This window comes from Chinchilla lanigera, unplaced genomic scaffold (genome assembly GCF_000276665.1).
Source record: "Chinchilla lanigera isolate Chin_1 unplaced genomic scaffold, ChiLan1.0 scaffold00034, whole genome shotgun sequence".
Taxonomy (NCBI): Eukaryota; Metazoa; Chordata; class Mammalia; order Rodentia; family Chinchillidae; genus Chinchilla; species Chinchilla lanigera.
In genome coordinates this window covers 1,916,569-1,988,657 of record NW_004955435.1, presented here as the reverse complement: position 1 = coordinate 1,988,657, position 72,089 = coordinate 1,916,569, and positions in this window count along the sequence as shown.

The window sequence follows — 72,089 nt, the reverse complement described above, 5'->3', positions numbered from 1 at the left end:
AATACTAAAATAATGGAAAACTACTAGAAACACATAGGGTTATACACTTCTTTTTCATTATTATGTGGGGTGTTTTTGTTAAGTTTATTGGTACATCTTAGATATACATAACGATCCCATTCATCAGGAGGAGCTTGTGCCTGTGCATGACACGTCTTGATTCCTCTCTTTTCCCTTCCCCTCCCTCCCTTCAGTGCCTCCTCCCCTCCTTAGTTACAAAGATTTGTTTCTATTGTATCCTTCTTTTCTGATGTTTTCCTTTCCTTTCCCTTCCTTCTCTCTCATTCCCATTCCCATTTCAACAATTTCTTCCTATTTCACAATATCTATTGTACATTTTGACCCTTATTTACACTTTCAGTTTCTTACACTAGAGAGACAATGTGATATTTACACACATGTGTCTATTTGTTTCATTTAAGAATATAGTCTCAAGGTCCATCCATTTACCTAGAAATGGCTCAAGTTTATTCTTCTTTGTGGATGAGAAGTATTCATATCTATATGTATCTATATCATCTATATCTATCTATCTATCTATCTATCTATCTATCTATCTATCTATATGAGAAGATTATATATGTATACTCTTCTTTATCCACTCATCATTTGATGGAAATTTGGGCTGCTTCCAAGATTTAGCTTTTATGAACTGTGCTGCTATAGACAAAGGTGTGCATATGTCACTGTAGTATGATACTTTGTAGGAAGACATTAAGAAGGGGAATACCCGGGTCAAATGGGACATCTAGTCCTACTTTTTTGAAGAACCTCCACACTGATTTCCATGGTGGTTGCACCAGTCTACACTCCCACCAGCAGTGAAGGGTTCCTTTTCCTCCACAGCCCCACCAGCATGTTATTGGTTGATTTCTTGATAATAACATTCTTTCTGTGATGAGACGGAATCTCAATATTGTTTTAATTTGTATCTCTCAAATGACCAGTGATGTTTAACACTTTTTTTATATATACTTATTTACCATTTCTACTTCTTCATCTGAAAAGTGTCTATTCATCTCAGATGCCCATTTTTGGATTAGCTTTTTAAATTTGGGAGATCTGACTTTTTTGACTTCTTTGTAGGTTCTAGATATTAGTCTTTTGTCTGCGGAAGAACTGTCAAAAATTTTTTCCCACTCTGCGGGTGGTCTTTTTATCTGTTGGCAATTTCTTTTGCTCTGCAAAAACTTTTTAATAATGTGAGATCCCGGATATTTATTCTTTGTAACATTTTCCATGCAGTCAGGGTTTGTTCATAAAGTCTTGGCCTACACCTATGTCTTTAAGGGTTCTACCTAGTCTGTCTTCCAGCAGATTTAGCGTTCTTTTTTAATATTTAGATTCTTGATGCATTTTGATTTTAGTTTGATTTAGTGTATGATAATAGACATGGCTCTAGTTTTAGTTTTCAGCATGTGCAAGCCAGTTTTTCCAGCACCATTTATTACAGAGGCCATCTTTCTTCCTGTGAACTTGTTTGGTCCCTTTGTCAAAGATAAGGTGGCTGAGTGTGTTTGTTTTTGAGAAATTATCTCATTATGTAGCTCAGACATAACAAGACTGGCCTCAGACTTGTTATGCATCCCAGCTAGCCTCAAACTTTTGATCCTCCTGCCTCAGCCTCGTGAGTGCAAAGGATTACAGGCATGTATCACCTGCTCAGCTACATTATATTTATCTAATGAATCAGTAGGCATAATATTATGGAAATTCAGATAAAGACATCCTTAAGTCCATTCAGAAAGATGCAAGGGATATATAAAAGATAAATATCATGTGAACTGAATTTGTGTGAGAGACTGGTTCAGAATGTAAATTCTAGAATCAGACGGCTGTGTTTCAATCCCATCTCTGCTTCTTAACTATATCTTTTCAAAGGAGGTAGTTAGTAATTTAAACCTCTGTTTTCTCAGTGGTTAACAGGAATGTAAAAGTTATTGTTGATAACAATGACTATATAAGTGATAGCCAGCACATGTTAAATATGCTTTATATACTATAAATCCAATAATGGTTTTACCCAGCACAACCGTCCTACTCATAAAGTGCTATTATTGCCATCAATTCAGAAACGAGAAAACCAGGGTGCTGAGATATTAAGCAATCGCACAACCAGACTGCCGGTGGACAGTGGAGCCTGTGAGCCCAGGCGGCCCGGCTCCCATGCGCACTGCTGGCCCTGCATTACCCCGCCGTCTCTGAAGGAGCAGCTGCTCAGGGTTGTGAGGTCTGAAGGGCGTCCTGCACGTAAAGTGCTCTGCACAGTGCCCTCATGTGGGAAGTGTTTAATAAATGTTAGCTCAGGACCACTAATGTTATCACTGAAGTTAAATATTAGTAGTAGCTATGCAGAACGGTGCTGCTGGGTGGTGAAGTCTGCCGGCTGGACAAATGGAGTACAAAGAAAAGAGATAGAAAGGCCAATCCTTGAGTGAAAATAAAAATGTTAGTTAAACCGCACATCACTTCTCTCCTGCCTTCAGGGAATGTGTAGTACTGTTATGGAAACTGGGTATGACAAAGAAAATGGCAAAGCCGTCAAACTGTGAGTCCAGGAGAATCCAAGGGCAAGCCAGGCACTGCTTCTTCCAGGTTTCTAGACCGAACCTTGGTACTGAACACAGAATTACCACAAACAAGCCTCGCTCTTCCTGGGGGTGGTGCCCTAGTGAAAAGTGACACCTGCGGGCACCAGACCCTCCACTTACACGCAAATACCAACAGTCAGTAGTCACGGGGGAGGGGGTGTGCAGAGAAAGATGGAGACTCCTCAGTTTAAAAAGAAGAAAATCGTAAGTATGATAAGAAATAGCGGGCCGCGGAGATAGCTCAGTTGCACAAGTTCCTGCCCGGCAAGCACAAAGTCCTGAGTTTGATTCCCCGTACCAAAAAAAGAAAAAGCAAGTAGTTAAGAAACTGTAGCACACCCTCCCTAAACTACATTGCCATTGTCTTTAATGACATCATCTGGGTTGATTTTGTCTGGTAGTTTTAAATATAAAGTCATCGCCTGTTGCTCTCCCATCCTTCCTTCCTGTTGTCCATCCTGAATCTGAGCACCTGGCTTCCCTGCAGATATTGCTAACATCACCACACTCAGTTTCCAAGCCAGGACTGTACTCCTTGCCCTCAGATGCCTGCTGGCGGTCACCAGAGCTCCAGCAAGGCTTAGAGAACGAGCAAAGCATTTCAGTCACAGCGTCTTATTTCAGCATCTGAGCCAACCTTTGAGCTGGATCCTTCCGAGATGATAAAGAAAACCTTGACATGGAATGAAATCATTTATCAAAATTTTGCCACTTAACTCTGCCTTGTGATTGGTTAACAATATGCTAGAAGCTTTTCTTTCCTTACCATACTGATATGTTTACAGACATGAATAAACACATGCATCCCGGGCTCTGCCACCAGCTTCTCCAGCCCCGGGGATGAACTGCATCATAATTTTTGCTCATTGAATGACACAGAGGTTTATAAATCCTCTAGACTTCTGCCCACAAAGATTCGGAACGTTCTTCTGTTACACAGAGAGACTGCTGGGGGCTATCGCCGTCTGTGATTCGCAGCACCATTTTGCTGACGACCTGTGGAAGGCGAGTTCACCCTGCCAGCATCTGGCTACCTGGCAGACTGGGCAGGCAGCTGGGGAGGAAACTTCAGAGTTGCTTCTGGGTCTTCCACATAATTAGTCTGTTTATAGGCCATCTGGGTTGCTTTGATTTCGCCATTGCCATTTCTTTCTTTCTGAAGATTTGCTGTGTGTGTCTTCCTCTGGGACTGAAATCATTAATAAGGCCTTCCTTAGTCAGGGACACTCGCTTCTTTCATGTGGCTGGCGACTCAACGCTCCCCCGGATCCATCTCGTTAGGAAGCACCCTGCAGACCGAAGGAGGGCGGTGTTTGTATTTGATAATGCTGTCATCAAATTAACAGGCCTCGTTAGAAGGAAATTACAGATTTGGGGCTCCCTAATACAATAGATTCTAAGGAAACCTCATTGAGGAATTACAAAGCATACTTAAAAACGATTGCAGGAGGGGTCGCATTTTAGCGAACGCCGCTCACGGGGGTGGAGATGCTGAGCTGACAGTGCTACACCCAGCACTGTCAGTGCAGATCTTAACCCCGTTTGAGTACCCTCAGGCCTCACCACCCTGTGTGGACCAAGGAGGTCGCATTAGCATCATGAAATACATTTCGCTGGCTAAGTAGCCCTCACCTGCGAGCCTACGCATGTCAGTTCTTTTAGTGGAGCACGTCCCTTCCCCAGTTCCCGGTGATCGTGAAAGGGCTGCCATATGTCTCCAAGGGTAGCAACTTTTCCTGTCCACCCTGTCCGGGCCTGCCCGTGCTCCCACACTGCAACCCAGAGGCAGCAGTGAGCGGGGTCCACTGTGAAGGCCCTGTCGTTCACATCCCACCACTCACCACAGTCACCAAAACTCAAGCACCTCTCAGCGCTACATCACAAGATGCTCCATGGGGTGCAAAGGAGAAACGCTTCCTGCACTCTCTGCATTAGCTTCTGGTAAGGGAATCCAGTGGGATAGGCCTAATATTTACACGGCTTCAGACAAAAGGACAAATGCAAAGGCTTTCCCCAAACCCAAATCTTTCTCTTACTTCCCTCACTTAAGACACGCAAACAAATCCAAACGTCCAGTAAGAAAAGAAGCCTGTTATTTTCCTCCAAAGAACTCGTCCTTTTAGCCTACATAGGTGCACAGCACACGATGTCCGCCTTTAGGAAGAGGGCCTGGGGTAGATGCCGGTGCAAACTGGAGAAGTGCTGCTGGGCTGGGGGGATTCTGCGCCTCTGAACAGGGTCCCACGGGCCTCTACCTGCTGCGCATAGCTGAGCCACAGCTCAGGCCTAGAAGAGACACTCTCCTGCAGTGAGGCAGCCTTCTACTTCATTGTTTACTACTTTGTTTTGTAACTATGTCCGACATGCTGGCTGCCGTCACAAGTCCCGTGAGAAAGGTGCTATGTGTACTCAGGGGTCTGCAAACACTTTCTGCCCCATGGGATCCTATGAGCCCCTCTGTAAGATCTTGAAAGATAAAACGCAGGAGAGCGACATTGCTCTGGTTTTGAGCATCTTCATTTACTGATCCTTCATTTATTCATGCAGTCAATTAAGAGAAATACAAATACAGGCAGGATATCCACTTACCAGAACCTCATAGTCACTTTCCAACCCGAGGTCTGCACAGTGCATTTTGGAAACATCAACTGAACAAGAAGAGAGAGCTTAACGTGAGCTCCAGTCTGAGTTCCTGACACCGTCCCTGAGCGGCCCTGGGCTCTGGAAGCAGAGGGCAGAGGACTGGAGTACCCGCCTCCCAGGACTCTGGGGAGCACTGTGCCAAGGCATCAGCAAGCCCTAGACCTGCCCACTCTTCCTTTTCTCTTCTTCCTTCCCAGCTGCTATTCAGTTGAGCATTCCGTCACTCCTGACCCCAACGGGGAGCAAGAAGCATCTGCAGGGTGGGGGACCCGCCGAGAGTAAAGTCTGACTCTGGAACAAATGAAAGCTGTCTGCCTCTGTAGGCTGCATGAATCTGAACTAAAACAATAAAACATACTTCACGGGAAGTGTACAGGGAGTGCCGGAATTGGCGCTCCTTTCTAACAGTTAGCTGGGTTAAGTAATCCTGCTTCTGCTTTTTTGCAGTACTAGAGTCTGAACTCAGGAATTCACACTGAGCTACAGCCCCAGCCTTCCACTCTTTTTTACGTTTTTAATTTGAGGCAGAATCTCACTCAGTTGCCAAGTCGCCCAGGCTGAGCTTGAACATGAGACCCTCCCGACTCACTCTCCCAGAGTGCTAGGATTACAGGTGTGAGCCACCATACCTGGCTGAGATTCTTAGATTTTTTTATACATCCTCCTAATATGTCTTGATGATTTCTCTCTGCCAGGAATTGTCTTATTACGAATATAGCTCACTTAGTACTCATGGTGCAGAAACGGGGCAGCCCAGCCTAGGGCAGTAAGCTTGTCCAAAGTCTCACAGGTAACAGATGGCAGAGTCCAGATGCGACCCCAGCCGGATCCCCTCCACTGCCCGTTTTCCTGAATCGCCCACCACTTCCCACTCCCCTCATCATCTTCCCAGGCTCCTTTGCCTTCTTAGAAGGCCTCTTTTCTCCTCTTCAGTTATCAGAATTTGCTGATTCTGAAAGACCACAGCTTTGTTTACTGAGTGTGCACATTGGCTGCAGTGGGGTGAGATTGGTACAGGGAAAGGAAACTCCCAAACTGCTAGATATCTGGGATGAGTTCGTGTCCTGTAAAATAAAAGAATGAATTTTAGGAACCGCGGAGGTTCAGAGCAGAATATATTCACTGGGGGAAGGAAAGCTTCTGTCCGAGAGACAGAAGGAGGCCCGAGTGGATTGCCAAGGCCCCTGCTTTAGAGACCAAATCCATGAGGGGAGGCTGCTACAAGGTGGGAAATATGGGAAACGGCAAGGGGGCAGAGCTGGGACAAAGCTATGGTCAACCAGTGAGATCAGGAATAGAACTGGGCAGGTAAAGTTGATTAAATCGGGAGCAAATGGGGAAGCGAGTCATGAGTCCTGTAGCAAGCGGGCATTAAGCAGAACAGAAGCTCTTCCTGTAGGGGGTTGGGTTAGCGGCTCTTCCGGGCTTCCTCAAGGTGACTGATACCTATTTAAACTGTAAATCCCTGATGTTTACCCTTTGGACCTATGTGGGTGGGTTTGTACATCTTTTGTCTTGAGGCCTGGCCCAGAGCAGAGGGGCCTGCTCCCACCTGCAGTTGCAAGGTGTCTTGTCTTCTGCGCTGGCTCCTTAGAGGGCCCGGCCCTCTCTGACGGACTGTAATACTTCTATCTAACTTAGCTGCCTACAACAAGATGGCAAAAAAATTGTTTGAGTCAGCATTTTAGAAATCAGAGTCTTTCACATCCAATCTGGTTTTCTATCTGGCAACCATCAGCTATGGAGCAGCGGGTGGAAAACTATGGAAGCTGCGCTGGAGCCTCCGATTTTTGTAAAGCACGTTTTACAGACGCAGGAGCACCCATCCAGTAATCACATCGTCTCCAGATACCATAGTGGGTAACAGAGTTGCATAGTGAAATCACAACAGGGGTGAATGGCTGGAAAACCTAATACACTGATCATGCGGTGCATTAGAGGAATAGTTTGCAGACATCTGAGTTAAAATTGAAGCAACTGCCCCTTCGGTGGTGGAGAGAGCCCTCCAGGTCAGCAGCCACCCGCCACCAGGCCTTGGTCTCCTTCCTGTGCCCCGCTGGCCCCTGAAGACAGAGAGCGTTTCCTCTGTTCTCAAGTTTTCAGAACCTCCCTCCAAGTCAGCTCACTTTTCTCTGCTTTGCCTTTAACCAAGCCAGCCTCAAATGCTCCATACTGTCAATCAGCCATGCTCACCTGCCCTGGTGTAGCTGCAGAAATATCTTCTTCCCGTATAAAGTTTGTCATTTTTGTTTCTTCAGGGCAAGAACATTTCTTTTCTTTTTTCCTTTTTTTTTCTCTCTTTCTTTTCATGCCCCCAGGGCCTGGAATGAACCGAGGAAAACAGTAGATACTTAGTAAATATTTTTATTTGGCTAACTGTTGTCAATCTGATGCACCCTAACCTTAGAAAAGAATAAAAAGTACTAAAATAGATGTTTTGCTTCAGGATAAAAAAAATTGGAGGAGAATATGTGCGTTTCTCATCTGACAAGAAGAACACTCACTTGTAGTCAGCACTACTTAAGCACCGAGCTGCTCTGCGTAAGCAAAGCGGGCTCAGGAGTGTGCTTCCTGCCCACGAGAGGTTCTCCGGGCACAAATTCTGCAACTTGTTCTTCCGCTCTTAGCCCGTGTCTAGCGGCGAACTCCTACTACTTCATTTATAAGCACAGCTATGTAAACGGAACGTGCATTAAGAACTAGAAGAATCACGGAGCCTGGGCTCTCGAGTCTTCTGCTTGGCATATTTTTTTCTAGGAAAAAATAAACCACTAGGAATAAACTAAGGAATTCTTCTGATGAGTGGAAAGTTTGATGCATTTCTGAGAGACCAGAACCCCACTCTAGCACACCGTCTCTCCCAGCCAAGGTTCCCTGCCATGCGTGATACCTCGGTAATTTCTGTCTCTGACGCTATTTCTAGGACTTCATTAGCAAACAAATTTCCTTCCAAGTTATATATTCTTCAGAAATGTTTCCTCAACAGCATCCGTAGCTTGCTTAGTCCTGGGAGCCTTGTCACTCTTCAGCATCACCTTAAACATCGGTATGGTTCATAAGTGCTGCATCTTTGCCCGTGAGAGGGATTTCACTTCCAAGAGGAGCAGAGTGAACACGGGTGGAGTCGCCGCCGAGTGACCGTGCCGGGCACTCTCCACGTTGCCGATGGACAACGTGTGCCGGTTGCTCGCTGGGGCGATCAAGCTACACACACAGCCGAAAGCCCGAAGCAGCACCCAGGCCCATGGGAGCCGGAGTGCTCTGCCCAGGAGGTCATCTTCTAGTCTCACCGGAGAAATCATGACTCAGAACAAATCCTGAATGTCAAAAAGTCTATTCATTTCGACTTTTGGGGCTCAAAAAATTTAGGAGAAGATCTTTTCTCCAAGGAACACACCATCCCAGTCCGTCGTGGCTGTCGACCTTCAGTTTGAGGGCCTCCGTTTCCTCTGAAACTCTCCGGCACATGCAGGGAGGACAGGGACAGAGTCCCACGGAGCAGGTGTCCAGTGGAGGCTAGGAAGAGGATGACGACTGACGCTGGGTCAGCTTACTTCCCTCAGCCAAAGGACCTCTGTGATTCTTAATCCTGTATCCTCATAGCTTGAAGTAACGCTTTTCCTGTTTCAAGTTTTTTCACATTTGAGAAAAACATGCATACCTTTTATATTCTATATACTCTCAGTAGATTTGAGGCAGCACCTCATACACAAAACCATTAATATTCATGCATATAATATTCAATCGAAGGACAAGGATGACTCTACAACAGTCTCACAGTATAGAATCTGGCCCAAATGAGGCCGGTCAGTTTGATTTTATTTACAATCGACATTATCCCCTGCCCCGAACACGATCTGTTGGATCTTGGAGCTTTTCAGATTTCAGAACTGTGAACAAGAGACCATAGACCTGTGCTGCCAAAAAACTGTGAACCGATCCCCACCAGTTCCCACCAGTTCTTGGCCAGTCTCGAATGTTATCTCAGCGCAGTGGGAAACGCGCTGTGTCCCAGGACCGCGGCTCAGGCACCGACAGGCCCCCACTGCCCGCTGCCCTCCAAGTGCAGACTTAAAGCTTTCTGCTATTCGCTCAGTGGGATGGAACTTTCTATCAAGCTTGACGATGGTTGTTCCCGGAGCAGTGAGGCTTTCCAATGACTCCCAAGAAGTGTGCAGTGTGTTTGTCTTTACAAATTTTACAGCTGTACTTCACAGGCACCATGATACAACTATAAAATCATAATAAGATTGAAAGCAAAGAATTAATATCAGTAATGTTAACACCAGCAGTAACGAGATTGTTACTACTTGTTGAGCCTTTATGTGTTTGTTATCTATGGTCCTAATGGCTTTATTTACTGATTTCATTTAACTTTAAAATGTCAGAGACATAGATATTAGTATTACCTCCATTTTACAGGTGAGACCATGGAAGCTTTGATAGGTTGATTTACAAACAGAAACCTAAAGCACTCCTGATTTTTTTGCTGAGAGGGGAATGTTAAATTGAATTAAACTTTGTCCTCAGTTTGCTGGTTTTCAGTTGTTGCCGGGAGAATCCTAGATCACTCTTCCATCGTTCCCAGGACCCTCTTCCGTGACCATTAGGGTTCTAGAGGAAAAAAAGGCAGAATAGTAGGACTCACCCTTCCCCAGATGGGTGATTGACTTCTTCAAAGGCTTTCTGGCTATGTGAAAAATATTGCTGTTCACTTTGGAGTTTTCTCACATAAAGACTAACGATGTCTTCACAGACTTGCTGCAGTCATTCCTAGCACCAATGAAAAGGCATGAGAAGGCTTAAAAATTACATCTTGTTTCTTTGAGGCCCTTGACAGTCAGTGGTCCAATAAACCAGCAGTTCTGAGCCAGTCAGTAAGACTTACCAGGTGGAATAGGGCATTGCACTGGCCAGATTAAGAGATGACTTGTGCTCTTTAACACAAGTTAACAAGGCACTCAGAATTCATCAGTAATCAGCAGCACCCTTGTGTCCACCAGAAATACACGCCTGTCAGGAAAACCTAAAGATTATAATGTGCACTTTTTATTTTTGCACTCAAAAACTTTTTTTTCTGTTTCATTTTAAAATATGTCAAGATGTATATCTCTGCTCATAGGAAGTGATTTACCTTCAAAATAGAAATTAGAAGAAAAATTCAGAGTAAAGCTAATATTTGCAAAAGTTTTTTCCTTGTGGAATACTACCGCAAAATTAAAATAAACATGCTGGTAGCTCTAGTCATAAATGCTTGACACCCCAAAAACCTGGCCTTCAGATACTTGCTCAAAAAGAAAAAAGGAATTCCACTGCTAAAAAGGTAGTCACTGGTTCAATATATTCAGAAAAAAAAACCCACATAGCTTCCTGATTGTGTTTTTTATTTACACATGAATGACCAGGTAACTGGACCTCCTCTGTTGAAAGAACATTTTTTAATCCAAATGTTCTTCAGACCTATTGGAATCACTCTACATATTTGCACTTATTAGCAAAAAGATTTCACCACAGTAACCAAAACTGATATCAAACACAGCAACTAACAATGATGTATCAAATGTCTGGTAGCTCAAGTTTCACAGGAAATTGCTTAATAATATCATACAGATTAGAACCGGAGGATGAAGTCATCCAATTTGATTATGTGGATAATGATATTGTTGTCCTGGTTCAGATGACCAAGGAATACATAGGTGACATCTGTGTAAAGAATTATCATCTTGTTAATAATTAAGATATGTCTAAATAGCTTGAGATCTCATCTGACCCCTTCCAGTAAGGAGGAGATGATGATGTCAGATACCTGGGTGGGGCCCCCATGTTTTCCTCTAGGTCAACTCTTCTAGGAAAAAGTGAAAGAAAAGGTTTTACTTTTCAAATTCAAGGTTTCTTTTTCAGATTGGTCAGCTTTTCACAGACCTCAGAGTGTAAAAAGAGCCCACTTGGGTGTGGTTGTTCCAGGCAAAAGTCATGCTTCACTTGGCTGAGTGAGAATGAGTGAAATAAATGGATAATATAGCTAAGTGATGCTAAGAAGTACAAAACTCATTATTATCTCTCCATTCTATTCTTCGGCATACATTCTTCACGTAGCTAGTTCTTGTTAGCATATTATGAGACAGAAAATATAGAAATTTATCTAAAAATTTGTTGTAATTGTACATTATTCATGTATATAATATTTTGAATTATAAAAGTACTGCATGTCTATTTTAGAAAGTTAGAGAAGAAATAAAAAATAAGTTTCAATTTTACCATCCAGAAGTAATCATTTTGATGATCCAAAGATATACACTGTGATATCTTCCAGGTTCTTCTTTGTGTTTGATGAGTATATGTTTTATTTTTATAAAAGTATAAACGCAGAAAACTTCCCTCAAAATAAAATACCAAGGAGCTGGGGAAATAGCTCAGCAGTACAAGCACCTGCCTGGAGAGCTCATGGTCCTGAGTTTGATTCCCAGTACCAAAAATGAATGAAATAAAATAAATAAACTCCTAAGAAAATGAAAATGAAGTGATTGACTGAGAATATACTTCATGACACTATGTGATACTGACATAAGACAGAAATTATTTCTACAAAAATATTTTTAGTCTTACCACTAAAAGGCAAATTAAAGAATGAGCAAAAGATTTGAACATTTGCAGCAGCTTTGGTTGATACTACTTTTGATGTTTTAAATTTTATTTCTTATTAGTGCATGTTTGTAGTCCATAGTGTCCACATTCCTTGTGTGGGGCTGGAGCATTGAATGCACCCTTCAATTCTTTTCCACCCCACTCCTCTCTCCTTCCATCCATCTCCGAAAATTTCTGCACAGCAAAAGAAACAACGAACAGAGCACAGAGACAGCCTGCAGAATGGAAAACATTCTGCTAGATATTCTTCAGATCGGGGACTAGTATCTAGAATATATACAAAACAAAAAAAATTAAGTCTCTAAAATAAGATCCATCAAGTGAGGAATGGATAAAAAGTTGTGGTATTTTTATACAATAGAGCATTACTTAGCTAAAAAGAAAGATAAACTCGAGGCTTTTGTAGGCAAATGGATGCAACTAGAGACCATAATCATAAGTGAAATAAATCAGACCCACATGTGTAAACATCATATTGTCTCTCTAGTGTAAGAACCTGAAAGAGTAAATAACATCTGAAAGGTGCAATAGATATTGTGAATGGGAAAGAAACTGCTCAAAAAGAAAGAACAATTGGGATGAGGGAAAGGAGAAAAGAAACAAAGAAAGGAAAGGAAAAAAAAATATATATATATGTACATGTATATAAGATAGCTAAGATAATTGACTATTAATTTCTATTTGTTTATTGAAAGGAACAGCTAATGCTTAATTTTTTTAAACAATTTTACATGCTTATATCTGGTAATCTGAAAAAGTATTTTGAAGGGAAGAATATTCAATATAACAACCATTTTTGAATTCCTTTCATCTTGTTTTTTCAAAGTCTGTATCATTTCTAATGTTTTTTATCCTGTTTAAAATAACATTTAAGAAAAGAAAATCCCAGGTAAATCTTACCACTTAAAAAGTGTTTAAAAATAAAATAAAATAAGACCCAATCAAAAAATAGGCAACTGAACTTCTCAGAAAAAGAAGTACAAATGGCTAATAAACACATGAAAAAATGTTCAGCATCTCCAAGCATTAGAGAAGTAAGTACTTTGCTAACACAGTACTAATAGACTAAAATTTTAAAAATCAAAAGAAAGAAAAAACCAAAATAGTCCACCTTCCACAAAAACAAACAAACAAAAAAACCAAAAATCACCCTGAGGATCCATCTTATTCCAGAAAAAATACTTAATAACTTTGAAGAACAGTTTGGCAGCATTCTATGAAGCTAAAAACACACATACTTGTGGTTATGGACCGAATGTGTTTCTTCCCAAAATTCATGTTGAAATTCTAACTCATAGTGTGATGGAGATATAGCTTTGGAAATAATTAGGTCATTGAGATGGAGCCCTTATAAAAGAGACTACAGAGACCTCTGGCCCCTTGCCACAGCAAGATGGAAATCACCTGTAAATCAGAAAGCAAGCCCTCATCAGACGCTGCATCTGACGGCAACATGGCCTAGGACTTCTGGGCCTCTAGGGCTGTGAGACTTGAATGTGTGTGCCAGCCATCCGGTCTATGGTACTTTGTTACATCAGGCAAGAATGCATGAAGACACCAATCAATTGTGCAGTTCTAGTTCCACTCTTAGGTGGCTGCCCAAGACAAAGGAAAATAAATGTCCACGTGAGTGTTCACAGAGGCTTTATTCGTCACAAGCAAAAACTGAAAATAATCCAAATGCCCATCAACATGTGAGTAGATAAATTCCTGAATATGCAAGTAAAATATGACTGGCAGTAAAAATAAAGGGATTATTGATATAAACAACAACTGGTGAGTCTCAAAATCATTACATTCAAAAAGGCAAACGCAAAAAAGAAGACGCTGTGAATCTATTCATACAAAACTCTGGAAAAGGAATCTTATCTCTAGTGATAGAAGGCAAACCTGCAGTGCATGGAGCCAAGGTGGCATGCACTGACCAGAAATGGAAACAGAGGAAGCTTTTCAGCGACAAAAGCATGCCAGGTAAACATATTGACTGTGATAGTGGTTACATGGTAATATACATTTTTTTAAAAAATCAAACTTAAACCTAAAAAAATTTTATATTATGTGAATTACTGTATACAAAAATAATGTTAATTTTTAGAAATTGAATCACATTAAATGTACTAATTTTTAACCTAACAGTAGCCTAAAAGGATAGCAACAAAATGTTTCTGAATCAATGCGTGTGTATCTCTGACATAGTTTGGAACTTTTTCATATTATGTCTATGTTATAATTTAATTAACTTGCTTATCTAACCATGAATTATTTCAATTTTGAGCATTTTTTACTATTCCACATTAAATACTATGTTGCTCACTTTGAAAATATGAGTTATAATTTAAACTACAAGTTGGAGAGTATTACATGGAGAAGCAAAAAGAAATATTTAAAGTAAAAAACAAAATAACTGAAATGACACAGATTTTGGGAACATACTGCATATTTAATACAGTCAGAGACTTCAAACGAGTTTTTTGATTAAAGAGTAAGATGTGGACTATCAGAAGAGCTGAATTACCAAGCTTTAGATCATGAGGTCCTTTCTAACTGAAGCTGAGAATTTTGGCTTTTTCTCAGGCAGTACAGGGAGGAAATCTGGAAGCCTTGAACAGAACAGATACAATGTGACCTATGTATGTTTTGGAAAGTGGCTCTGACAGCTGCGTGGAGAGCGAGGCAGAGAGCCTTTCCACTGGCATAACGTAGGGGAGCATCTGGGCACCCGGGTTAAGAAGCTGGAGTGGAGTGGGTGAGACAGGTCTGACAGATCGTAGCAGGTAGTGATGAAGAAAGCAGAAATCTAGATCATCTCCGCGGGAGCAGAGCAGAAGGAGACAAAAGAATTGTGAAAGATGCTGAGGGACTCTGTGTGTATGAGTCCAGAGTGTATCTTCCACCAGTGTGATACCTTCAGCAAATAATATAAATAGACCTATAGAACAACTTTGCCACTTGCATTATTATGTTCTAGTGAGTTTTTAAAATTGAATTACTTTTGCTGTTGTGTTGGTGATGGTAGTAGCGGTGATATTAGTATCTCAAATATAATACATTCCTGCTGACAGGTCAGATAATAATGTAGTTGATAATTACCCCGATATCCCATTTGAATATTTTCCATTTTTTAAGGTTTTGTGCAGAATAGGTTATTATTTTGAGGTAGCATGTGTTTACTTTCCAGATTCCCTCTTAAGATTGGACATAGGGAAACTTCTTTTATAAGGTTTATAATGTGCAAACATATATTCCTTTTTATGCCACTCGTCTATTTATTGGATTAAGTAGAAGGATTTGATGTGAAAGCTTAGGATGATATTGAAAACACATCACTTCTATTGTAGCTAAGAAAATCAGCTTTAGAATTAAAGACCTTGTATTGGGCATTATGTTGTAGACCTTTAGCTTTTTATCACAGCTGTGCTTTGTTGCCATGACAACAGAATTAACCATTTCATTAAAATCGCTGGGAAAAGACACACATATTTATGCATGTCTGACTTCAAACATAGTCCCTGTTCAGACTGCAAGGTCTTCTGCATGTTTATACGCTGGTTTTCATCCTCCAATATTTAGCTTAATGCTTCTATAGGATTTTTTAGGCAAAGCTTTATATTTTTAAATTACATTTCTATTGGCTGCGTTGGTTTGGCTGCTTTTTCGTGTCCCCTGAGTGGTGAAATGAGCTTCCAAATCTGAAGCTAGTGAAAGCAATAGGAAAGGAAATTTCATACAAAAGAAAACAGTTACCTGTTATAGGAAAGATCAGTTGTTTGTTTTTTCCTTCCTTGGGCTCCACTTGGTGAAATGGGTGTTACTATAAATACTGAAGAGTAATCCCTCATCAGAATGGGTGATCCAGCTGCTTCTGTTGTGCAGAAAGCAGGTAGTGTGCTGATTGCAATTGTGATGGAAAGGCAGAAAAAAAATTTCCTACGACAAGTAAAATCCATTATTTTGAGAATAATACCTCAAGAGAATAATTTTGTGCGTTGCCCAAAAGCTGCACTGGTCTCCTACATATTTGTATCTAGCTTTTCTTTTGATGGAAAAATGTATCTTAATATGAAATTCTATAAATATTCATATTTTTAATGACCAGTGCAAAATTCCCTGATTAACACTAAAAGGACTTGAAGCTGTTTGCTGTTTTCTACTCCTGAACTCTAGCTAAATAATGATTATTCTTATTTTTAAAATGTTTTGAATTTTTTGGCTTTTTCAAGACAGGATCTTGCTATGTAGCTCAGGCTGGCATCAAAGTCACTCAAATTCATGGAGATCATCCTGGGTGGTTACAGGCATGTGCCATCATATCTAATTCAATTTTTAGATAAGTAGAGATATTTCCTTCAGAGTGATTATTATTAAGTGCTGTTTTTTTGTGTGTGTGTGTGCATCCATCATGGTTCGGCAACTTTGCACCATGCATTATAATGCATTATCTCATTTAACACAGGAAACAACAACTGTATGAAGAAGGCATTGCTACCCCCATTTTATAGCAGAGTTGTGCAGCATTGCATAGCAGGAAACCGGGTGTGCATCCTCCTTTGACCTCAAAGCTTGTGCTCACACCCATTAGGGAAAAGGACCACCCTTGGCTCTTCTTCATACAAATATTTTAACAACACTTACAAGATTTATATTTTACTCTCCCCCCCACACCAAGGCTTTCTGTTCTGGGAGAGGAAACAATGTCTTATAAAAGATTACTCATAATAATTAAACTCATAAAACAAGAAAGCAGAGTTGGATCACAGACAAAACCTTTGAAACCAAGAGAGCCTGTAGAAGGGTAACTGTGCGCATAAGAAGCCTCTGAATGTCACGTCACAGCCTTTGGGCCCAGGGAAATAACAGACTTCACAGAACCAACATGGTGTCCCTGATGCTTCCTTTCGACTTTTTTCACTTTAAGAAATGGCTTTATTGAAACGTAATTCCAATACTACAACAGTCCCATCTGTACAGAATTCTATAGTCTTTAATATATTCACAAAGTTGGACAGCTACCGCCACAATCAATTTTAGAACATTTTTATCTTCACTCCCAAAACTCCCCAACTAACAACCACTTCCTTTTCTTCTTCTCTCTCTCTATTCGTTTATCAGCCCTGCCCTGGAGAAACCACTAAGATACTCTTTGTCTCTCCAGATTTACCTATTCTGGCAAAAAGAAAAAATCATCCGTACAGTATGGAGTCCTTGGTGCTGGCCTCTCACTTAGCACTAGGCTTTCACTGCCCATGTACCTCATGGTTGACTACTATCCTGCTGTGTTAATAAGCCACATCTTGACCCTTGATGGACATTTGGCTTTTTTCCCACATTTTGGCTTCCATGGCTGTTACTACTAACTTTTATGTACAAACTTTGGTGGGGACACATGTTTGAATTTTGCTTGAAGTGCTATTTGCCATTAGGCTATCAGGCTATTCCTGTCTCCTAAAAACATGAGGCTCAAACATTCTCTAATGACTGGAGAACTTCTGGAATTCCAAACGGTAGTGTAGGCCAAAGTTTCACTTCTACATTCTGTGAGTTGTGTGTTAAAGACAAAGCATTGTAATTAATTTGGATAGCTTTGCTGCGGATTCTTAGCCACTCTTAAACCACTCACAAAAATACGCAAGTGATTCTCTTCTAAATGTCAATAATTATTTGTTAAATTCTTTAAAACTCTAATGTAAAGAATGTAAGACATCATTTGCATAAAATACAACATTATTAAAGTATTGAGTAGAAATACTATCTTATCTACTTATCAAATATTCGCTTTGGAAATACTGTCTCTTCAGTAGAATGAGAAACTTGGTAAAATAAGACAGAAAAGAAAACAGAAGTCAGAGAGTGTGTGTAATTTCTTCTTTTCTGTCCTAATTTTGTGAAAATTTGCCAACTTCTTGCCCACTGGTGACAAAAGCATGATCCAGCCTTTCATGGACCCCTGGCAGTGATTTTAACTTCTTTTTTTATGTAGTTATATGATCCCATTCATGACTTGACCAAAATAATTAGAAATAAAGACATTGGTCACTTTTTGAAAAGGAAGCACGCTAGCTCTTCCAACGGGGGAGATGCTCCCTAAAGGAGAGAGTGAGTCTTTGCCTTAAATTGTAGGAAGGGTTGATAAAATTATAACCCCGGACAAAGTACAAAGAATCCAAAGAAAAAGTATGGGTAATTCCCAATACCTTTAAATGACAACTTGTGGGTTCCAGGTATAGTATTAACTTCCATTTTACAATCCAGTAGAAATTGCATCAGGTAAATGAATTTTTTTTAACAGTTGCTTCTCTTCTCTGCACAAGAGGGCAGCCTTTCACCAACACCAAGGAAACACTTGGGCAGAGCTCTGCTAATCTATTACACAGACCCCTTCAAGCACAGAACTGCCAAACGGAAGAGGGCTTTGACATAAAGAAGAGACAGATTATGAGATAGTTAATCCTGCATGGGAGCAAGCCCAGAAAAGGTCTGCACATCTAGACTCCCATACAAAGGTTCAGTTTAAGTGATACTTTGCCTTTAATGTGGCATAAATGTTTGAATTTCTTGTATTATTATGGACAACTACCACATGAACTTCTGAAACTAATGCTAAGGATATCTTCTTTAAAAAAATTATTTGGGCAATGAAGTCACTCAAACCTAAAAGACAGTATATATTTTCAGTATTTTACACAATTGTTTTCCTATTGGTTTTAAAATCAAATTGCTAAATTAATTTAAAATGAATGATAATTTACATTGGGACAATTATAAATTTAAATTGTAGAATACAAAAAAATTTACCAAGAAATTAAGAAAAGCTAAAAAGAAGCACTGGTGCACACTTTTTCAAATAATTAACTATGACTGACAGGAAATGAATAATTTAAATGTCCTGCGATGAAACTTGACAGGGGGGCTATTAAAAAGGGGAGCAAGGTTAATTTGCCACATAGAAAAGTAAAAGTAGCTATCTTCACGTTTGGAGCTTTCAAATATTACTTTCATGAAATATAAACTGACCACAGCGCTTTTTTTCTCTTAAAGTTTATGGAATTTTCAACTAAATATTTCACAGGAAATTACTGTCTCCAAGAATATAAAGGGTTTTATATGAAGGATTCTGATCAGTTGCTCTCAGTGGACACAAAGGCACAAACAAGCAGAAACTGGTTTAATAAAACAGGAGAGATTTCAATTGGACACAGGCAGAACTTTTTGAATGTCATGGTGATAAAGAAAATGGGGGAAAATTTTCAATAATTTTTCAAAGATAACTGTCAAAACATATCCAGTAAAATGGATAAGAGAAGTCTTTACTTTTATTACTTATATTTACAAGACTGAGTACCACACAGGGAAATTAATACACACCTAAAAACATTACTACACAGGGAAATTAATACACACCTTCCAACCATGTTGTTTACTTTCCAATGAAGTAGTAATTCCATACCAGCTAATCAGGTAATGAGGTAAACAAAGAGAAGCATTTCAAGGGTGTTGCTTTTAAATAGATACGTGTACAGTTAGGTGCATACACTGTTAAGAACTGGACAGCCACCTGACTTTCATTTTTCTCTAGATAACACTTACTTGTGGGGAATACAATAGATAGCCAACATAGATAAAAATGTTCTTCCATTCTTTTTGTTCAGTAAATTTTACTAAGCTGAAACCTCCTAACCTAGAGGGACAGTAAGTACCAAGCACGCTGGCTGGCATATCATAGCATCTCCACATATATTAATTGAAATGTGTTTTCATAAAATTGCATTGTCTTTTCTGTCATTACCAGTATCTAACTATAAGTCCTATTATCATCTTTCACAGAATTTGCTAAGACTGGGGCATAGCAAAAGCTAAGCTACAAGTATATATAACTGTTTGTGGAGCCCTTTCAGAATCTATTGGAATCTGTACTGCTTTTGATGTACTTTTTCACAAAGCATACTAACCAAAAACTTTCAGAAGCTTACTTTACTGAGAGTAATACTTCTTCAACAACAAACATTTATCTATTATTATCTATAAAGACTGTGAGGTATGAGGAATATTGAAGTTAACAAGACAGGTACCATTTTTACCCTCCTGAAGCTTATAACCTAGAACATGTAAGTTAATTAATTTTGTAATTGATCACTGCATTAGAAATGCTATACGTGCTGCAAAGGAGAAGCCCCGGGAATTATAAAAGAATACAGCAAGCGTAGCACCAGTTGGTGGGAGGTGAAAGGCGGTTACAGGAGAGACGTCGTTGACGTTGAGAAAGGATTTCACAGACCGAGCTCCAGAGGATGAGTAGGAGAAGCTGTGTGGGGAGTTAACGGAGAGTACAGGGAGGCCAGCGGGGAGGGGACAGTGTGCTGGAAACTGCATTTCTCTTGGAGGAAAGAGTTTCCGCAAAGAACTGAGTCGGGGAGAGCGTGGTATCATACAGGAGAGAAGACGAGAGCAAAACCGTCAACATGGAGTAGGAGGAGTCTCAGCCCGACCAAGAGTAAAAAAGACATTGAAAGGAAGAGAGGAAAGACCAAATCAAGACACTGTCTGCTGAAGAGGCGCTCACTTCCTTTAGGTCTTTCCCTTCCTCAACACCAAAATGCGTTTGTCGTTCTTCTGCAACCGATTCCCACAAGCCCTCCGGCCCTCACCGCGTACCCATCCCCGCTCTCGAGGAAAGAGTGTATAGTCTAGTGCAATCATTTTTGCTTATGGGAATTTAAGAATTTAATCATGGGGCTGGGGATTCAGCTCAGCGGTACAGCGCCTGCCTGGCAAATGCAAGGTTGTGAGTTCGATTCCTGGTACAAAACAAAACAAACAAACAAAAAAAGAATCTAATCATAACGTGAAACATGCTCTATCAGAACAATGGTGAAATGCAAGATGTAAGTGTTGCATCGTTCTTGGAAAGCCCATGGTAGGCGTGGGTCTTCATAACAAAGTAAAAGTGCCACATTAAACTCCAAGGCGTTACACGTCTATAAAATGTAAATAAATGGCCAGCAGGGGTGCTTTGCACAGTTTGTTGGTGCCCTGTGCAGTCAGCGCTCCATCTCCTCAGTAGCTCTGTCACTCCTGGAAAATGCAGCCCTGTCAGCATCACGGATTCACTTTGAAAGCAGGTGCCCACACATCAAATACGCTTTGTAATTATGGAAACAAGCTATGAAGTTGCATGTGTGTGTGTGTGTGTGTGTGTGTGTGTGTGTAGTGAACAGCAAAGAGCATTCAAGATTCCCCAAGCCTCTTCTCGCTTTGCTTTTGGTTTTGTTTCTACCAAAATGGGGAATAAGATACTGTTCTTATTCTTTTAAAGTTATTTCTCTCTGCTCACTTCTTTCTGCTTGCAGTCCTTGCAGTCGTCCAGACTTTGCCATTTTTTTCTTGACATTTCATTTTTAATTAAAAATGACATTTTAATTAAAAAGAAACATATGTAGAATAAACAGAATAACTCTCCAACAGCAGAGAGCTGGGCTGTCCCGACAGCTCAGTTTTAACCTTTCTGGCTGGAGAAAGGCTGTGCTGGGCTTCTCTGTAACCACTGCCAAGGCACACTCGTGACAGGAGGAGAGGAAAAGGCGGCCATCAAACCACGGCCCACCTACGTTCAGAAAACCCCAAGACATGCAGAGAGTGGAAAAGAGAGAGGGAATACCCATTCCAAACTATGACTTGGGACTTTCGGGACTCGCTTCTTCCCAGATTAGTAAAACTCTCCCTTTGGTGGAAGACCCTCGCTTTGCAACTTTTCATGTTTACAGATGGCTTGATTTGGCAATCTTAAATGTTAAGGGAACTAGAAATCTGGCAGTAGACAAGTACTGCCAAAAGTGAAGTATTACAATTAAAACAAACTAACTTTCCACAAACACCCTTAACTTAAGGCAACTCCTGTATCAGAGGCAATGGGGGAGAGGCCTCCGGCCGCTAAGCGCCGCTCTTGGCTGATGCGAGCAGACTGCACAGAAGCACACTGCGGGCACAGGAGAGAGCGCAGCCGGACAGAACAGTGTCACTGAGGAGCTACCGGCGGGGTCTGGGTGCGGCGTGGAGGGCAAGTACACGATTCTTGAAATAAAGTAGCCCGTAGCATTGATGGGCCCGTCCTGAGACACCACCACCCGATGGTGAGGACAAGCGGACCGGGTTGTGACCCAGCTTTCGTCACAGCCAGTGCACTTTTTCTGATAAGTGTAAAGGCACTGAGGGACAAAAATCGTGAGTAGTCACAGTAATGACAGTCTGGCAGGAGGGAGGAAGGAATTTCGTGGCCTCTAGCAGATGCCAGTGATCTGTCATTCTAGTTCAAGTAAGAATTCTGTAAGTCAGTGTTGTGAGTCGACTTGGTTTACCAAGAGAGATATGCAAGCCTTAATTTCTACTATTTGAAAACATGACTTTACTTAGAACGAGGGCCGCTGCGGATGAGATTAGTGAAGCAAGGAGGTCCTGGGGCAGGCTGTGCCCGCAACCCCGTGTGGCTGGTTCAAGAACACAGCCGTGTGGAGACAGACACACCAGGAAGAGTGATCTGTGATGGCCAAGTCGCAGGCTGGGTTTATGCAACGGCAAGCCCACGGGCAGCAAAGATTGGTAGCCATTCGCCAAAAGCAAGAAAGAGGCAAACCTCCCGCCAAGAATTTGAGTTTGCATTTCTAGCTTTCAGAGCAGGACAACACATTACTGTTGCTTCAAACCAGCTAAGTGGTGATACGTTGTTGTAAGAACCCTGAAGAATAAACACAGTCAGGTGGAACTCTACTGCCACGTTAGAAAGGATAAACTGTGTCCTCGAGAGCTAGTATATGTTCTCAGCATCACATAGCTACTGAGGACCCCAAAACCAGTCTGTCTCAGGCCTGAGCTCCTCAACAAATATTAAATACCCCCAGGCCTTATAGCCAGCTGTCCAAACTGGGACTACATACAAAGGCATAAGGAGGTTATTACTTAAAATCACCTACGTGATCTGATAGCGATGAAACAGGTCACTACACACTTCTAATAAAAAATATTACCTAATATTAACAATAAACACAAAATCCTCAAGCTAAATTTTTCAACATATATTCATTGAACTATTGTCTCTTCTGCAGGTGATGTTGCCTGCTTTGCAGAGAGGGCTCTAAAGGCTGCCTTAAGTAGTTGTTTAAGGAAGCCTGGGGAACGTCCATGTAAATACAGACGCCCTACAGCGTCACGGATAGTACCATGGGGTTACGTTCAGGTATATACTAGGAATCAAAGCGCCGACCATGAAGAGTATTACAGATGGGTCAGAATTTTTTCTATTAGGTATTCAAGGTAAATGTGATGCAATAAAATAGTTTTTAAAAGGAGTTTTTATTGAGCAGTGATCATTTATGAATGGCTTCCTCTGGGAAATGGTAAGACGTGTCAAATGCTCTTAGAGCTTAAACACTGACAACGTGAAGCAAGTGTACAGAAAGCATGGAGACATCTGAGCCCTGTCTCCACATGCAGACTAGACACTGTGGACGGAAACTGCCTAAGCTGCTCCAAACATGACTTACCATCGTTAACACTGTCCTCATTAAAAGACTTTGCCGTGCATGAACTTGACTTCAGGCAAATGGTCTCGCTGCTCATGAGACAAATTTCTGGAAACACCAATCAACTCTTCAGTGCAAAGCATCCGTGATTCACACCCTTAGCTTCTTTGAGCTTCTTCCTTCCAAGATCCCTGCAGTTTTCCGTGCTCCTGGTCTGTCACATGCTGATCTTCACCCGAGTCCAATCAGGTGCCCATATCGGAACAGCCATTTGAAGTCAGTCTCAAATTTCTATAAACCTAACACTTGCTTCCCACTCCTACAGATACTGCTGAAGTTCTAGTCGGAGTTCTCTCTGACCTTCAGAGATGCAGAGCTCAACTTCATCTCATCGGCAGGTTATGCTGGTGATATCTGAGACGTCAGCATTCAACGAAAGTAACAGTGAACACGGGAAAGGGGGGACATCTGGAGAGAAAATGCCAGTGCTGGCTTTTAACCCAAGGACTTCAGCTGTCTAAAAGGCAGTAAAGCAGAGAACACCGGCAGAGGTAATTAAAGAGAGCTGCAGAGAAGATTTGGGGCAGAATAGTTGGGTGTCATCACAGAGCTCTCCCAGGGACCAGATTGATAGGAAAGGAACCGGGGGCAGACACCTGAAAAGGAGTTGAGTAAAGAAATATGACACAAGAACCCACCCTAAAAAGAAGACTAAGATGTAAAAAGGATCAGAAAGAAATACGAGTTGGCTACAGTGGCATCAGGAAGAGAGAATCAAAAAGTGTGGTGGGATCAGCAGGAGTAACTACTGCCCAAGAGCCGCACACGTGCACTCATGCAGGTGCTGTGGAGAACGTGAAGCCGACCATAGTGTCCTCCAAAGAGGAGCTGATTGAAACTAAATTAATCTGGAAGCAGCTCTGAACTCTGCAGGCCAGTTTTATTGCTCCACAATGTGCATCAGATTTAAGGACGCAATGCTGACTTCTTAGTAATGAGTGAGCCAACACTAATACAGAAAAAAATAAGTGTAAACAAAAGAAGTTGTCCCCTAAACGTGTGAAAAGAATAGCTTAGTTTTAATCAGCTTTCCTGAAGCTCTTCAATGATTAAACTTGTTTCACTCCATTACCTTCAACCCTGATCAAAAGGAGAAAATAATGCAACTTCTCTCGTATTTTATAATCACTCTTTAAAGCAGAGGGATCTGTTATGCGAGCTAAGTTCCCACCCTGTCTCCCTGGGCCTTCAGGTTTTGAATGCCCGGCTGCTAAACAAATCTTCTCCCATAGAATCACTTAACTTTCTTTGGTTTTGTTTTTAAACAAAGTGATTTATCAGATTTTGAGTTTTGTTTTGATTTTGAAGCGTCAGCCACGTTATTGGCTTAGATCTGCTCAATCTGTCTTTAGGCCACGGCTTCCTGGAGAGCCAGGACAACTGACTGCATGAACGGCCTCCCGTGACCGAGCAGCTCCAGGGTTCTTCAGTCTTGCTTCCCCCCCACCCCCGAATGTGCAAGCACAAAGCAGTCCACACTTGGACTTAAAAGCTAGGCTATGCAGGGATGGCGGCATCACACAGACATTATCTGGCATACTGTCCTTAAAAAATAACTTTGACAAATCATCTCTAGTGGTCCTGGGGCATCAAGACATTGTTTAGATGTAAACTGAACTCAAAAGCAACTATCCATATACAACCTAAGACATCCAGCATTCATTAGTACTCAATGGAAGAATAAATCAATCTAACTGGTCATCAAAAATCATTATTGCCAAGAAGAAAATGCCAAGTGTATACTTTAAAGAATAAAGATCCTCAGAGGCCAATCAAGAAATCATTTCTGGCTACTCACCAAGTGCGAGGTACTGTATCAGTCAGTGTAGGAGGAAAAGTGCTGTTTAAGGCAGTTCCTCCTGAAAAATAGAATTTGAATCATTTGGGAAGACTGCATGTTTGGAGCATAATACTAAGGTATTATAAATATGAATTATTTTTTACATATTTTAAAATCTTATGTACAGTACTACATACCCACAAACATACGTGAAAATTTCTAAGATACATGCTAAAGAAAAGGAACTTCAAAGAGATGGATTTAGTATTCTATTTGTCTTTGTATCCAAAATGCTATTCAATATCCCAACACTAAAAATGACTCAAAAAAGTTTGTTGAGTGAATACACGAATGCATGAATAAATTTGTGATATTACAGTGGCCCTTAGTTGGGAACCACTAAGATATTGAGAATAACTAATTGGTTATTCATTATAAATATAAATATTAAATGAAATAAATGGATGCTGTGGTTGATATCTAGATGTTCCCACAAAGCCTTGCGCATAGCTGAGGTTTGGGGAGGTGGTTGGTTCATGGGGGCACGGTACTCAACGGTGGATTAGTCCACTGATGACTTTATAGCTGAATAATATTGGAGAGGCGAAGCCTGGTGGGAGGAGGAGCCCTTCTTCTCTGCCATGCTGCCCTGCCTATAAAAGGGTAGCAGAAAGTAGCGTCAATAAATCCACATTACTGTTTTTCCTTCAGAGAGCATGCTAAGAACATGATGAACATAAGGATGACAACAAAAGCATTCTGCTCCAGAAAAGAAATTCGCTCTCATTTAGCTTCCACTCTGGCTTAGCGTCACACTCAGGGACCTGCTGGTGCTGTGCCACCAAGCTGCCGTAGATGACAGCATTGTTAAGTTGAGCGAAAGGGACCCACTTTCGAAGCCCTGAATAAGCTTTGTCTGATGAGGTATGAGCCACAGCATAACACTTCTGGGTAGTTTCTAAAAGTCATTATGTGAAGAACGCAACTTTGGATAGCACAGTGAGGATTATATTGTCAGTGTCTTCAATTTCAGGTACAAATGAAGCACATACACCAGGGAGAGAGCCTTAAACTCCATCCAAGAGCATGGTTTCCCTTTAGGCTCTGGGGCCCTGGGCAAGCCACTGAACGCACTTCTTCATCTGTAAAGCAGAGTGAGATCTATTGCACAAAATCGGATACATCTCATTTAATTACATTGCTTGGCTACTCTCTCACGACTGGAATGCAGTGCCCAGCACCCACAGCTCTAAAGGAGGAGTGCTTTGTTCTGGAGCATGGTCTGCAGAGGTTTCGGTCCACAGTCTGCTGGCTCCAGGGCAGCGCGGCAGGGGCAAAGGGCTCCTCCTCCCACCAGGCTTCGCCCTCCAACATTGTTCAGCTATAAAGTCATCAGTGGACTAATTCACCCTTGAGTGCCGTGCCCCCATGAACCAACCACCTCCCCAAACCTCAGCTACGCATGAGGCTTTGTGGGAACATCTAGCTATCAACCACAGCATCCATTTATTTCATTTAACACTTTGCCAGACAAGGAGAAGCTTTCTCATTTCTGAAACATGCCGCTAACAAGTTCAATAGGCTCTGAGGAATTGTGTTCCTAAAGTTAAGAACACTCAAGGAGAGGCTGAGGCTGTAGCTCAGTGATACTTTCCCAGCTTATGCAAGGGCCTGAGTTCAATTCCCAGCACAACCAAAAATAAAAACAGTCAAAGATAGCTGAACTGTAATACATATTACATGTTTAGGTAATAAAGGAAATTTTTTGAAACTATAGCTCATGTGTGTTACAGTTATATTGACTGGACACATGTGTGTATGTGTACAAGTGTGTGTGTGTGTGTGTGTGTGTGTGTGTGTGTGTGTAGCTGAAGAACTTTAAAACTTTCTGCACTAAAGGTCCAAGCATCTTTGAACTTGCTGATAATTTTTTCAGGAAACACTGAAACATAAACCCAGCTCTTTTCCTGGCTTCCCTGAAGATATTCCCTGAGTTTAATTCTTCCTCTGTCTTACTCCCTGGCTCTGTTCCTTTCCTCTGTGGATTATAATCACTAGTAAAGTAGGTCCACTGGCTAGCTGAAGAACTTGAGCTGGGGAGATTATACCCAAAGCAATATGGATCCTCACACAACAGTGGTATCAAATCGGTGTAACTATCTCAAAAGCTGTATTTTGACCAATTTCCATGTTACCAGGGGTCTATGGTGTGTTCAGTCTCTCAGCCTTCATTGATTCTTCCCCTTTGGCAATCATTCCTAAATCTACTCCATGCTTCCTTTGTAAAACTTTCCATCTATTTGTTTAAAACACCAAAACTAATCTTATTCTCACTGTTTGGGACCCTAAATTCCTCCAAACAGGCTTTGCATATTGTCTCTGTTTTCTTATGCTCTATTCTTTCTTTCACTACACATGATCTGGAAACCACTTCCTTAATCACTACTCCAACATACTATTGAGGATCTAGTTATTGATTTCTTCCATTTTTTTCTCTGATCATCCTATTTTATATTTGCAACATGTTTACCAGTTTCTTGTCTGGAAAACCCTCGTCTAAAGCTCTCTGAGCTGCCTTATCTACAAAAAGTCTTCTCCATCAGACTATGAATTTTGCAGCTCTGCCCTCTTTGACATTCTTATCATTCTCTTCATGTTGCTCAGGTCCTCCTGAGCAACAACCTTCCACGCTAAGGGAGAGGATGAAAGGAGGGGCTGGGGATTTAGCTCAGCGGCACAGCGCTTTCCTGGCAAGCGCAAGGTCGTGAGTTTGGTTCCCGGTACTGGAAAAAAAACAAACAAACAAAAAGGATGAAAGGGTTGTGGTTGCTATCTCTGAGTTCCTTACTCATCTTTGGCTCAGTCTCCTCACATGTAAGTTGAGGATGATACTAATACCTATGGCATAGCCTTGTGAAAACTAAGTAAGTTAATGTACACACAGAGCTTAGAACAGTTCCTGGCACATAGGAAGTGTTATACGAGTGTTTGCTATTGTTTTGTTACTGTTATTCACATTCCACATGTATGTATTGATTCTAAGCCTTCCCCCAGTCTACTTAATATTGTACTTAAGTGGTACATGATAGATTACATTGCAAATTTCTTGAAAACTAGCATGGCCATTTATTGACATATGCTACATATCACTTTGCACACGGTAGTCCAGCAGATGATGTCAAACTTCTTCCATTTGTAAAGTGCTATTTTCCATTTCTTTCACTATTCACACTTGTTAAGTTTTGCTCTCATGGGCTCCAATGTAATCTGTAAATTAAGATTACTTATAAAAGTAGCATTTTTGGAAATTATACCCTGAAAGTATTTTAATTTTATTTTGAAACCAAGACACTGGGTCATTTTTTCCTAGGAAATTAGTTCTGAATCGAGATGGGAAGTTATCATAGGGTAGATCCTAGACCACTGATGGCCCCCAAATGCCCACTGACTGGTCTTTGGGCTCACTACTTACAGCTTGCAGGTTTATAGTAAGACACCATCTGTGCTTTTGTTGCTGCCATGATTTCATAATCTATTCATGATGGTCAATAAAATCCAAATATTACTTCAAGGGTACACCGTTCATGCTGTTCATTCTAAAATTTATTTTATTCTTGTGCTTCAAAAAAGGTGGGCAGATGAGGGTATCACTAAATTTTGTGTACAGCAGCTGACCTGAGACTGATTGAGTGTGATAGCCGTTGCCTCAGGAAGCCTTAGAGCAGGGAAAGACGAAAACCCTGTGAGACTCTCTTACTTAATCCACCTAGTCACAACCAAACTTCCCATTTGATCAGCCGCATACAGTTGTGTCCTTGTCTCTGAATCACCTCAGCCACTAACTGAAAAGGATGGAAACCAGAAATTGAGTCACCTGAGGCTACTGACGTATTACCAACTCATACACCATGTTTTCAGTCCTACAGAATCTACTTTTCCCAACTAAGCAATGTTCTGCCTAGTATTATTTATTTCCTGCATTTCAATGTAAGTTACTCTGGAAACCAGCTTGACAATGCATAACTTCTCCATTAGGAATATCTTTATGGAGCCCATAGTTATGAATTCATTTGCTATTCACTATAATGGCACATATTATAATGAATTCATTTACTATTCATGTGGATAACACAAACACTAATTCAGTAACTGGTTAATGAACTGAGTGAGGCTCTTTATCTTTCCTTGGTTTTATAAGCAACATATACATTTACTTGAATTATCAAATTCTTTTTAGCGTTATTTGACATATACTGGCTGGTTTTTGTTCTTCAGACTCCAAATGTACAGGTGGAACAATGGGCAACTTTCACTGGATAACGGAAACCCAGCGAGGAAGAGCCGTGAAGCACGGCCACAGAGCGACCAAGCAGCAGGTTGTCCAAGTCTATGGCAAGCCAGAGCTGACGCTACTGTCCTGACCACTGAAAATCACTAAAAAAAAAATACTATTTAGGAACACAGCACTGAGTTAAACTAGAAGCGCCCATTTTAAAGACTGAAAAACAATAAGGGCAGGAAGGCTAATTTGTTCAAGTTGACATAGTAATTAAGTTAAAGAGCTGCAGCTCAAACTCAAGTAGTTGTATTCAGAGCCCATGGCATTCAACACATGCCAGGGTCCTAGCTTCACTTAACGAAGTAATATTCTGTGTGTGTCCGACCTAATACAATTCCGTTGTAAATTACCAAAATCCCCATAAGCAACTTGCAAAATTAAAGTGCCAAACAACTTCAGTGCCCTACACTAAATTATTAAACCAAGAACTGACGTACGCCAGCTCCATTCTGTGGGCAGTTTGGGTTGCAACTACTAATTGTTTTTAGGCAAGGTGCAAACTTTGGATTCCAAGAAGAATTTTGCTTGCAACCCATCTCTATAAGATAAAATAACTTTCAAAGTGAAACAACAAAAAGAGAAATATAGAGAAGCGAAAATAGAATTTTCTCCCAGCAGAGTTAAGACTGTGAAAAGAAGCCAGTTCTGATACAGAGTACAGGTTATCACAGTAGATTTCCTCTTCCCAAATAGCAATGACTGACGGGTATGTCTACAAACCAAGCAAAAATAACATTGAAAGGCTGGAGGTCAGGCAGGGAGAGCAGGCTGTTCCTTCTCTTCTGCATATGTGCATAAAATATTAGTCAGTAACTTTACCCAGAGATAAAAGGGCCAAGGAGTGTGTAAGTAAAATAGAATCCTGGGGCCTGGGGATTTAGCTCAGCGGCACAGCGCCTGCCTGGCAAGCACGACGTTGTGAGTTCGATTCCCAGTACCAGAAAACAAACAAACAAACAAAAAAAAAAATAGAAAACAATAAAAAATAAATAAATAAATAAAATGGAATCCTGAAGAGATGCTATTCTGTGAGCAGTAAAGAAACCAAGGGAAGGATGAGAATCACTTATTAATGTACACTGCTAGTCTTTCTATAGTTCTAAGGTAAGTATGTGAAAGCCTAAATAATCGCGTTTTGTTTTTGATTTTTTTGTTCTGCTTTTGGTTTTCCTTGTAAGGCTTTTATGGAGCAGTTTTAGGTGCAAAGTTGAGAGCGGTACGGAGTCTTCTCACGCATGCCCTGTCCCCACATACGCAGCAACGGATGAACCTACACCTGACACATCGTAATCACCCAAGTCCACAGCCTGCGCGGGGTCTCCTCCGGGAAGTGTGCGTTCAGGGAGTCCGCACAAGTGTGTCGTGAAGCCCTTCCTTCACAGCTGTGTGACACGGAGCATTTTCATGTTCACTGCACTGAAATTCTGTGTGCTCCCCCCAGTCCTCCTCACTGCCCCAACCCCTGGCAGCCTCTGGTCTTCTGACTGTCCCCGTAGCTTTGCCTTGTCCACAGCGTCGTGCAGCTGGAATCATGCAGGGTGCGCAGCCTTCGAGTCTGGATTCTTTTACTCGGTAATCTGCATTTAAGGTTTCTTGTGTCATTGCATGGCTTCACGGCTCACATCTATTCAGTAATTAGCAACATTCCATTGTCTGGACATACGGCAGTTTATTTATCCACACAGCGCTGAAGGGCATCCTGTGCTTGTGACTTTTTGCAGGGGTGGCACACATCCCAGCGCTCAGGAAGGCTGAGACACAGCTGGAGACCAAGCTGGGAAATTTGGTCACTCAGCAAGACCGTCTCAAAATTGTGAAAGGAAGGGAGTGGGAGATGTAACTCAGGTGAAGGCTTGGGTTCAATCCCTAGTACAGTACAGAAAAAAATCTGTGGTCAAGGTTTTTTGGACATAAGCTTCAGATCATTTGGACAAATATCAAAGAGTGCTTATTGATACATGGAATGGTATGATCAGATTTGTAAAAGAAACAAACTGTTTTCCTAATGGTTGTATCAATTTACAACCTGTTATTCTATATTTTTGTCAGCCAAAAACATTGTTCTGGATTTTGGCCATTCTAAGCATGTATGGTGTCTTACTGTCCTTTAAATTTGCATTTTGCCAATGGCATATGATGTGGAGCATCCTTGTATATGTTTATTTTTCATCTGTACGCCATGATGGTCAGATGTGCCTTCAGAGAGTTTGTCTATTTTGAAGTGGGTTGTTCATTCCTCATTGTTGAGTTTTAAGGTTTTTTCTATCTTTGTATAATAATATTTCATCTTATGTGACTTTTGCAAATATTTTCTTCCATCACATATTTCGTCCTCCCATTCTTTTGACAATGTATGTCACAGAGAAGACATTATTAATTTGAATGGTCTGTTTCATTATTACTTTCATGTATCTTGCTTTTATTACTTTATCTAAACAATCTTTTGCCAAACCCAACATCATCTAGATTTTCTTTTATGTTATCTTCCAGGTGCTTTACAGCTTTGAGTTTTATATTTAGTCCTGTCAGTTAATTTTAGTATAAGGTATAAGATTTATGTCTGGATTCCTTTTTTCTTAACATATGGACGTCTAGTTGTTCTAGTATTGTTTATTGAAAAGAATATCTGTGCTTCGTTGGGTTTCCTTTCCTCTTTAGCTGAAGACCAGTTGATTGTACTTATGTACATCTGATCTCTGCACCATGTCTCATTGATCTACTTGTCTATTTTAATACCAGTGCCTCACTGTGTTGGTTACTGCTGCTTTGTAGTAAGTCTTAAAGTTTGTTTCCTTGGTCCTCCAACTTTATTCTCCTCCTTCACTGTCGTGTTGGCTAGCTAAGGCCTTTGCCTTTCATACAAACTTTAGTCAGTTTGTCAAATCAGGAAAATCACATAGTAGGATTTTTATGGGGATTGCATTAAATGTCCCAGTAAGGACATTTTGACAGTATTGAGCTAGCCTACCATTGAATATGGAATACCTCTTAATTTATTAATACTTTGATTTTGTTCAGAAGAGTTCTGTAATTTTATTCATATATGTCATGTTGCTCATAAGTTGTTAGCTCTATACCGGTGTTTCTTTCATTGTTCCAATATAAATGCGACTACATTCTGTGCACTTACTCATTGCTGCTGCATACAAACTGAGTGACTTTTCCTCATTAGAGGCAGCTCTGTGTACACAGGATAAACCCCACTAGGTTGTGACATATAATTGCTTTTTACACTGTAAGACTTTATTTGCTAATGCTTTGTGGAGGATTTGTGCATCTATGTTTATGAGAGATCAGAGTCTACAGTCTTTTTGGTAATGTCTTTGGTATTGATATTAGAGTAACACTGGCTTTATAGAATGAGTTAGGAGATTTTAGGGAACAGGTATAATTTCTTCTTTAAATATTTTGTAGAATTGATTAGTAAACACGTCTGATCCTGGTACTCTGTTCTTTAGAAACTTATTAATTTGATTAAATTTATTCCATAAATACAGACCTATTAAGATGGTCTATGTCTTTGTGTGTGAATTTTGGTAGCTTTCAAGGAAGTGGTCCATTTTCATCTAGGTTATCAAATTTGTGAACATAGAGTTGTTCATAATATTCTTTTACTATCATTTTGATGTTAATAAAATCTGTAGTGGAGTCCTTTCTTTCATTTCTGATAATAACAATTTGTGTCCTCTTCTTTCGTAGTTAACTTGAGGAGGAATTTGTCAGTTTTGTGTTTTCAGAGCATTAGCTTTTGACTTGGTTGATTTTCTCTACTGACTTGTTTATAGTTCCATTTAGTTCTGCTCTTATTTTCATTGTTTTTGTCTTTTTGCATACTTCAGATTTAATCCGCTCTTTTCTTTTACTTCTTTAAATAGAAACATAGATTACTGATTATAGCTCTTTCTTCTTTTCCAATATATACATTGAAGACTATTGATTTACTTCTAAGCACTTTCACTAAATATCACATTTGATAAGTTTTTTTCATTTCATTTAGTTCAAAATTTTTCTCTTGAAATTTATTCTTCAGTTTGTATTATTTATAATTGTGTTGCTTAATCTCCATACATTTTGGAATTTTACATTTATCTTTTATTATTGGTTTTTATTTAATTCCATTGTGGTCTAAGAACAAACACTGTAAGGGTTCTAGTCATTTAGAGTTGTTAAGGTGTGTTTTTGTGGCCAAGAATGTACTTCACATTGATGAATATTGCTGGATGGAGTTGTCTGTGGATGTCAAATCATATCCATATGATTGATAATGTTGTTGAGTTCAACTTAATACTTGTGATTTGCTGCTAGCTGGATTTATCCATCTCTGATATAGGAGTGTTAAATCTTACACAATGATAACAGATTCATCTACTTCTTGCATTTCTGTAAAGTTTGGTCTCACTGATGTTCTACTTTTATTTTATTTTTTTATTTTAAAGAGAATTTTAAAAAAGAACAATAGCAAAATGCCAACAACATAGACAAAAACAAAACAAAGCAAAAGCAGTAAGAATGAGATAGGGTTTCAGAACAAAATGATAGGGATTAACAGTGTTGCTATATTACATATTTTTATCTACATCGAAGTTGGTCAGATTACCAGATGTAGGAATGCAAAGTTAATCAAACCATTAAAGAGAATAGAAAATAAAAACAAAAAAAATTATAAATGATACAGAGTTTCACCAAACAGGACAATAGGAATTCAACAATGGTTGTTATGTTGCATATTATTGTCTTCAAATTAGTTGTTCACATTACCAGATATTTTAGGCATATGTATGATAACAATTGTTATGTCATCTTGAAAATTTTACCCCTTCATGACTGTCATGTTGTTTTTCATCCCTGATTTCAGAGAGAACATGTGGTGCTCGTCTTTCCGTGTCTGGCTCAATTCATCTAACACACAATATCTCTAGTTCCGAGTATTTTCTTTAAATTACAGGAGCTCACTCTTCTTTATGGCTAAATTATCGTCCACTGTGTATGTAAAGATTCCAGTACGTTTATGGGCCACATTTTCTCAATCCACTAATTCACCAGTGGGCACCTAGGTTGATTTTATCTCTTCACTATTGTGAATAGTGCCACAAGAGATATGGCATTAGCATGTAGATATGTTTTTATATTAGCATGCAGGTATGTAGACATAGATATAGATGATATAGATTTTTAAAGTTTTCTGAAGAAACTCAATACTGGTGTTTATAATGACTGCAGTGATTTATATTCCTACTAAAATTGTGTGATAGTCCCTTTGCCCTCACATCCTTGCCAGCTTTTGTGTCTGATTGTTTTCGGTAATAGCCATTCTAACTGGGGTGAGGTGACCTCACCCTGTGGTTTGATTTGTTTTTCCCTGATGATTAGTGATGTTGAGCTTTCTTGGCATATACCTCTTGGCCACTTGTAATCTTCTCCTGAGAGCATTTGTCCATTTTAAGTTAGATTACTGTATTTTTGTTAAGTTCTTTAAATTCCTTATATATCCTGGATATCAGTACTTTGTCAGATGAACAGTTGGGCAAATATTTTCTCCCATCCTATCTCCTTCATATTTGAAGGATGATTTTGTAGAGTGCAAAGTCTTAAATTGGTGAATTTTTTCACCACTTTAAATATCTCACTTTACTCTTTTTGTTTATATGGTTTCTGAGAAGAGGTCAAGTATAATATTTATTTTTGCTCTTTAAAGGCAAGGTGATTTTCCCCCTCTGTCTTCTTTTCACAAAGTTTTCTCTTATCACTGATTTTCTTTAGCATGAAAATTGTAAGTCTAGCTGTAGTAGATATTTTTCAGTTTCTATTTTTTATTAGCATATATTTCCAATGCATAGAGATTACATTCTACGGGGAGTTAGAACATGTACATGACACATCTTAGTTATTTTTTCAGTCCTTCCCCCTCCATCCTTTCCCTCCCTTCATCTCCCTGGAAGGGAATACCCTTCCCAGGTGACAAAGTTGTATCTCCTTATTTCGTATGATATATCCTGTATTTTGATCTTTCCTGAAAATTGGAATTCTCATACAAGAAAAAGCATGTGATATTTAAACTTGTGTTTCTGGCCTATTTCACTTAACATTATGCTTTGCATCCATTTTCCCACAAATGATTCAAGTTTATCCTCCTTTGTGGCAAGGTAGTACTCCAGTGTGCATAAATTTCACATTTTCTTAATCCATTCATCCAATGATGGGCATATAGGCTGCTTTCCAGATTTAGATATTATGAATTGTGCTGTTATGAAGATAGTAATATATGTATCACTGTAATGACTTTAGCTCTTTGGGGAAGATACTTAGAAGGAGAGTAGCTGGGTCAAGTGGGATTTCTAATTTTGCTTTTTTGAGGAATCTCCATCCTGATTTCCACAGTGCTTGCACTAGTTTACATTCCCACCAACAAAGTAGAAGTGTTCCTCTCTCCAGCCCCAAGCCTCTCCTGCATTTGTTATGATCTGATTTCTCGATGTTAGCCATATTTTCTGGAGCAAGACAGAATCTGTGTGGTTTTAATTTGCATTTTTCTAATAGCCAGTGTTGATGAACATTTCTTTGTGTATAAGCTAGGCCACTTGTACTTCTTCTGAAAAGGGTATATTCATTTTGGTTTCTTATTTTTGAATGGGTCCTGTGCTTGGGGAGGTCTAATTATTTTGAGTCCTCAAAAAATAGATTCCCCCCCTCCAGAGTTGTGATAGATTTTTTAAAAAATTATCATACTTTGCACTTGCTAAGCCACCTAGATCTTTGGGGAAGAATTTGACGTTCATTTGGAGGGAAACCCTCAGTCATTGTTATTTTTAAAGTTCTTCCCTGTCTGCTCCCTTTCTTCTCTGCTGTACTCCCACTTCCCCCGCGCTTGTTAAACCTTCTCTAACTGCCCCACCCCCTCGCATCTTCTCCCCACCCTGCAGTCTGTGTTCTCTTTGCTTTTCAGTTTTTGTGGTTTCTATTAACACATTACAAACTCGGAGAATCTTTACTTAACCTTATTAAGTGTACTAAAAGCCCACCAAAAGCTTGATTCACTTATGATGCAATGTTTTCCTTCTCTAGCATTGTGGTGAGGTAAGTTTTTAGGTTTTTCCATTTCTTTGCTTACATTGTTCGTAAATTTTTTTTTTTTTTTTTGCCTGCTGATGACCTTATCTGCAGTGCCTTCAGTGTTTCACAATTTTTAAATTCCAATTCTGATGATTCCAGTGGATGCCATTTCTCCATCTGGCTCTCAGGCTTTTTTATCTTTACAAACTGTTCTGTGCCTTTGGTATTTCTTATCATTTTTCCTGATAGCTGGATTTGACGAACCAAGTAAAAGGATCCGTATTAAGCAGGGTTTTAGTAAAGCGGGGCCAAGATCTGGGGGAAAGGAAGCAATCTCTGAACTTCCGAACGGGCCTCTGGTTTTATGACCTTGTCCTTCTCATTTCTGCGTTTGACAAGTGCTTCTCAGTTACTCTGCCTTTCTACAAGAGGCTACAGCCGGATGGAGCTGAACGTGGAAAGTTAGAGCCCGCTGAAGTTGCGTATTTGCCCTCTCCCAGGTCAGTCAGGCTCTGAAAATAACCCTAACAAGTCAGGCTCTCCTATAAGGCGGGGCTTAGAAGGAACACCGCGGGAGCCAGGTGTGGGGGCTTGGCCTGTAACCCCATGCCAGCGCTCTGGGAGGCTGAGGCAGGAGAACTGCAAATTCAAGCCCAGCCTTGGCAACTTAGTGACTTAAACAGATCCTGTCTCAAAATAAACAGTAAAAAGGGGCTGGGCTGCGAGTGAGAAGGCCCTGGGTATAATACCCAGTACCTTAAAAAACGAGTACTCTGAAGAGATTCAAAATGCTTCCTCCACCAGGGTTTCCTCGTCCTCAAGCACAAGGGTCTGATGTTTATCCCAAGGATCCGCAAAGCTCCTAGAGGAAAAATTCACACAAATGTGGGGTCCTCTGTGCCTGAGTGGCCCCCGAGTCTCTAACTCTTCGATGTCCGTGCGGGCCTCCAGCGACTCCTGCGTTTCCCTTGCTCCTGCGGCGCCTCCTGTCCTGTGCGCCCCTGGGGAGCCATTGTTCCCGAGTGCCTCTCTTTTGCTCCAGGCTTGCACTATGTCCTCAACCTTCTTATGGATCCGAGAAAAACTGCATCTTTCAGCCTTGTTAGCTTTTTCCTTGTTGTTAGGACAGAGCGGCAACCTCCAAGCGCCGCACACGCAGAACTAGAAACTGAAAATCAGTAGCTGGTTTTAGAACCCCCTCGGTAACCCCAGAAAGACTTCCTCAGTGACTATACTTGACACTTGAGTTTAACTCCAAGGCTTCTAGCTGGCAGTGGGAAATGGTAAAATGGCCGTCATACGAAATCTCCATTGAATAATGCAGTCCAAAAGTCCTTAATAATATTCCCACCCAAATAACGCGGTTGTGGGGTCCATAAACTTATTTCTTTTAGTCTTCCCCTAAAGAAAGGTCTGAAGCCCTCAAACACTAACGCATCTTTCAACTGAAGCGTCATCCTGACATGGTTCTACCACTGTTTTTCCAGACAGGTAAAATTATCTAGGCTGCCTCTTTCATTGTATAGATAAAGGCAAAGAAATACAAAGATTTCACTGAGCTTTTTTCTCCCTAATCCCCGTAACATCGACATGTTGAAAGATGTTACTGTCAGAAAAAGTCGTTAGTTAAGCATTTTCCCTACCCTCTTCTCTTTTTTTAAATCTAAGACATTCATAACTCATCATTGCTTCGGACCAGCATGAACCAGACAGTTTCTCTGTACTGAGTTGTTCTAATGGAGCCAAAAATAAAGAACCAGTGAAGTGTTACTACAGACCAAGGCAAGTCTTCCTTCAGGGTTTTTAAATAGTTAAAACTCTGTCAGGATTCCAAATATGGGCCCTTGTTTTAAACTTACTGGAGTAGGTCGCAAGAAGAAGTCTATTATCTCTCTTTCTCTCTCTCTCTCTCTCTACACACACACACACACACACACACACACACACACATAGCTCACTAGCATGGTTATGTCCCAAAAAGACTGGAGACTAAAGGATAGAAAAGAAAGTAAATGAAAGAACCAAAGAAAAGAGTATGGAGAAAAGGATAGAAAAAGAAACTCAAATTAAAGAGAACAATAGAGAGAAGAAAGATAAAATAGCTTTAATTTGTAGTATGTAGCCATTAGTAATATTAGTATTATGTTGGTCAGCTTTCCCATTGTTGAGACAAAATACCTCATCGTCACAGCTTAGGAGAGGAGAAATCTATTGTGATTCACAGTTTCAGAGGTTCAGTCCATGGTCAGCTGACTTCAATGCAGAGACATCATGGCTAAAGGACATGGTAGAAAAAACCTGCTCATATCATGGTGGCCAGAAGCAGAGTAGGTTGCAAAGAACCAGAGAGGAAAAGGCAAGAACCAGATATGGTCCCCAAGCTCACACCCCATCACCTACTTCCTCCAACTAGACCCACCTCCTGGTAGCCCCCCGCCCCGCCCCCGTGTTCTCACCCATGGTGGACCAGGTGGTGCCCTCACAGCCTACCCACTTCCCAGCAGTCTCTTACTGCAGTCCAACTGACAGTAAAGGTGAACTGGTACGATGGTCAAGCACTAGAATATGTGCTTTATACGTATAATCACATTTATTTTTACATTCATGCCAATCTAGAGATGAAAGAACCAGATAAGGAACAACTGAAGTTCATGTAGTAAGTGGGGATCCAGGATTTCAATTCCTCTTCTGTATAATCTCAAAGTGCCTTGAAACACCCTATACTATTCCCACGCAAAAAATGAGAAAGAACTTTAAAAGATTAAAAGGAAGAAATATATACAGACGCTAAAAAGAAAGGCAGAGGAGAGGAGTCGAAGGATGCACAGGGCTGGGCAATAAGAAAAAGGCTGAAGAGGCCGCCTTGGTGGCTCCACTTACTTCTCCTGTGTCTCTGTCCGGTATAAAACACAGAGATTTTCATTACCGTTGGGTAACTGATGGCAGATCGCAGGGGAATGGACACGGAATGAAGTATACACATAAAAAGGAACGCAGTAAGAGGGTTTTGAAACTTGTCTTGCTTCTCAGCTCAGCACACTTTAGATTTGTCTCCCACTTTGGACAGGCTATCATGCCGTAGCACTATTTCTGAAAGTCACCTCTTTGGCCCATAAGATATCCCGGCTTGAAATAAAAGATAGGAAAGTACTTCTTTATTTTATGTGAAATACTCCATACAAAATGTATAAGATGAAAGCAAGACACAAATTCGATTCTTAAAGTAAACTCGTAGCGGAGACATATCGGACTTGTGATGGTTGAAGAGAGAAAAAAACCCTATCTCCCTACTTAGTTAAGCAAAGTAATTCTGTGGCTTGTTTTGTTCTCTGCAAAAGCCAGTGTTTCAATAGGTTTATTATAGCACCATTGCTGAAAAGAGCTGTCAGAGATTGCCAAAAATAGAATAATCCTTAAATAAAATAAAAACATAACCACTGTGCAACTTTTGATTTTGAACATCTAAGAGATGGTGAACAGCACTGATGTTTGGCTAGAAAGTTACTATAAAAAATGTAAAATCAAAGACAGGCTGACAGGATTGGAAACGTTCCACCATGGTGAGCAAATGCAGCAACGAGCTGCCGGGTAGCAAGCCTTTACAGCAGGGCCGGCAGCCTTCTTGGAAATCCATTCTCAGGCTTACAGAAAATCTTTTGTCCCCAAACACTTCGGTCTCCTGCAGAGACAGCTGGTGTAGGAGTTGGGACATGGGTTGGCCAAGAGCCAGTTCACTGTCCACCTTACACTTTCAGAGGGCTCCTGGTTGAAAGGGAAGTGGTGACCCCACTTTGCATTACCCTATCATATAAAAACACTGCACCATCTTATAAAAAGGTAAGTACTCTGATCACCTTTTCAAGAACATTCATCAGTGAGGCTGGGACCTAATGAGCTATTCTACCCTTACAGGATGAATTTTATCCTTGTCTCAACCAATTCATAAATCCTAAAGGCTTAATTTAAAGACCAACCACCTGAGAATGTGATCACCTTTTAACCTAAGACCTTCAAAGAGCTGATGAAGTTAAAATGAGACCTTGACACTAAATCCTAATCCAATATGACTGGTGTCCTTTACAAGAAGAGAGACATAGGGGGTGTGAGAACACAGGAAAGGACCCTGTGAGGACACAGCGAAAAGGTAGCCATCTGCAAGCTGAGGAGAGATGCCTCGTGCTAAAACCAACCCTGCCGGAACGTTGATTTTTGGCCTCTAGTCTCCAGAAGGTCCAAAGATAATTCCTGTTCTTTAAACCACCCAGTATTTATTTTGGGGGCTGAAGCTTGTCTTTTCTTCCCACGGGCTTTGGGCTAGGACGGAAGGGACGTTCCCTCTGTCCCTCCCAATCTCTTGTCGCACAGATGAACAGGGCTGGTTGAGCAGGGGAGGAAGAGCAGCTGGCGGTCTTCTTTCCCTCCTCCGCCTCATGCTTTGCCTCCCCCTCCTATCGTACAGCGGCAGCCTAATCACCACCGTTATGTGGAAGCCACAGTGCTCCCTATTCTCCCATTCTCCTCTGTCTGCCTTATTTGCTCTTTTGTGTATGGAGAGGTAGTTTGTAACTTTTCCAAAAGAAAAAAATAAATGATTCCACAGCTGACAGAAAACTTTGAGGGTTGAGAGGTTTTAAGCTTAACCATAAGCCATCAATCGCAGGAGGTAAAGAAAACGGTGAGTTTGGGTCATTTTTCTCTATTGTAAGAACAGTCTGGAGCTTTCATCTCACTTCACATGTTCTTGACATCAAATTAGAATATCACCCTCAAAGTAGTTCTACGTTGATGTTTTCTTCTAAAGTTTGTTGTTCCTTTTCCAAAGGAATATGATATGCGTTTCTGATGGAATTGGTTGGAACTGGTATATTTCTTGAGACATTTCCACAGGACACATAGGGAGGGCCCCTAGATGCAAACGAGTTAGAAAAGATAATGTCTGTGTCATTGTTTCTACAGCTACTGCTGCTCTCTCTATAGCCTAGAAAGTACTGGAAGGTACAATGAAACTCTCTATGTCAAGGACTTGGAAGAGGAGGGAAATGAGGACAAAATCAACCAAGGTTGTTTTTTCAAAGTATTGTTTTTAATTTTTTATTATTATTTTTTATTCTCTTTAAAATAAAAAAGGATTAAAAAAAGATGGTACCATCAGGAACATGCGATCAGCTAGGGTCTATAACCAGGAGCGTAGGTGCATGAGGAGACAGAGTATCCCAAAGAATGCACAAAGTTTTATATATGTGCAGACTTACATTAAGGAGAAGAAGAGCTTGTGGCTTTGACTGCATACGCAAAGAGGGTCAAAGCTCCCAAAGAATCTTTAAGAAGCAACTAACTCTGTGTTGTCTGTATTGTGCTTGTGATATGTTGTAAAATGTTGTATGTCTGTTAATGTTTCCCTCCTTTTATCCTTAAAATAAAATAAAAAAAAAAAGAAGCAACTATGTACTAGAAAATGCTTATGTTAGTGGGCAGAAATTATAACCTCCCACCCACTGATCAAGTAACTTTACACAAGATGCATAAGCACACTGGGAATGTGTCACCTTCCACCCTGAGCAGTATTGTTGTCCTCTGGTCAAATTTATCTATAACAAAGCCATGGCAAGGTTACCCCCATGGTTCTCTAAGGGAAGGAATGGGACTAGGACTTGGCATGCTACGTAACGGGATAAATGCTTCTCCTCAGATGTGAGAAAGGGGTATTGATGATTTGTTTTTAAGACTGAAGCATAAGTGATAAGAAATTTTACTAAGTATTTGTCTATAAAAGGCATTGTGATAATAACAGTGCGTGGATTTCCTCATTTCATCAGAACAGCAATTGCCTGAAGGATATTGTTATTATCCCCATTCTGAAAACGGAATACTTGAGTTTTAAGGGATTAAATTATTGAAGATCACATAACTAGTCAGAAGGAAGATCTTTAAGTTTAGATTCTACAACCTATGTTCCTGACCAGAACATAAGATTACCACTCAGTGACATAGTGGTAATGACCCAATCCGGAATGACCAGGAAATGTCCTGGACTTTCTTTAGCATAAATTGTAACAAAATATTCTGTTTTTCTTGAATCAATGACTGTAGGTACGCTGTATAAGTGCACTTCATTCCTTTGCAATTTTGCAGTCTTCTTGCATTTGTCCTGCCCTGTCCTATCCTTCTCTCTCTCCTTTCCCTATGTACACCAGCTTATCCTTTGAAACTACTGAGGCAGCGTGCTAGCACCATAAGCTAGAGATTTTATTATTCAGTGTTAGACTGTCTTGTGAACTTTCTGTGCAAAGGCACTTTTATCCAGGTGCAAAAAAATCACTGCAAATTGGCCTTCATATTTTCATCACTGTGTTCACAAGAGTTTGTTACAAGAAAAAGAAACAGCACCAAATATACATCTAAAAGCACCATTTTAGAATGTATTACAGCTAGAACTTGTTGGTACTTTTCCTAAATGATTGGGTTGGGAGCTGCGTATGCCCATCCGCTGCACACTTTTTCTCACCCTCACTGATGTGAGTCAAGGAGAGAGGCTTCCGTCTGGTTCCCGCGTGTTTCCAAGTATAAAAGTCCCAAATGTAAATTTCCTTTTCTCACTTGATAAGAAGGAATGAGAAAGAAATCTGTTCCCCCCAGCTTGGGTCTAGTTCAGTGCGGCAGACGCGACCTCTCTAACTCGCCGGCCAATTCCACTGACAACGCGGCGCACTCTTGTGCGGAGCCATCTTTGGCTCAGCACAATGACGGCGTTGTAAGGAAGCTGGACAGAGACCAGTCAAATGTCCCTCTTGCCAACCTCAAACTCTTCTAGGACCTGGCTCGGGCCACGTCTGTGAACGGTATTACTCACAGTGCTATGCACGCTAATGCTATCTCGCTTCGTTCCTTAAAGAGGACCACCAAGCGGCAGTTACAATATCAAAAACCCTTTGAGAAGTCAGTCACTGAACTTTGCGTATGCGTTTTCGCTCTCAGTTGAAAGCTCTCTTCATCGTGTACTCTTTCAGATCACTCCACAGAAGGTCACAGCTTTTCTTCTAAGACAGCTGCTTCTTATTTCCATTGGCTTCTCATTATTAGTTTATCTTACTTTAGGCTCATCTGAAAATCCAAATTAAGAATGTAATTTACTTCACAGCAATGCTTCTCTTGCAGGAAGATTTATAGGATTTTTCTATACAATTACCTATTCATTAAATTATCAAGATTTTATTTGCATATAATTTTCCCAAAGTATTTCCTTAACTGTATAAATCAAATGTTTTCAGGACCTCTATCAACAGCTACTTCTATAATTTAATGCTAACTACAAACTAATAAATTTAGTTCAGTTTTCTTTTGTAGCCAACCAGTTCGGTCTTGTCTCTTCATAACTCTGCCCTTTTTCCTAGGAATTTCTCTCTTCCTGTCCCATCCATGTGTTTCTACTAGACTGACATCTTTCCACATGATCCCACCCTCCATTCCAAGCTACACTGGATCTCTTCTAGGGGTAGGAAATTATCCCAAATTAGATCAGTAAGACATATTGCCTTGGATTCTAAAGGTGACCAAGAAAATAAGAGCATTATCTTCCTGCTGTAGTTCATGCAGAATATAAAATATGCAGGCCATGGTAACCCATGTTTCCTGTCATCTGGAGAATGGGGATTATCAGCAGAAGGAAATGAACACCAACAAAGGCAAATAAGAACCAGAGAGCCCCACTGACTTTTGCTTCCTTGCCTCGCTCCTGAGGCCCTGAGACCCCTTCATCCTTGCCATGACTTCACTGTTGGAAGATCTCTGCAGAGTGTGATCCAAGAAATTTATTTTCTTCTTCCATTAAACTTCTGAAACCTGTGACCAAAAGCTTCATTTTAAGTAATATCTTTTTAAAATTGAAATTATATTTTTATTTTTAATAAAAATAGTAGGAAATCAAACTATTCTGGAAAGTAAGTATAATGCTTTCAGTAATCCAGAATCAGGCTTTAAAACTGTTGGAAATCAGCTTAAGTGCCTCGTGGGACACTGATTGTAAGACCAGCTGCGTAGCTGTAGTTGTGGGTTAACAACTTCAAATGCTAGAAGAGGGCACATCATCTCTCCTGTGGAGGGAAACCCTCCTGATTAGAAAGAGCCTGGGTCAGAGTCATAATTTGATGGTACAATATGGCCACCATCATCATCTCTTCTCTTTTTTACCAGGTCAAGTAGAAAAGATAGAAAAGACACCTATTTCTTTTATTTAGCAAAGTAATATTATATAATACTTAATATCCTGCACTCTCAACACAGAGCTCCAATGGGCTCAAATCATGGTTCAGGCATGTATGAGTTGTGTGACCTTGGGAAATTTGCTTAAATTTGCATATATCTTAGTGTCTTCAACTGTAAAAATAACAGCCCATCATCACCGGGTTGTGGCGAACGGTGAACGAGTTTACCTAGACTAATGACTGTACAGACTTAACTGCTTCATGAATGTTACTTATTTATTACTAGCATCCTTGTCACTATCATTATTACAGTCTCTTTCCAAAGTGTAGGATGGAATATTAAATAATAAGAATTTGGTTCACCCAGTGGAAGGCGAGGTCTATGGATTTGTAGAGAATCTTTGGTAGGAATTACAGGGCCGTGAATAGACCTTGATTTTTTTTATTTTAAAGAGAATTGAAAAAAAAAAAAAAAGAATAGCAAAATGCCACCAACATAGACAAAACAAAACAAAGCAAAAGCAGTAAGAATGATACAGGGTGTCAGAACAAAATGATAAGGATTAACAGTGGTTGTCATATTACATATTTTTATCTTCAGCAAAGTTGGTCAGATTACCAGATGTAAGAATGCAAGATTAATGAAACCATTAAAGAAAATACAAAATAAAAACAAAAGAATTATAAACGATACAGAGTTTCACCAAACAAGATGATATGAATTCAACAATGGTTGTTATGTTGCATATTATTGTCTTCAAATTAGTTGTTCATATTACCAGATATAACCATGCAAAATTGATCAACAAATAAATAAATAAATCATTAACTGTTCCTTTCAATATAGACCTTGATTTTTTTAAATTGAGTTTGAAGGTACATAGGGTGCATTTTTCTGGGAGAAAGGTCCTGGGATGTCATCAACTACTCAAGAAAGCCTGGTCTATAAAGATAATTAAGAATCTTTCTAGCAGAATGCAAGAGATAAACTTATTGAAAACTGCAAACTAGAAAGTTTAGACCTGAGAATAAACCACATAAAACTTTTTCTTTAGGTCTTAGTGGTTCTACTCCCTCTCAGAGAGTCAAGATGATATTAAATAATGATAACTGCTGAGAGTGGGGGAGGGGACGGAGCAGGAAAGCAGGAGCAGAGGGAGGAGGAGACTGCGAGGTGAGAATTGCAATAATGCAATCAAGTCTGCAACCTGAACAGTTTCATTCAGTGCATGCATGTCGCAGAGAGACTTGGGAAGAGAATGTGAGAAAATGATACGTCAGCCAGCCCCAGACCTCTCAGGCCCCTCGTCTTGAATCTGTGCTCTGTTGATTCTGGTTCCAGTGCTTGAAGTGTATCTGTGCTCCGTATACACTACGACCCTAAGTGGAAGTCACCTATTACCGCTGGTGTACAGATATACTACCAGACCTGGGACTCAAGCAAGCAATGCTGGATTCCCTGAAAAATTGAGTTTTCAGTACAGCACTGCCCTGAGACCTTCAAAGGTAACTTTGATGACACACACCTTTCATCTGTCATGATTTTTATAGAAAGTATGGCTTAGTAACCCCAGTAGATCGCCAGCATTTGAGAATAATGGAGAATTTTTACAGCCTATTCTCCATAATTTTATATTTTCTGACCTGAACACCATGAAATCAGTCTAGACTTCTAATTTCAGAGCTACAGAATGTCACATAAACAATGCCATCTCCTCCTCATAAATAGCTGTCACAGACATTCATAGATCCAACTGGAGCTGATGGAACCTTTGGGATAAGATAAAATGATAGCATATTACTCTGTGAAGGGCCCATTTGTCATTTTACATTTTGGCCTTGACATATGGCTGTAGCAAGGTCTCATCTAACATTTCCAGCTTGACACTTGTCCTGTATTTTCACTATGATATCCATTGACAACCTAACCTTTGGCTGAGAGGCCTTAAGCATGGAAGATTTGCAAAGCTTAAATCTGAGAGATCCAGTGTTCCTCATTTGGCTTTATCTCCTATCAGAGGAATACAGTCCACATCAGGTTTGTCATTTCCCTCCCTGGTTAGATTCCAATGGTCACCTAAAGTCTACCGTCTGCTACACTGTGCAGAAAGTCAGAAAGAATTTCTACACAGACTAGTTTCAACACAGAACCTGCCCACATATTCACTTCCCTTAAACGGTGACTATTTACTTCCTGAAGCGTAAGTACATTAGGACTTTTCATCCTAATTTGCTTAAGAATATGGGAGAGAACTCGTCAGTCAGCAAATGGATTAGGAATGCATGTAATCAGCCAAAAATTCCCTGGAAATAAGTTAGTATCTTCTAACATTTTAATGAAAATGCCCTACAATGAAGCAAAAACTAGGAGACAAAAACCTGAAAAATAAACACTAAATTAATGAGAAGCAGACATGACTTCAGAAAAGTGAGTCTCAAAATTGTGTCCGGAAGAAAGATTTATTGCTTCTTTGAATACGATGTTGTAAATTTATGTCTCACAGAAAAATGATGGAAATGCGAGGAATAAAGTGATTTTTCAGTGGTGACATTGCTCTGCCCCACTGTCCATCAGTGGTCCGTACAGCAGACCGTGCGACACTAGCTTCGCTCCTTCCTTTAGGGGTAATTATCACCGAGAGAGATACACCTGTGCGGGTTAACCGTTCGAAATGATCTCCACGATATAACTGATGTTAATGGCATCATAGCATGACAATGACGGGTAATGTGTACCAACATGTACACATCAGTTGCAACGCATTTCAATTGCATTTCCCTTCCTATCTCTGATCAGCACCAAAATCAAATTAGCGGTGCAACCATTAGTTATTGAGTTATCCTTACACGCGAAGGCTTAACTCGGACACCTTTCATTTGCTGAGCTGCTCTGGGATTCTAAGAGCAGCCGAACAGTCTGCAGCATCAACCAAATCATGCGCGTGTGCTGCAGAGGAGTCCTGTGTGGCGCCACAAGGAAAACGCTCAGAACGCAGCACTGGGATTTGGGTCATTGTTAGAACCGAGAAGAGAATGCTGTTGAAAGAACTCCGAAGTGAAAGGGTTGTGTGGGGTGGAATGACACTGAATCGACTGAAAGGAACTAACCCGTGGCTCACCTTCCTCCTGTGTTCTGGCCCACATCAAGGCAAGGCCCTAAAGATGGCGTTCCAGCTGGCCCTCGTTTCACGGGGTTCCTTGCAAATCTCAGCAACTCGGCACCTCGGACGCTGGCAGCAGCCCAGGACTCAGAGGAACCCAGGGCCTGTTCGACCATTTGAAGCAGAGCTAGGCCTTACAGAAGCAAATAAAAATATTCTGCTCAATAACCACCTTTGAAACATCCAGATCTTGATCAAAAGTGCCCTGGAATGAATTTAAAGAGGTCTTCTTGCTATATAAAAAGACTTTCTAAAGGGATGCCATACTCTCTCTCTCAGGAAGATACAGTGGTGTTCCTCATCCGAGGTACAATGCTTCCGCTGCATTCCTTTGTGGTAGGCCGCTATGTGGAAAGGGGCAGGGTTTAGAGCTCTGGACAGGGCCGAATCTGGACCTGCCCGTTCTGTCAGCACCAGGGTCAGTGCTGAGGTAATCTGCACACCCAGCCCCCTTACCACTGGCCGTTTCCACATGTTCCCCCAGAACGTGTTCTATTGGGAATATTTTCTTACAAAGGGGAATTACATGGCTACAATAAATGTAGGATTCTCTCCTCAAAATAAGAAATGATAGAAGTTATTAGGCAAAGCAATCTGAAAAGCCAAGAAGTTTGTGCATTTTAATCAAAGGTTCCTTACTTCTCTTCTGGATTCTCCAGGTGGTAAAAGTTTCCTCACCGCTGCTGTCTCAGCGTCTTTGGGAGCAGTTCATAGCACTGCACCTGGAAGGCCTGGTCCGTTTCCCTCCAGCCCTTGCTGTGTGGCCCTGGAGGAAGCACTTACTCTTGCTGTATTTTGATGTCCTCATCTAAGAATTGGGGAAGCAGCAGCGCTACTTTCTAGTGGTCGTGATGACTCGGGGGACAAGCACGTGGAAGGCTCTTTGAGACGCAGTGCTCAGCAGACACCAGCAATCTTTTATTCCAGCAAGGAAACGTGTACTAGTCCCAGAGCGAGAAGAACGCAGATGCTCCGAGTCACAGCTGCACTGTGAGTCATACTGCACAAGTAGGAAGTGGGCAGCCGTGGGTCACAAACTGCACACGCAAGGAAACCTCGTTTCTGTGGTAGAAGATGGGCAGCCATCCCTCCTTTTCTGCTGTTATGCTTGATTCCAGGCTCGCTTGGAGTCCAACCTGGTAACCCCAGGAGCCTTAGCTGGAGACTTTTCTCCTCAAGAGACAGTACAGTATTCTGAACTATCACAACTCTCAGGGCACTTAATCTAAACTAAAGATACCATAAAGGACCAGTCTACAAACCATAACTCCATCATCCCCCAAAGAAATCTGAAGCCAGGGAGCTGATCTCATCCTTGCCTATAAGCAAGTGACATATAAAAGTATTAAAGAGTCACATACATGGCACATGCATTGAAGGTGCATTATGTATTTTCATCATGTGCATGATACACACAGTCAGAGTCCCTTGGGGTAGAGCTGGGAGATTTTGGAGGCCAGCACGGTCTTAAGCCAGTGAAAATCAATTTTGCCTGTTGTGTAAAACATTATGCCTGTTGCTTAAAAGGCAACGTGTTTTTATACAGTCTAGGAAGTGCTGTGATCCCGGCAAGCTTTCTGCATTTATTGCTCTAATCAGCAATCCACTGTGCACGACGCCACATTCCAAATAAAAGATATCCTTGGAGTGAGTCTGTGAGGCTACCCGAGAACGTGCCATGAGGAGAGATGAGCAGTCTCTGCGTTTGAAATGCTCATGTCTGAACTTTGCTGGTCATTGATTCTCAAGCGAGAAAAAACGACACATCTGTTAAATTCAGACAAAGATTGTCATAATTGCCAAAAATAGGCAGGAAGCAGTTCATGTTCTCATCGTGTTTCTCCCTGGATGTGGCGCATTGGACAGGTTTGGAGAAAACAAATCATATTTTAAAAAGCAAGCGTGGAACCGCAAGGAGGCCCAGCAGCTTCGCCGAGCTGTTGCTGGCAGACGCTGACAGCCTCACCCATCTCCACGCATTAGCTGGCGCAGCTACGTGAGCCGAGCCGCATAACGATGAGGCCTCGTGTTGTGAGGAGTCACAGCTACCACAAGATAATTAGTAACCCGCGCGGAGCCCCGTTCCCAGGTGGGAAGAGAAATCAAAGGGACGGGGAAATAAGAGTATTTCAGACTCAGAAACAATGCTTGTCGCAGACAAGGTTTTGCTACGGGGCCGCTCTCAGCGAGCTCATCCTCCTGACACTGGCATGCAGCCAGCTGGCATTTCTGTGGGCTACACTGAGATCCAGTGAGTACCATGTGGGCGGTTGTCAACATTAGAAATGGGAAAAATAGAGAGGGAGAAATGAGTTGAGAGGTATAACACCAACTTTCAGAGGCTTTTACATTTCTACCCGGATAGCGCAAATATGCCTAGGTATTGGTACCCACACAATAGGCATCTCAGAACAATAATTAGAAGAAATTAAAGTTTGTAAAGTAATTTCACATGTGTAGGCTTCACTGCGGTCAGGACCCTGCAGCCCTGGGGTGAATATATGGCCAAGGATACTGAAGTTATCACATAACTGAAGCTTTATTTAGTTATTGTTTTTGTTGCTATGCTTTACGGCTAAAATATCTCCCCAAAGTCTCACATGTTCAGCGGTGAGGCTTTCAGCAGGTGATTAGATCACAAAGGCTCTCACCTCATCGATGGATTCATCATGGCTGCACGGGACGTGGAGCCCGGGAAGGGGGTCACTCATGGGGACATAACCAGCAGGCTTGTCCCTGGGCGTCCCTTCTCTCTCTCTCCGGCTTTCTCTCTCCTTGCACTGTTTCTGGGCTGTCCAGAGGTGCGTAACCTTCTTCTCCCAGCCCTGGATCCAGTCAACCACGGATGGAAGCTGTGAACCAAAATAAACCTTTTCTCCATTAAACTGTGTATGTCAGGTACTTTGTCCCAGTAACAGAAAGGTGACTAACATATTTATTCTCATTTATGTTAATTTTAATTCAAGTTAAACTTATTATTTTTAACTGGCACATAAAAAGTACGTGTGTACGGAATGCCATGTGATGTTCTGATACATGGGCCGATTGAGTCACACGGACGTCAAGGTAAAACACACAGCTCCTCAAACCTTTATTTTTTTATGGTAAAAATGTTCCAAGTCTCTTCTTTTAGCTTTCTGAAGCGTACGACACATTATCATTATCTACAGTCACCCTGCTGTGCAGGAGCAGCCCAGAACCTCTGGCTTCTACCTAACAGGACCTGCGTACGATGGACCAACCTCTGCCCACATTTCCCTGCCCCCAATTTTTAGGCTGAATCTGGAACAGGGCTGTCTGAATTAGTACGAAGAAAGTCCAATTGAAATGAGAATACTAGTCTTCTCTTCCAGGCAATAAAACATGGCCTTAGGGTCAGGGATCTAGCTCAGTGGCATAAGTGCTTGTCTGGCAAGTGCGAGGTCCTGTGTTCAATTCCCAGTACAAAAAAAAATGCCCTTAATGTGCGACAACATGTGACACATTTGCTATTATCACAGAACAAAATACTGACAGTTCTATACAAATATCAGAAAGATTACAGCCAACTTGTCTGGGTTAAAATGTTGGTAACATCACTGATTATTGTTTGATCAGGGTCCCCTTAGCCTCCACTTTTTAATCTGCAGAACTAGGAGCAAGAATATTAAGGATAACAAGGCGTCTGGATTACTGGACAAGTGTAGTCTTGAGCAAACTTCACTTTACGTCCAGACATTCTAACTATGTGAGGGCAGATTAGGGTAAGTGACTTTTGATCTTACTTTTGATAAGAGGTAAACATAATACTCATTTATAAAGCTTGTATTTATGAATCAGTTCATATCTGCTAGATTTTTTCTTTCTTTATATATATTATCAAATTTAGCCCATAAATAACTCTATGCAGTAGGTATTCTCACTATTATTGTGCCCATTTTTGAGGCTGAAAAACTGAAGCCAAAGGGACCCAAGTCACACAGTGATAAATTGTACCACCAAAACTCCAGCCTAGACAGTCTGACCTCAGGCATTGGGTCCTAATCACTGTGCACATGACCACCTGCCCTATATCTGAGGGCATGAAAAGAACTGAACTTAGCAATCTAGTGCATAAGAAGCTATTTAATAAATATCAGCTACTGATACTATCATAATTAATACCATTACTACCATTGTCACCATTACTAACTCTTGTACTATAATTTCCTTGGGCTTCTCAGTAAAGACTATATTTATTTCAGGAACATGATAAACTCTGCAGAACCAGCACCTGAAAACAAGTCAGGTGTGACAATAGACCTGTCGATGCCTCAAGCGGGAGTTTTGTATCACGTCAGCGATGCGGAGAAGACTGGCTCCAAGGCATCCAGCCCTAGTGACAGGAAGAGGAGCATTTGCTCCCACGGCGGCGTCTGCACACACTTCGGGAAGGCGGGCTGTGAAGCAGAGGTAAACACACAGAGTAGAACGGGAAAGGAAGATGCAGGCTGCCTTCCTTGCCTTCGCTGTCTTCTCATAAGAACGCGTGAGTGTGACACGAGAGCATGAAAACCCCAACCGAGGTCAGCATTCAGACCCAGGGCGCACGGGTGTTACTTTAGAAAGCAGCGAGGGAGAAGTACGTGGCCTTGACTCGCGTCCAGTTGGAGGCAAACACCTGTAATTCTTCTCGTATCTGGGAACGAAGCCCTCAGACTACAAAAAGATCGGACTGCCCTTTCCGGTCTGTCGGCCTGTGCGACGCGGGTGCAGGGGCTTAACTGTTCTGTCCTGGAGACACACGGGAGTGCGGGCAAGCTGGCCTTGCTCCTGTCCTCGCGGCAGCCTTTTCTGTGTCTAACAACCTCACATTCAGCACCAGCTCAAACCTCGAGTCATCCAGCACACTCCTGCTTTTCCATATCACTTAGAGTCCTGATGAAAAAAGAGAGAGAAGCAGTGCGGTGTAAGCCCCACCTACCCACACAGCGATTGCCGGTGCTAACTGGAGGAAGGTCAATGTTTTCCCAACACTTAAGCATTTGAAGGTATGCTTGGAACAAAATCACTGTCTGAGAGCTCCATGTTTACCTCCTTCACAGCTCTCCTTTCTGAATTTCATTTCCACATACCTAAAAGCACACTCATCCCTCCATTTAGATGTCTAGCAGACATTTCAAATTTAATGTGTCCAAATGGAGCTTGACCTTCTTAAAAAGTGCTCTTCCAACAGTCTTACTCATGTCATTAAAAGTTAGCCAACTTCTTAACAAATGTAAACACACACAACTAAAGGAAAAGGAACAAAGACAGTTACAACACCATCAGTTAACAGACAGGGCATGCATTTTAATCCAATCTGGTAAACTTAGACCCAATCATTCAATTATTCCTATTAGACATCTCAATGTTTTCTGTCCTAACAATGTCTTCTTCGTCATTTTAAACTATCTCATCTTTCCCCTGCTATTCATAAAAGATGTTGTCAGAAAAATGTACTAATCTGAGCTAGAGCTAATCTTGAATAGTTAAGAGTGTGTAAATTTACCCAATGTCCTCTGCTACAGAATGTTTCCTCTTTTTCATTTTATGAACTGGATGTGCAATGCTTCTATCTCACATTGTTCTAAGAGTGCGGTTCTGGTGTTCTCTGCTGGCACGGATGGTCCCGGCTACTCAAATCCGTTCCCTTTGTGACGTTTGCGAGTCCTCCGGCTTCTCAGTCACCTTTCCGGACCGATTCCCGCGTGCCTCACAGGGCCACAGCTTGTTCCTAAGAGCCATAGTGTCATCACTCCCACGCCCAGCTGGGCACAATGGAGGTGTGGAGTGTTGCACCAGCCTGCAGCCACCACTCCTCCCCACACCATTAGCACCCACGTTCTCAAGGGGCAGGGAGACTTCTTCACTCTGTCTCTGCTTGCTCCTCTCCTATCTCCTCCAGGGCACAGAAGGGAGCGGCTTCTAGCTTTCCATTTTCTGTTCATTTTGACCTCCTTCCGCATCAAAGCAGGGAACCTCGAAGCCTAGGTGACAGAGTAGAGGAAGGGCAACCTTTTTAGGTAATTAAAAAAGAAAACCTTTGAGAGCCAGGGTGTAGTTCCATGTAGAGCACATACTTAGTATGTGCCAGGCCCTGAGTTCAGCCGGCAGCACCAAAACCAGAAGAAACAACAAATAAAATAGGCACGTTGTTTTATATCCTTTCAGTTTGATTCTTGTGGGAAGTGAGAAAATGGAGCAAATAAAAATCAGCTTTATGTTATTTAATAAAGCGTAGATTTCAAAGTGAATGTCTCAATAAAAACATCATATCTAGACAGTTAAAAGCATATGAATCTCTTCCAGGTCCTTGCTGTACTTGTCCTCAGCCTACACCCAGCCCCAGCCTTCAGCAGACTGGCATTTTGCATGGACGGTTGCACAAGTATTTATAGAACCTATCCTGTGGTCCATGAGCAGAAACTACCTGTGTTGCAAGCTCTACATACAATACCTTTCCGAATCCTCAAAACAACCCTGGAAGGAAGGCATTTTCCTTTTGAGCATTTCATAAGTAATGAAACTGATACTCAAAGAGGTGAAATTGCCCCAAAAGAACAGATCTAACAAATGTAAAACTCAGAACTCAGGCCAGGTCTGTTTGTCTTACAACTACTGTATTATGAACAACTTAGTTTTAACCATATGAGTAAACTATTAGTTCTTATTTTGAAAGTTCAAAGTGATCATCCGTTAAATCACATCTCTAACATAAGAATTAGCTTGGTCAAAATGACGGATGATACAATACGAGGTAAATGCGGGAAATACAAACGAATAAGGAAAGACACAAAGGAGGAAGGAAGGGAAGAAGGAGGAAGAAAAGGAACAAAGACAGTTACAAGCTTGGTAGGTCATTACTGTGGTTTTCTGCTTCTCTGTACGTAGCTAGGACACTACGCTCAGAGATTAAAATAAATCACACTTCCTGGAGATAGCTTGGGGTCTTCATGAAGACACATCTCTGGGCCCATACAGCTGTATTTGCACACACTTGTGCCCAAGAAATGTTAACTTTGCTTTATGATTACTGTGAACAGTTCTCTTTGGAACATCTAGTGCCTCCATAAACTCTCTACCTCCTCTTCTAGTAGGAAGTAAATAAATTTTATTCCTGTAATAAATGCAGCTCAATCCGTTTATTTAAAAACACTGTAGGTAACTATCCTTTTTACAAATAATCCCTCAGATACTGCAGCAAATGTCTAGCAATATAGAGAGAGTTCAGCGATTACACTTGCATTATGATAACAAATACACAAAATTAAGCAGGGAAAAAACTAAAATAAATACAAAAAAGACAGAGAGAGCAAGTTAATCATGAGGATAATAAGATTAGTGATAATATTCACTAATATTTTAACTGTGCTTTCATACTCCTAAAGATATAATGGCTTTATATTTTTAAAAATAGCCCTAACAATATCTAGCTCCCCCGCACCAGACACAAAAACACATACACATACCAAAAGCAGGCTTGTTATTTAAATTCCATCTGTCTTTAACTAAATAACAAATTTCGTAAGGAGTTTTATTCATCTTTATAATCCTCGCGTTCAACCCAGTGCTGGTCAAATACGTACTCAATAAACATTTGTTGAGCCTTTCTTTCAGTACGTACTCAATAAACATTTGTTGAGCCTTTCTAAAATATTAACTAGAGCCCTTACCTAGCTTTTAATATCACTCAACACTGAAGAAAGTGCACATATGTTTGATCTTTTGATAGTGACACAGATGACCACTAAAAGCTAACATTCATTGTGTGCCAACTCCAGGGAAGTTGCTATGCTAGCACGTAACACATGCTATCTCATTCGATCTATCCCGAACCCCTGAGTTGGTGCTATTTTCTTCATTTTTTTATTTACTTATTTTTTTTTTGCAGACGAAAAAAAGGAGGCCTAGAAAGTTTGAGTGTATGTCAAGGTGAGGTAGACAATAATGAATTGTAAAGCTGGAATTGCATTCTACCTGAACCTCGACCCATGGACTTAACAGCAGGCTACTTTTCTTCTACCTGGTGTGCTCCATGAATTCAAACACAAGGCATACACTCCACATACAGAATAAATAGATTGTTGATGATAGCTCTTGTCTAAGTTGCTACTGTGGAATTGTTCTGTCCAACATGGTGGCAGCACACCCCATGTGGTGACTGACACATTGAAATGTGGGAAGCCTGAACTGGGATGTACTGTAGAAGTAAGTACACACCAAATTTTGAGTTTCAAAAAACAAACACATGATGTCTCAATCATTTTGTATTAATCATATACTTCATCTTCATGGTAATAGTTTTGATACATTGGTTAACCATTCCACTGATCCAAATAAAGTCTGTCATTTAACAGTATTATACCCATGTTATTTACCCTTATAATATTACCAAGGTGTTAACTTTAAAAGCACATGGATAAGAGATATATAAGAATGCTATACTATTTTTGCATTTTCATGTCTTAATTTATTACACAATGTAAAGTTAAAAATTAGTTCTATTTACCCTTTTAGAATGTGACTTCTAGAAAATTTATAGGTGTCACAAATGTGGCTCGTATATTTCTGTCAGACATTGCTGCAGCAAAATGTCAAACTACAAAAAACCCGAAATACTGTCTGTACAACTCATCAGGAGTGGTCACAGCCCCACGTTTACCGAGAGTTTAATAAGCAACTTTTACTGTTGAGAGCTCACTGGGCCATTAGTTAATGCGGCCTCATAGCACCGCTAAACCAGAGTGAGTAAGGTTTTGGATGCGTAGGGGGTCTCGTCAATCAGTCGATATGATTCCAGGCAGAAATAGACTGAAACTCTTCTGGGAGACGCATTCTCCTGCCGACTCTTCCACCACCTCCCCTAGGAAACTGTTCAGGTGCTCACGCCATTAAAGTCAGGACAATTTTCCTCTTTGCATTAATAGGTAAATATGATGATTTTGTATGCTTTGTTTCTTTGATACTCTCTAAAATTGTGAAGTAGAAAAACTACTTAAAAAAAAAACAACCAACAAACAAAAGCAAAACAAATCCCAGTCTGAGGGTAAAGAATAGATTATGTTTTATGTGCTTGCTTGGAAGTGCCATGACTAAATCCTCCCACTTAACATAACTGAAAAATTATGTCAACTGTAGGGAAATAAGAAAGAAAGTATATACCTGTTAATCCGAGCAACTACCTTGATGATAACAATATGTAACACAACCATTGTTAATTTCCTATCATCTTGTTCTGAAATTCTGTATTGTTTTTATTATTTCTGTGTTGTTTCATTTTTGTCTCTGTTATTTTGTTTCTGTTCTTTTCTCTTTAAAATAAAAGAAAATGTACTTTAAAAACTCAGCCATCTCTCATTTACACTTTTGGAATGACAAAGTAAAAACTAAGCGAAATCAGTGACTCACATGAGCCTCCGCTTCGTCTGGCTGAGTCTGAGCGGTGTGGTGAGTAGGCCGAGCACTGACCTCTGAGTCAGTAGACCACACTCAGGCTCTGCCTTTTGCAAGTGTGCAGCCTCATGAGGCCTTGTCTGACAAGAGGAGGGAGGATTAAACCTGCAGTTTGAAATCACAATGCTGCCACATCAGTAGGTCATGAAATCAATTTCATGGGTCGAGGCCAATTTCCTTTAAAATGAAGCAAAATAAAAAACTCTCAGAGTTCAATGCACACATTAAGAATCAACACTATTTCATGAAACTTGTGTGTTTGTGTGTATGCATATATGTACCTCTGCATGCACATTTACACTATACAAATAGACATACGTGGTAATTTCTGGTTTGTGTACTGGATTATAGTATAAAATGTATATGTATATCCACAAATTTGCATGAGAATCACTGCTTAACTCTGAAATAATATGCTCAAAGCAATGAATAAACCATTTACAACCAGAGTCTGATGTCCAATGATCCTCAGCCCCGGAGCAGAGTCAACCTCTAAAGACTCACTCCCTCCTTCCCTGCACACATGCCGCTCTTTCACCTCCTAAGAAGTGAAGCTGGTTTTGTTTCTTGAACTGGGTTGGCCCTGTTATTTGTTTTCACCAATAAAATACATCTGAAGTTATGTGCTGGGACCAGCACTTGATTACAAGGACGAGAGAGCTCTGAGGCTAGGATGTTGTTAGGAAGCCCATGTTCACTACAGGAAAAGGCCTTCTCAGTTCCTGGCTGCCCCAGCCATCCCACCTGAGGCACCAATCACTCTAAGAAAGAATTTATCTTGTGCATTTCAGCCATGACCAACTGTTTTGTGTACTGGATTAGAGTATAAAATGTCTATGGATATCCACAAATTTGTGTGAGGATCACTGCTTAACTCTGAAATAATATGCTCAAAACAAGGAATAAACCACTTATAGCCAATGAATCCAGTGTCCAATATTCCTCACAACCAACACAACCAACAACACAGGAGCAGAAGAACCACATCACTGAGCCCAAGCCAGGTTGCAGAATGAGGAGAAATTAAAACATTGCTTTTCATGGCACCAAATCTTGGGTAGATTTCTACATATCAATGGATTGCTGAAACAGTGACCATGGAACCATTGCATAATTGCTGTAGATCATACATCAGTGATCTTCACTAGTAACAAAGCCTCAGTTTGTTCTCAAGGGCTCATTTCACAGCACACGGCATCAATATTTACCTAGTATTTTTTTAAGAACCACTGGCAAGTCATGGAAGATGTGATGCAAATTACAACATTTTGCCGGCAACATAAAGAACTTACTAGCTGCAAGTTCAGCTTGTAAGATCTGAGTCTCATGTACAAAAAGATTTAAGACATCTCTAGATTTGCTGAGTTGTTGAGTTTGCTAGACTCTGGGTAGAAACAAATATTTTGGAAGAAAGACAGAGGGAAAAACCTGTTCTCAGACTTTTCTTCTGACATACAGCTGTACAGACAAAAGTGAAAAGTGAAACGTAGTGAATTATTTGCAAGTGACAGCTCTTGCATTTGTACCCACAGCTGCTGTTGAGGACCACCACCGCCTCGGCTTGATCCAGTTACGGCACCATCACCTTACCACACAGCTGCATTTGTTCCTCTCCCATCTCGGGATCTGCGGCTCATTCACGTGAGATCAGACAGGCTTGGTCAGCGCTGAGTTGGAGCTGGAGGCTTCGCTTTATTTGGCCACAACTGCAAGTTTTGTGGAGTTACGTTTAGCTACTGAAGAGAGGGTGTCCTCTGTTGGAAAGATGTTTCATCACTCTGGTATTTATCCCAGCCTGAGCATTTAAGCCAGTAAAAAATTCCAGGCTTTAGGGGCTGGGGATTTAGCTCAGTGGCAAAAGCGCCTGCCTGGCAAGCGCAAGGTCGTGAGTTCGGTTCCCGGTACCGGAGAAAAAAAACCAAAAAAAAAAAAAAAAAAAAAAAAAAAAATTCCAGGCTTTTTCCTCCAAAGCATCTCAACCCGCTCGTATCCCTTTCTATGAGGGTCAAGGGCCACCCCTTGATTAGAAAAATATCTCTAATGAGGACGCTGTAAATTCGTATGGTGTTTTATGACATGAGTCAGACTGCTCCTTTTTATTTTAGTGTTCTTGCTATTCTGTAGAGTCATAAATAACAGTAAATGATAACACAAGAACTTGCTGAGGAAATTCAGATCCTTCCCCCTTAGCGAGCTTCATTTCCTTGCGAGCCGACAGGAACTCGGTTCCTGACTGTCTGCGTCGTTTATCCTCTACTGTTAGATCTCCCTTTCGCACTGACTCACAGCACAATCCATATGGAAATTAAATACACCCACATTCGAAATGAGAGTGTCTTTCCTCGCTCGCATTTGTTTCCAATATGTTATACTTATTTCAGAGTCAGACCACAGCCAGGCGAGCAGAAACAGGACTGAAGCGGTTTCCAGGCTGGTCAGGCGAAAGTACTGGAAGGAAAAAGGGGGGCTCAGGGAACTGCGGGTTCTGCATGAATCATCCAGACAATCGCCTCAACCCTTTACCCTGACCATGGAGAACTGAACTCGAGTGATATAAGCCAACAGAAGTTTACCGAACTTATTTTTCCACTTTCCAGTACTAACGGCAGAAGCGCAAGTGAGTGGTGTCCCTGCTAGGGTTGGATCTAGCCCTCAATTCCGTTGTTGCGACGTTTGTACAGGGACTCTAAAGTGTTCTATAGGGAAATTCTAAAATGAGTGAGAAAGAAAACTGGGGAAATCTGTGATCTGAGTATGCTTTTCCTGCTAAACTTTAGAGAGTTAGAGAACTCCAGACCATCCTCTTTTTTATCAGTTACATTCTCTCTTTAGAAAATCTCCCCCATCCATAATTGTAAGTGCTGGCTATATTCCCGCAGTTAAACTTCAGCTCCTCTGAGAGAACACGTGATGGACCACTGCAGGAACAGCTGCCTGGTTTCCAGTGTGCTGGTGCTTCTGGTACCATAGAGCTAACCCTTACGGTTTTCTACGTCAGATGTCTTACGTAAGCATTTATAGGAACGATCTCACGAGTCTAAGCAGTAGAATTTATAATGACCTCCCTTTAACAGATTAAAGAAATGGGACTATATAAATTGTCCAAAGTTTTTCTTATGAATAAACGGAACTCAGAATAGAGGGTAGATCTGTAAAATGTACAGATCTCCATTTATAATATACTGCTTCCTTATGGTGCCGACAATTTCCCCATTCATTTGTAATTTACCATATAATACTTTGAATTACAATGATGATGATGATGACTTTTTATTAAGTTCTGTTTTTCCTACTCCTAATGTTGACCCTTTTAGTGGAGGTCCTGTCCAGTGTTTCTGCCTGCTTCCCTCTGGAAGAGCTTTGCTACATTATTGCTGCTGTTCAGGTTTCACAGAAAGGCAGCATCACAATTAATAGCCTGGCTAGAAGCCTAAGTCAAGAGATTTAAAAGAGCATCTTTACTAATCAGGGTTTTAACCTGTTACCCAGGTATTTAAAAAGCTATACAGCATGTTGTCCTTGTGTACCTGATTTATAGGAGGATAATGAGATTTTCTGGCTTCCTCTGCAGAAAGCTCTTTGTGGAGATATATAGAACTAAATATTAAATGGAGGTCAGATTCTTTTAACTGAGCAAATTGTACTTTGGAGATCATCAGGCCAAAATCAAGACCAACCTAAAAAGCCTTTTGATGGTAGGGATTTATTATTTGTGGGACAAAAGATGTAATCAAAAGACTTGTCCCTCACACTACTGGGGATCAGACTCTTGTCTTAAGGACTGATTTTTTCCTGTGTTTTTGCTTTTTTCACATTGTTCTGTCATTTAGTGTCAAGTGGGGCAGCTTTTCTTTCCCTTTGTAACTAATCATTGCTGACACGTAGTTAAAATCTTTTAGTCCAGAGAATCTGCCTGTGGTGTTTTAGGTCAACCTCACCCTGTGTGAAAATACTGCACATGGAGTCTCTAAGTCTGGGATCTAAAAATACAACCAGGCATGTCGTATGCTGACACATTCTAGTACACCAGGCCGGGTCATCTTCTGCTGGGGCCAGCCTGACGTCCAGCAGGCGTGCAGCAAGTCTATCAGGGCTGTGTTCAAAGCTCCCCTGGGAGTAGCAAAGGAAGCCTTTGGGGAAGACTTCAGCGTGGTAATCAGCTTCCTCTCGCCTTTCTGAACTAGTTACTCAACATTTCAGCACTGAGAAGGCACGGAGCTATTTGCTTCTTCTGACTTTTTCATTATTATTTATTCTAGCAGCTCATTGTTAGTATAAAAATAAACTATCAACTTTCAAAAAAATCGATTTTATTGAGATGTAATTCATACCTGTACAGAGTAAAAGTTATGATTTTGATGCATGGTTCCACAAGTTTTAACAAATGCACGGTAACCGCCAGAATCCGGCTCAGGACAGTCCCTCCCCACACACGTTCACAATGACCCTGCCGCCGCCACGCCCTCTCCACAACCTCAGTCCTTGGCAACCCCTAGTCTCTGTTGTAGATTACCCTCTTACAGTCACACAGCACGTCACCTTGTGAGGCTTTTCCTTTACAATGCAGTCCTGACCCATCCATGTTGGACCATGTTGTGTGGATCAGTATTTTGTTCTTTTTTGTTGCTGTATAGTCTTCCAACGCAAGGACTTACCACAGCTTAACCATTCATCAGCTGAAGGACATTTAGGTTGTTTCCTGTTTTTGTCAATTATTAATAAAGGCTTTTTAAATAGATGTATACAAGATTATATCTGACCAGAAGGTTTTTATCCCCTTTGGGTAAATGTGCATTGCTGGACGTATGTGTTTAAATTTATAAGAAACTGCCTGTGGCCCAAAGAGGCCATTTCGCAACCAAAGAGGTCGTCTCCTAACCAGCACTATATCAAGTTCCTGCTGTTGTGTCCACTACAGCATTTGGTATCATCAGTTTTCTTACTTGCTTGTTTGTTTTCAACCACTTCAGTGGGTGTGAAGTGACAGCTCCTTGTGACTTGCCTTTGCATTTCTGCAAAGAGAACGTGATGTTCTACACCTTGTGTGCTTATTGGCCACTTTTAATCTTTTCTGGTAAAGTTTCAGATGTGCTTTAACTGAGGTTAGTTTCCATATCACTGAATTTTTAACATTCTCTACATATTCTACATACAAGTTCATGAAAACATTAAAAAACATGTGAAGGGATCAGATTGTCTACCATGCTAATGGTTGTGGGGAAAGAAAGTGTGATACTCGTCCACACGCCCCTCAAGGTCCCCAGCTGAAACTCCTATAACAAAAGGCAGGTTAACAAGAGAAAACACAAAAAGTTCATTTAATTGAGGCTGTGCATAATATGAGAGTCTTCAGAAAAGATCCAGAGACTCAGAAATCACTGTCTGTTTTCATTCTGAAGTTGGAGGCTGTGTGGACCGCCGCACGGACGTGTGACTGACACAGGGCTAGGACCGATGGTACCAGAGGGAGATCCCCAAGGCCTGTGTGTTCACACTCTTCCTGGCCTTTCTGTGCGGCCTTCCTCCTTCCGGGGAGAGGGCAGGGTGCCTCGAGAACGACAGTCTTCAAGGGAGAGGCGGAGACTGACCTGTCCAGGTTTCATGGCTGGCTTTGAGGGGAGAGGAGTTCTAGTTTCTATAGATCATCTTGCATAAGACCAATTCCTGTGACTTAACCTGGGTGAGAAAGAGGGCTGGGTGACAGGACGGCGGGAGAAAATTGGGGACATGCGGAGTCTGAAGTCTTCCACTGTCTGTTAAAGTGCCCAGGGCATCCCACTTCGGGGTGTTGTGTTCTGAATGCCAACACGGAACCCTGTCTTTCAGCAGAAGCCTGGCAAACGCAGGACTTTTAACCCTTGCAGGTAACAAGACACAAAAGGGCTCAGAGGAGGAGTCCTGCTCAGCCTTTAATCTCCCAGAGGTGTCAGCTAATGAATGGCCTCTCTCCCTGGGCTCAGCCCTTGGTGTGGCCTTCTCTTTCAGACTTATTTCGTGAAGTAGAATTAAGCAAATGTTTAAATTCAGCACATGCCAAGCAGAACTTCACAGCTTCCACCCCAGTTCTCCTCCTCCCAAACAATCACAAACTATTTTTTCAGTGACTCCAGCTAAACACTCTGAGGTAATGGCTGACCCCTTTCTTTCCCTTGCGCCCTACTACCCAACCGTCTGCAGGGAGGTTCTCTGCACTGGACACTATTTGAGAGTGTGATTCCTTCCCAAACACTGCGTCGCAGTCATCATGACCTGAGGGTCCACCAATTCCACCTACATGGCCAGAGTGTTCACCAGAAAGATTTTTGTTTCCTCGTGTGTTTTTCTGTTCTGACCTCCAGCCCCATAGCTTGCATCTGCATGGCTATCAGAGCACTCCGTAAAAAGCATAAGGCTCATCTCACTCCTCTACTCAAGCCCCGAAGCGGTAAAAGGTAAAGCCAACGTCTCCACAGTGGTCAAAAGCTCTCTATGGTCTCCTCCCTCCCCTATCACCTTCCAATCCCTTCCTGAAAATACATTAGAATTCTTTTACTATCACCAAGCTCCAACATATCTTTGTTATATAATGTAAAGTTAAATGTCTACATTATTAATAGCAAGTGTTTGGTGAGTCAAAAATACAGCTAAAAACAGAATCTAGCACCTTGCCCACTTCTAACACTATTTTCTAGCTAGTAGATATCCTGCCTTTCCAGAGGCTGTAATACCCTTGTTAAAAATTAAAAATAGCTGAAAATTATTAATCACTTATTAGTTGCTGGGCACTTCCCATAATGTTTTTAATCCTCACAACAGCCCTGCACAGTGCACTAATCCCCGAGGTGATGGGCCCAAGGCCCAGGACGGTACGTGACTTCCCTCGGGCCACACAGACACGAGGAGAGCCCAGGGGTCACACTCCAAATCCCACCTCCTCATCACCTTATCCTCTTTCCTTCTGCATAAGTATGCCAAAAATCAAGCAGAAAAATACAAAAATTATTTCTCCTAGGTTTCTTATGTAAAGCATATCAAAGATCAGCATTTTTTTAAATTCTATCTTCAAAATATTCTGTACACGATTCTTTCTTCCTTTTCCCTGCCCCCCTCTACCACTCCTCCTCCTCCTTGCCCTCTTCTGTCACTTCTTCTTCTCCTCCTTCTTCCTCTTTCTCTTCTTTTTCTTCTTCCTTCTCTGCCCAAGCCTAAGTTTATGGCAAAGGCCTTGGGGCCCAGGGAGAAATGCTGCCAGTGAAACTCCTGAAACTGCAAAGAGAACAGAGAATTTATGGTAGACGAATCCAGGTCTCCTACCCTGGAAACCAGCCAGCCTGATCGATATCTAGATCTACTTGGCTTTATGCACTAAATGTTCCTGAAAACTTGTCTATAAAGTAAATATTTGTATACAAAAATCACATATTCTCAGTCCCTTCTTTTGTGATTTTAGAAATGTGTTTCTACACACAAAGAAAAATGTTTGCTCCAATATTACAAAATGATGCTAGTGTAGCCAAGTGTGTACCTAAAGGAATATTCTGACATTGTCAACAACACTCATGCAGGTTCATCAAAGGGACAACTGATCCATCTGATCTTGCTACTCCGGTAAAAGCACAACTATGTCAAAACACATGATTAGTTCTCTCTCAAATATTTAAACAGTGTTCCTAAGCCTTGATGCTGGATGTTTAATATAACCCAGAGGAAATGAATGAAAATACTTTCAGAGGAGTAGTTGGCATCCCTTGCTTTGCAGTTAACAGTTAAGCTGCTAGTGCCCTTTTATCTACACATCCCTTCCCTGATCAATAAAAGTTTGCTAACTTTAATGAGGATTTAATTGATAAAAAAGAGCTTCAGTGTCTCTTACCTGATAAGGACAATCCTAGTGACACCTGAGATAAGAAGAATCTTTTTGGTACTTCCATATAACCCTGAAAACTTTAAAGTGAGACATCAGATATAAAAATTAGGATGTGATTTCACCGCACTGGCCACATAGATACAGTTCTGTGAGAGCTGGATTGCTAATGTGGAGGAATCTTGATTTCCTTCTCTTTAAAAATGTTTGAATATTATTTTACTCACTCATAATCTAATTTAATCCCCATCAATCATGAGGTTAGTAACATTTATTTAGTCTGAGAGATTTAGAAACTGAGGCTTGGAGGATTTAAATTACCCAGTCAGTGTTGAGCAGCTATCACAGTTCGGCTAATGGTCTTTAAGGAGAAGAATATGTGCTTTTTAGCAAAGCAACTGAATTTGCCCTGAAATACACACTTAATGACAAATATGCCTGTCCACAGGTCAATATTTATCAAATGAATGAGAAGATGTAAGAAGTATACAGATGTGGATGTACATATACATAATGTACTTGCAAATTCACAACAGGCAAATTCTAGTAGCTGTGATAGCCAGTGCTGCAGAATGCGTCTTGAATAAGAAGTTACCATCCCTAACCAATTATCCAAAATTGAAGAAACAAAAACACTTAAACACAACAAACACTAAAATAAACATGGCTTGGTTTTTCTGATGATGAATTCAGAGATTTCCTAAAAAAAAAGTTTATTCAAATAAGAACTACTGGCTTTAGAAATTGTTCTTCAAGGCAAACTCTTCAGAGCAGAATTATATGCGTTAGTGGCTATAAATCATACTATTTCTGAAAAATAAATGTATTATAATTATAAATAGGGGCAAATTTTGGCAAATTTTCTAATATAATGTGTAAACATGTTCATATTGTTACTAAGACATTTGAATTATTAATAGGGCCATTTTAAAAAGAGTTGACATTTTGGTTGATTTTGAATGGTCTTTAATGGAGCAGGTTTTGCATTCTGGCTTGGTCGGCAGGCCAATTTACAGATTGGAGTCTCAGACACACAAAAGCTATTATCAGACCCGCTGAGAATTCCCAGTGAGGGACCCTTTCGTCACCACCATTGGAGGCAGCTACTGTTTCTAGTCTCCTCTGCTCAGGGACTCCCTAATGAGGTAAAGACCAAACGAAATAAAAAGAGCATAATTCTTAAGATCGGGTGTGTTTGGTTCTAATTCCAATTTCTTTATATTCTTTCACTTAATAAAGATTTATTTACATTGAACAGACACTCGCCACAGACACTTTCGTAGGCGGTGTCTGTACACAGGCCAGTGATTCTCAGCACACAACTCAACACGCAGCCTCTCTCCTTCCTCTCTGATGGGCCCTCCTTGGGGGAGCAGGGGTGGGAAGAGCTTTTGTTTCAAAAACCACACCAGCAGACTACACCTTTTCACCATCGTGGACAAGGATCCTCTGCACTTTCTGGTTCACTGACCAGTAAAGTATGAGGTTGTGTGTCTACTGCTGGCTTAGAACAGGGCAGTAAGCAGTGGGGAAGGAGAGTTCTGTCCACTCCCCTGGGCGCTGACTGTCCAGGACAAGCTATCCTGAGGACCCTGCCCCAGGGGCCTTCTCTGGCTTTTAACAGGAGTAGGCCCTGCCAGATACTTTGGAGAAATCAATCTCACCAGGAGCAGCATTCAGCAATAATGGAGGAGAACAAATACCCACCTTCCCCACCCCTTGGCCGGGACACTTCTGAAGTAAGTTCTCCACAGTCTCCCAGAAGCTGAGAGGGGTCCGAGCCTGGTGCTCCACTGCATAAGTACTGGCTTCCTTCATATCCTGTCTCACATCCTGACTCTTCTGTAAGCATTTCCTGCCTTCCAAATAAACCTGAGATGCTCAAATCCTCATTACAGAGTCTGCTTCTGGGGAGGGTCCAACCTGAAGGCAAAGGCTTAGTGTCTTCAGTGAGTTCTTCTATGAAACGAAAGGACCGAGGCACAGGCCCCAGCCCATTAACGTGATCTCTGCTGGTCTCTGGAATGAGCTTTTGCCATCTCATATAGTCCTATGGTCAGGGCAGAATCCGAGGATTAAAAAAAAGAGATTTAGATTTAGATTTGGTTGATCTCTGTCAGTTAACATGAGAATGCTTTTGAAAATAATCCAGCCTAGTGGATCTTTGATTTATAAGGCCAGGATTATTCTTAAAAAACAAGTTCGAAGGTGTGTTAATAAGATGAAAAGTAAGTGTCCCAAAGCTCAGGCGCAGTGTCTTAGGCACAAGGTATGGAAGGTTGGGTAAGGGGAGCAAAGCTTGTTCTCAGTGCAGCCAGCTGCTTCTGAGTGTGAGCTCATCCATGGACAACGAAGACCACTGGATTGGAAGGAAAAAGCCATGACAGGCAGGAGAAACTGAAAGCCTCGTGTTCTGGGATTTGTTTGACACGAGGAGGGATACAGAGACTGTCATTCTATTATTCTTGAGTTTCTGAAGTATGGAGGAAAGGACAGAGGTAGTTTGTGAACACAGGTGGGAAAGTACTGGAAAGGTTTTGAAGAAGAAAAATGCGGAGAATTGGTGAACAAGAAGCCCGCACTTAGACCCCATGGCCGAGGCTCTCAGCTCCCATGGCGGAGGCGCTAAGGCGCTGCTCCTCTGCACCACGTAGAAGTGCCGCAGCCTTGCCACCCTTACACCTGACCCTGTGGGTTGAGAGCAGTTACACAGATTGTTCAGTAAAGAACTGCTGCGGTCATGCATTATGTCTCTTCTGGCAGCCAGCTGAGGCAGACGGGAGATTCAGGCCCTGGTGGAATGGCAGATGGAGATGAAAAACCACCCACTGGCAACTACCCACCTGGGGGAAGAACTTGACTGATTGGCCAGAGACAGCTGAACAGTCTTGCAGGAGGGAAGGGCCTTGGCACTTCAGCGACCCTATGTTTCATTTCCTGACCCCTTCCGTTCGAGGATTTGAATGTTCCCAGCTGTCTGCCTCTCCCTTCTACCGCAAAACACATATAACCATTCACGAGAGTTACGTCGTCCTGAAAGAGGGATCTGTGCTGTGGCACTGTGGTCATGGCTGCGGTATGCATGAAAGTAGAAAGAGGGAGTGGAGCAGGTGGCACCCTCTGGCCTCCCTCCGACCACCAGTACGGCGGGCAGCAGCCTTGAACACAAAGGGAAGGAGAGGGTCGGACTTGGAAAGTTTTATTTACGGAAATGTTATGAGCTCTGGAGACAAGCTACTCTGGAGCCTAGGTAAAGCTTATACCACAGGTTTGGAAAGAATGTCTTTCTGGTCTCCAGCCCGGCCACACTCCGCATTTATGGTGCAACTCAAGCCTCCTGAAGCCCCAAGGGGACCCCCACCAGACAGCTGCTGAACCGGGCGGGCTTCTCTCACAAGGCAATGCTGAGGCTGTGAAGCACCCTAAACGAATCTACGCTGGGGCCGGCCCACCCTTAACTGGAGGATCAAGTAGATGGAGCAAGTGGGGGTTTCACACTGCTCAAGTTCCAGGAATAACGTTTATATTCTGTCATGTATGAGGAGGTATAAGACCAAGGGCTTTAAAATGACCCGAGCAGTTAGACCCTAACAGGGTAGTGAATACACAGATGGAGCAGAACGCACTGCTGACTCTGCGTGAGTGAAGGTGGTGCCACAGAGCCCTGCGGGGGACAATTATAACGTGGCTGGAGAAGATGCCGTAGCCTTTGAAATGCCCTCTAGCCCTCAGACACATGTAAGAATAAAATACATTTACAAAAGAAAAGGAAGGCCAGGATGAAACCAGAAATCAGAATCAAATCAATGATACACTTTTGGATGTCCTAAAACTTACTGTTAGGGTGGTGGCTTCAGCCACTGTTCCCTAGGAAAAGTGCGTAATTCTAAAAGCAAACAGAGAAGGAAAAAAGTTCCTTCTGCTGATTTCACCTGTCATTCTGACTATGGCTTAAACACCGGCCTAATTCCCAAGTAAGGACCTTTGAACTGCTTTATTCTACACTGACTTTGTCTTCCATAGACTTTATGAAAATGGACCACGAAGGAAAAGGGAAGAGAGGGAACAAGTCATTGTGGAAGATCAGAAAAAGTGTATGATGATGCGTGCAGTGCTATTCCATGTGTTTAAGATAAGACTAACGACAGACCACAGATTCCAGTCCTGGGAATCCTGAGAAATGAAAACCAACTCATCCTGTTGAACTTGATGCCTCACCACCATCACTACCGCCTCCTGTCCATCCTGCTCACTGATGAGTGAAGTATTTTTTAACTGATAGCCACTGAAATGGCCATTGGATCAAATTGAGGATGACTTCAGCCAAGAGTTAGCCACAGGGTCCATTTTCCAGTCCTTCCTCATCAGCACAATGCCCTCCCTTCACCTGTCAAGGAATACTTGTTTAAAGAACTGGATTGCTTAGACGGACAGTTCTCTCATGAATAAGTAGACATTGCCTTCAAACTTCTATTCATCAGTACTTACTAAAGATTGTGTCTTATTTTGAGAAATAAAGGCACAGCACTAGGCCAGGGCCCTTGAACTGCTTGGTAACTGAAAGCCCGTGTGACCTCTGGATGTTTCGGTGTCTTTATCTGAATAATGGGGTTAGCATGTTGTATGGTGTCCCAAGCTACCCATGAACCTAGCCTTCTCTGGGGCTTCACTTCTGGTGGCAAAGCGCAGAAATGTATTTGCAATCTCCAGCCACATACATTTCACACCCCTCTAGGGAGTTTTATCACATGTGAGGTCTTCTTATGGAAACATCACTTCTCAGTAGAAGAGAAACCCAGTGATGGCTTTTTCAGCCAGATTCATCTAATTCAACCCACATGTTTAAGAGAGAAATTGGGTGGAAAACTTCAGAAGCTGCACAACCCAAGAAAACTTTCTGATATTAAGAGTTCCATATATTTTAAAAGTAAAAATGTGTGCTCAGGCAAGTTACTTTAGGAGGTTGAATGTGCAATAACAAGTAGTTAACATGTGGGGACTTTGACTAAGAAAGGATACTGTAGAACAGATCAGGTTCAAGAAAGTCTGAGTCCTGGGCTCACATGTGTCACAGAGATTTGAAATGGATCAGTTAGACTGGTGACAGCAAAGTTACTCATCTTAGCCTTGTTTGGCTTTCAATTATCCTGAACTATAATCTGAGGAGGTAGTTATTAATATTATTCCTATTTTGCAGATGATGAAGTGAAAATCTAAATTTTCACTAAATTCACGGCCAAGGCATCAACCTAGGTTTGTCTGAACTAAAAGCACAATAACTCTCTCCACCAGTCCGTCAGGACACACCGAGCTGCTGAGTCGGGGCAAGCTTTTGGAGATACAGACACCAACCAAGTGCTGGGGCTGCACCTGTTTCATAAAGCCTCCCCCAGCCACAGTGGACACCCGTCTGATGGCAGAAGGTGACTATCGTGTGCTGAGACTGCCGCAGAATTTGCGCTTGTATAAAAGGGAGGTCAAAGTCAAAGTGCACGTCCTTCAGACTGACTGAAGTTCTAGGACTCCCTCCCTCCCATTCCAACCAGGAGTGGGGTGCAACCGTGCACAAAAAGTGTTGAAAGGAAAATATATTAAGAAAAGGAACTTTAAAGCAGGATTGCCTAATCTTATATCACCAGACACTGCTCCACAAATTCTGTGCCTTCGTCTTCATCACAGCTGTCTCTTAACTGCACAGGGAGAAATAAGATCTGCCCACTCAACTCCACCAGAGTGCTGTAAAAGTAAATGAAAACGTGTGAAAAGTGTTTAAATCTCATTGAAAGTGGTTAAATAAATTCAGGGTGCTCTTTTTCTGTATTATTACAATTATCATTGGTATCATAAGGAGCAGCCATTCAAGAGGAGCGCTACTCTGTGTCAACGCAAAGGCTTATTTCTGCCACCCACTCGATGGCTTTGATGAAATTGCTCTTCCACCTGTAAAGGAAACCAGCAACTGGCTGCAGAGCTGTTTGCTTGCAATTGTGTTTGAAATGACACATCCCCAGCAAGTTCCTGCTACATGACACACTTCTCAGTTCTCTTCTGAGCCCTCAGCACAGGAGCATTTCTCTCCTCAGTGCCTGTGCACGTGGCTGCGTGTGGAAGCCAGACTCTCCAAGGACCGAGACAGAAGAAATGAATGCATCCTCGGGGGAGATGCTAAATCAGCGCGATGGAGGTGATTTAAAGGGCTTGAGGGTCATCCAACAATATTAAGCTTAAAACATAGTCCTGACTTCCAAGAAAACAGAACCAGCTGAAACTAGCATCCTCGAATTTAAAAGAAATAAAAAAGAATGTTGTATATACAACTCTCATGTTAAAATAACTCAGAAAGAAAGAGAAAGGCATTTCCAGAGAGAAACTAATTTTTTCCAGAATCATTGCATAGGCGAATTCAGTGCTGTTCTGCGAAGCTTTGTGCGGGATGCTTTGTACCTCAATTGAGTCCCCACTTTAAATTCTGTTTCTGGAGGCAAAAAAGCTTTTTTTCGAGCAGAGCCAGGTAGTACTCAGCCTCCCGGTCAGTCTGAAGCTTATGAAAGCCTTACTCTTGCCTTTCATCTCTCCGCAAAACTGTACATTCGCCTGATTACCCCAAATTACAATGTTTGCCGCCGCTCTCTTTAATCAGATTTGAACAATTCTGTTTAGTAAGGAAAAAACCAAATGGCATTTCCCTTTCATAAGATTTTGCTCTTCATAAGAGGAGTAAATTCTGTTATCCTTCTTTGCTCCCCGTGAGAGATTTTTCTCTTAATGTTTTGAAGCCATGATTGCGGTGTATCAAGAGGCCCAGCCTTGGCC